The 52,051-nt window shown below is 39.5% G+C and overlaps 1 protein-coding gene across 1 annotated transcript; it reads left to right on the forward strand.

Moving 5' to 3' along the window:
* Positions 1 to 745: 745 nt before the first annotated feature.
* DCP1B (decapping mRNA 1B) lies at positions 746 to 43,459 on the forward strand (the record flags this gene model as incomplete). The annotated part of the gene is given in 10 exon segments (XM_010149043.1): positions 746 to 786; positions 3,330 to 3,457; positions 23,243 to 23,309; positions 25,519 to 25,654; positions 33,459 to 33,587; positions 34,219 to 34,694; positions 34,696 to 35,029; positions 41,304 to 41,325; positions 41,328 to 41,533; positions 43,379 to 43,459. Coding segments are annotated over 10 exon segments (1,620 nt in total), but the record flags the coding sequence as incomplete, so codon positions are not given.
* Between the last annotated feature and the right edge of the window lie 8,592 nt (positions 43,460 to 52,051).

The raw sequence follows: 52,051 nt of genomic DNA on the forward strand, positions 1-52,051 counted from the left end.
TGGGTGAGGGGCTGTGCCTGCCTCAGCCTCGCTGGGGAGCGCGGGGAGCCCTGGAAGTTGGTTTTGAAAGGCTGACGGGGCTGTAAGAGCTTTACCCTGCGGGGCTGGGCTGTGGGAGGCTGGGGTTTAATCCAGGCTATGGGCCTCGTGAGCTCCGCTCCTATCCCAGCATCCACAGCAGAACCAAGCCATGTGCCAGAGAGTGTTGGAGTTACAAATACTAAAAAGGTTATTTAAGATTTTTTTACAAATAAATACTTTGGGGAATATTCTTGTAATTTACCACCCTGACTATGTGCAGGTGGCCCTTGGTTTGTTAGGAAGGTGGGGCTTAGGGCCTGCTTTTGAAGAACCCCTGCAGTCTGCCTTTTGTGTGGCTTCCCCCTTCCCCCTCCTGGGCATTGCCTTTGAGGGCAGGTGCTGTCTGGAAAATCCTCTCCCTGAATCTGGTTTGTGCATCACCCATGGTCGTAGCAGAGAGTTAATCCAGTGCAGTGTTTAGTCTCATAGTGTCGAGCCTTTAGCCTTTTCATATCTTGCCATGAAACTTGTGTCAGCTGCCCCATCATCTGTGATAGCTCTTGCCTTTCACCACCAGCCAGTGAAGTTGGGTTGGTTATTTTTTCATGGCTTAGGTGAGAGAGGCCTAACAGACAGTTTGGGTAGAACAGAGGTAAAGAGGGCTCACTGGTGGCTAGCAAAGCGCTGCCCTGCTTTCAACTTTCTTAACTTTCCTTTTCTTCAGGAGAAGACTGACGTGGAGGGAACGCTGTTTGTTTACACAAGGTGAGGACGTAAGGTTTTAATGTCTGCAGGTGAAACCTGTGGATGTGGAAAAGCTAACTGGGATGGAGTGTGGCTGAATGGAGTAAAATGGTCCTCCTTGTTCGAGGGTGAAAAGGAACTGAAATTAGTAGAGGGAAATGCAGGGAAGAAAACACTGGGAAGGAGACTTCACCGTGTATTTGGATAAGACTTCCCAGTGTCATTTAAATTTCAATTTGTGTAAACCATAGAAATCTGTTACGTTGTTTTGAATAGGCGGTAGCATTTGCAGCTTAAAAGGTGTCTGAACAAAAAACTAGTAGTGAAATGAATAATGATATTCCTTAAAGTAGGGGAATGGTAGAACTTATGAAGTATTGTGTTCCCTACTTCGGGAACTTTCATACTTCCTGTGTCTGATTGTTCATTTTTCATGCATATTTCATTCAACATTTGGGGTGGTTTTAATGCTTTCTTTTAGGAGCAACTCCAGTGGTGGTTTTTCAAAGCATCGTTTACATCATTTATTCTAGCATGTACCTTAGATCCGTTGTGAAGCCTGCCCTACCTTTGGGTTTCCAAGTTAGTGCCCCGGCATTTCCCTGGGGCTATTGTTAAAACCAGAAAATAATACAGTAAGCAGATCGTGCAGTAACTGCTGGGATGGGACATCAAAGCCTAGTGTTTCTTCAACATTTCTGTTGATGAGGATCTGGTACGAGAACTGAGAAAGCAAGAGAGAGTTTTGAGAAGGTGAGAAATGTATGTGAGAAGTGACAGGGAGGGCCAAGTGTCTGTGAGCTTTGTGTGAAGTGGGAATGCTGTGTTTAATCTTTTGAGCTCTTTTGTACCAGCAGTGGAAATTGTCATCAGTCGTTTTTCTAAGCTGCCTTTAGGTAAGTGGTGATAAGATGCTGTTACGATTACCACCACAAGAGGAAAGAACTGGCCCTTAGTTGTGCTAGCAGTAGGTGGGGGTGGCTAGTCGTGTACTGCAAAACAGAAGTCGTATTTCTCTGGTACATTGGTTTTAAAGCTCCAGAGCTGACAACGTGTAACCTGGCACTTCTAGCATCTGTGAACCTTCATGGTTCTTTCTGTTGGCTGAGGAAGTTTCCATTTACAGCAGAGATTGCTACCCTGGCTGCCCTACAGGCAACAGCATGGATCAGGTGGTGAGCTGTGAGTAACATTGCCCTCCCCATCAGTTTTAACTTTAATTTCCTGTGGCTTTGAGCAAAGTCATCAAATCTTGTGGAAAAAACATTGCCAACAGACCATAAGTTGGAGACCATTGCTGTTGCCTTTGTTGTATCTCATTACTGTTGTGACAAATGTAATGTGACCATTTTAATTGATCTGACTTATTACCTATCTCATCTTTGCGAATTCTGAGGAACGGTCAAAAAATCAGACTTCCAACTGAGTTAACACCAGTGGAAGTAGACTGTATTTTTGTTTGTTTATTTAAAGTTCTTACTGTTGCAAACAAGGATTCTTGTTAAGGGTTCCACTTTTGTTTAATTTTCTGTTGTATCCAATCTTGTACTGAAGACTCCTGTGCTTTGGATTTCACAAAGAAATCCACCCACCAGCAATTACCAGAGATGGCACTTTTACCAGATGTTTAGCCATCATCTTTTCCTTTATTGTCATACTTGGTTTGAAAGTAATATCCCCTGTCAGGGTTGTGATAGGTTTAACAGCTCACATTAATAAAAATTGTCTGAGTGACTTGAAATGTAACCCCCATGAATGAGCCTCATGATTTAGAGTCATAGAATTATCGGACGGTTTGGGTTAAAAGGGACCTTTAAAGATCATCTGGTCTGACCCCTCTGCCATGGGCAGGGACACCTTTAACTACATGAGGTTGCTCAAAGCCTCATCCGACTTGACCTTGAACACTTCCAGGGATGAGGCATCCACAGCTTCTCTGGGCAACCTGTTCCCATGCCTCACCACGCTTACTGTTGTTCTTATGCTTTAGATGGTACAGAAAATCCTATCTGGGATGACTGTTACTATCTGCAGTTGTTAGCCTGAGTGTTAAAATATATACTTGCTCTGGATCACGACTGAATCATTCTAATGGCTGTTTTCTAACTCAGCAAGAAACTGTAGGGTAGAGGGTGGTGGTTGGATAACGTGATGCTGATGGTATGGGACAAAGTGGCATTTGTAACATCTTGCCTCTTCAGAAGCTGTAGGCCTCATAACTTGAAGTGAAAACTGGACATGCAGATAGGACTGTGCTGTGGCTAAACCATTGGACCTCGAATGGTAGTGTGACAGATGTGGCATACCCTCTGTAGCTATTGTCAGACTGATGACGCTCCTGTTATTTCTCATCCGTAATGTAGGGTTAGACATAATTAAAAGGATTGCACGAAATACTGCAAGAGTCCATTGTTATTTCCTTGGCAACAAATTTAGATTGTTGTAGTATCTCTTAGAATTTAAAAAAAAAAAAACCAACTTCGGAGAACTGTACAACAAAAAAAAATTCTGGCAGTTTCTTTTTTTTCCTTGACTTGATGTGATTTCTACTTGATAATTTTCAGATCGGCTTCTCCAAGGCATGGCTTCACAATTATGAACAGACTGAGCATGGAAAATCGAACAGAACCTATTACTAAAGACCTTGACTTCCAGCTGCAGGACCCTTTTCTACTGTACAGAAATGCCAGATGTAAGTATGTGATACGTTGGGTTAAATACTGAAGAAGTCAGCTCCTCTTCGGTGTCTTTTCTTGGTTAAGGCAGTCAGAATGATTAGACTGCAGCTTTCACAAGGGCTGAGACAAGCTGATTAAGAGTTACAATGGAAGGAACACATTTTGGTTTTTGACATTCTGAAAAACAAGAGCTGTTCAGTGCTTCCTAAAATGCCAGTCTTCTAAAGAAAGGATTAGAATGTGCTTAGCAGTGATGTCTCGATTTAACGGGTACACAGTAGACTTTATGTCTGTGTGTACATGATGGGCATAGAGACTCACAGAGGTACTGTGTATGTTCTGAATATACCCCAGTCAGTGTTGGGAAGTCTCACCATAAAGCAGATTACTGGGGGTTGGAGTAATATTTGTAGTCTTGGTTTACTGCATCAAAATAGACAAATGCAGCCAATTCAAACCCTGTCTTATGCTCCAGCTCCAAAATACTGTCCTTACAGCATGTTGGAAAGGCAGGTTACTTCTCAACTATTAGGCGTAGCTCTTGACAACAATGTTGAGCCTTACTACTTTGGGGTCTGCATTTGTGCATGATTATCTTTATACAAGAATTTGCAAGTGTCAGGGAAACTTAGAAATGAGTGGAAGACATGAGAAAGCCCTATTTCTACATGTAGTTATATATACAGACTATTACAATGTGCAATTATATGAGAACGAGCAGTTATAAATACACAGTTTATATCTGTACTTGGAAGCAGAGCTGTAGTGTGATCTATACTTTGTGCTTGATGCATAAAAGCAGATTGCAAAAATGTTTTATGCAAACTGATGCAGAAGCGTTCCCTGTGGGTGAAGTAAAAGCGGAGGAAATTCATGGCATACAAAGCAAGCCCAGTTTGATAATCTGCTAGACCTTTTTCCTTCATAAAACTTAATCTGGAGTTGGAAAGTATATCAAGAGGAAATCCTGTTGTTCACACACACTGTGTGGTAGAAACAATAGAGAAATAACATTTTAAATAACCTAAATGCAACTTCTGGTTTTGAGAGTATTCGATAGGCTGACAAAGAATTGAAATTCCCAAAGAACAGTGTGCTGCTGCAGCAAAGAAAGCCAACAGGATGCTGGGTTGCATCAACAAGGGAATCACCAGCAGAGATAAAGAGGTTGTGATCCGACTGTACTCAGCGCATGTCAGGCCACACCTGGAATACTGTGTTCAGTTTTGGTCCCTGCTGCGCCAAAAAGATGTGGACAGGCTGGCGAGGGTCCAGAGAAGGGCCACAAAGGTACAGGGATATATACTCCTAGTTATTTATCTTCCTCAAATACTCTTACAAAGGCTTAATCGTTAGTTCTTCAAGAAAACTGAAGGTTGTGGTACTTCAGAGGAAAAACTATTGTTTTCCAAGATTTTCATGGAAACATCTGTGTTTACAGAGCAAGCTGACATTACAGACCCATAGAAGAAACGTTATTTACCAAATTATTTGACTCTTCCAGGTTTTCTTTAGGTCCCTACAGGTTGTTCATGTGGTGGTTTCTCCACTGAGGTGCAGATACCTCTAGCCCTTTCTTCCTTACTGTGTATTTCAAAGCCTTTGCTGCATAAAGTAACGGAACCTCCTCCTCATCAAGTATCTATTTTCACTAGGGTCTCATCCAAAGACGATTCTGAAGATCCATTTTGAATTTTGTATATGAATATTTTCCTTCTGTTTTACTTTATTATACAACTTGTCTTTATAAATTTTGAAAAACTAAGGCTTCAGGCTTCTTCCTTATTAAATGGAATTTTCATCCACACCTGTGAATTTTAGGCCCTAATCTTATAATAGCAGTTTTATCTCCTGTTTCCAGATACTTGCAAGGAGTACTCAGTAATAGCTATTTACTTGGCAAAACAGTGGCCAGTTTGGCAGTAATACTTAACAGGATCCGGTAACAAGTTCTCTTTTTCTAACTTTTTGCTTGGCTTGGTTACTTCTTACTCTGTTTTTCATACACATCTTCCTATTAGATCCAACAAAACTAGCAGAGTTTCCTGTTTTTCTCATTGATATAGTTGCTTTCCCATAAAACGGGACTTGCATTTGGGGTTTGTGACAGCATAAATTACAGAAAAATACAAAAGCGTTTGAAGGAATGAAGAAGTCCTGCTTAGTGAAATATTTCTTCCAGTATTCTGAATTTTGGTTGAAACTGACTTCCTTTCAGTACAGCTGAGTATCTATGGCTGGTTGTATCACACAGTCTAAAATAAATGCTCTTGGCAGCAAAAGATGGTACTTCTGTACTGGACAAGTCCGCCAACATTTTCATGTTATAGCTGTCATTTTGTAGAGATTGGGTTTCATCCAATATATGATTACAATAGAAAAAGCTTTCCAAAATTATAGACAATAAATATCAGTTTTATGAATACATAAAAGAAGAAAAGGAGTATTTTGGTCTTGCTTTTTACTTTATCGGTCTTTATATTTCTTCTACTGTTCTATATAAACCGTCCTGTCTAAACACCGTGTTGCAGATACCTAGAGTCTTATCCCAGGGCTTTTCAGGCTGGATTTGGGATCCATGCCAGTTAATGTTTGCACTGATCCACTATTTCACAGAAAAGTTTTTTTTGGGAATTCTGTTGGGCTCAAGCTGGGCTTACTCATTTCAAAGCCAGGAGGGAAGCTCGAATTACCCTTTTTAGTGCCAGCAGAAATCCTCGTACACCAAGAAACAGAAGGATTATGAATCAAAGAGGTGGTTTCAACGTGACCTTTCAACTTGACATAGTTAACTGCAAGTTTAGACGCTTTCTTTCTGAGAGCAAACAGTAGTTCTGCTTTTGTTTAGGTCATCTAATGATTTTAAAGGTTTTAAAAAATTTCCTGGGTTCTATATTTGGGTATAATAATTTGGGTATAATCTTAATCTAATTTGGGTATAATCTTAATTACATAATTACCACTTTTTTACCTTAACCTGTGATGATAACGATTGTGGAAAACCAATGTTTGGAGCCTGTTGCTTAAGACTTGATCCCGATTAATATAACAAGGTTCAGAAGAAATGTATAATATCAGTCATTAAAATAACTTCATTTTCTCCTTTTAGCACTGATGATCTATATAGTAATTTACTCGTAACTGTTCCCAACTGTGTATTGTACCAGGTGTATATGGGTGTATGCTGGGGCAGTGAATTATTTCTTGAGTCGACTGGTTTATCGTTTTCTCACTGAATACTGTTTTTCCTGTTTACAGGACACAGGGAATTTGGTGAATATTAGGTTGACTATCTTAGAGCTAGCTTCACCTTGAGCATTTCAGCTGCCAGAATAAAGTATATACAAGATCTAAAGTATATACAAGATCTATATATAAGATACTACTTTATACTGTTTAGTACACTAATTATGACGGTGATCTGATGCAGGTTAATCGGGTACTTTTGTGCTGTAGCAGTGGAGAAGGAAATTGTGTTACAATCAATATTCTGTGTCTGACTAGATTCTGTACCTGTTTGGGCAAAGTTACTTCTCATTTCTGTGCCACGTTTGTAGCAAGGCCTTTGATCGTGTCATCTCCTAGGCTTGAAACTGAATGAGGCTTCCTAGTCAGATGTGGCATATTCCACTGGAATTGAGCAATTGCCGAGGTTCAGGAAGTGGTACAAAAGAAGACCAGACATGCCTGGTTTTGGTAAAACTGTCTAGACACATGATACATACATAAACTCATACTAGTTTCAGTTGTCTAGTTTAACCTGCCAGCATGTCTATCACAATGCTGAAAACTTAATATTATTTTCCCAGATTCCAACACTGCTAAGACATTAAGCAGATGAGATGGGATGGGAAGGAGAGGGAAGTTTGCCAGCTGTCCAAAGAAATATACTAAGTTTTGGTTTTTGTTTGTGGGTTTCTTTTTTTTTTTTTTTTCCCCTGCAGGTCATAATTACTTATCGTTGAAATTTTTTTCCGAATATGCACTTGGGGGCAAGTGAATGTAAAATATTTAGGAAAAAATAATGCTGTATATTTTTCTCAAACTATTATTTTTTGTTCTTAAATTCAGTATTACAGCATTCTAGAACCCTCTCACATAGAACAGCTCATCTTCTTGGAGACTGATTGTGGCTCATTTCAGTTCACCCTTCTAAGTAAATATATCCTGGTAAAAATACTAAATGGATAAAGTGTCCCAGTTCTGTAAGCATTTCTGAAGACCCATTGACCCTGAAAGTAGCATTTGTCTCATAAGGAATATCTCAGTTTGAAGACTATTGGAAATTTACTTCCAAAGGGGAAACAGGAGACAAGAGTAATGGAATGTGAGTGATACGTAAAAATGAATACATCATGAAAAACAATCTTTTTTTGGATCATAGAATCACAGGGTGGTTTGGGTTAGGAGGGACCTTATAGACCATCCAGTTCCAACCCCCCTGCCATGGGCAGGGACACCTTCCACTAGACCAGGTTGCTCCAAGCCTCATCCAGCCTGGCCTTGAACACTATAATACCTTTTTTATCCTGAAATATGTTCTTAGTCTATACTATATTATATATTCTGTAATTCAGTATTTTAAATCTCTTCTTTCTTCTGAAATGTGTTTTTATTTGAGAATGACACCAGCATTTGGTGGTTAGATTTACTTGTGTATACATATATTTAAGTTCAGCCTTCTTCACACTGACCAGTAAACAATTACTTGCTGAATCGTTTCCACTGAGACAGGCAAAATAGATATTCCAGGCTTTGTTTTCACGACCTAATAGAGTTTCTACTTGGTTTTTGGTTTTGGTAAAAACACTAGTTTAAAATGGAGAGCCTTATTTATCAGCCTCTGAACCACCAACATTCAGTAACAGGTCCAATAACACAGAAGACCCCTCAACAGGATGAACACAGTAAATTGAAATTTGTATTCAGTTGATTATTTCCCAAATGGTCATTGGTCTTTTTGAATTTTGAAACAAATACTTCTAATTTTTTTAAACTTTATGCAATTTGTTTTATTTTTCTCTAAACTCAGTGGTCTGCTGATTCAGAAATATTAGATGGCTTTCTGTTGCTGCATCATTAAGCAAAACACAGTGTTTCTGTCACAGCTGAATAACTTAAGTTTGATTGCAGAATTATTATTCTGGCCGGCTGGAACCTGCATCTTTTGTTGAGGAAAATATTACTGTAGTTTAAAACTCTTTGAAAAATGTCTGTCAGTTTGGAATAAAGTATTTGAAAAGTGAAAGCTCAAACTACAGAAATTCAAAGTAATTTGGGCAGAAAGGCCGTGCCCTCATTAGAGGTATGTTCTTCTCAGCCCGTTGTTTGCAAAAGAGATTTGGCTAGAGCTTTTTATTTTTTTTTTTTTAAGCCTGCCTGGACTGACTACTGCCGTTCTTTCAGAATACGAATGCATGTGGTTTACCTGAGTTTCTGTCCTTGGAGACTTTTTTTTCTCAGAAATAAACAAATTGTGCCTCCTTCTTCCCATTCCACTTTCTCTCCTTTGATAGGCATTATGAAAATTCATCGTGCATACAGCAAGACAGAACAGCAGCAGAGGTCACAATTGTCTTCCCTGGATGTTACTGACCTCAAAGAGGAACCTCAGTTTTGCTGAGTGTTGGAATGCTAACGCTGTTAAACACAGATATGATTTTCCTTTTTTAAATTTAAAAGGAAATATACATACTGAAAATACATTAATGTTGTATTAAGAGTTGATTCTAAACCCAGAAAATTAAGGTTGCAGCATGAGTTTGGTCATATTGCATGCACTTTTTTATTTTTAATTTTTAAATTTGTATCCAACTTGAGTATTTTGTAGTTTTTCATGTGCAAATTTTCTTGAGAGAAGCAAATAAATAGGCACAGGAAGAAACTTACTTATCAGATGCTCAGTGATGATAATTTTTTTTCATGTGAGATGCTGTCTAGCACTCAGTTTACTGACTTCCTAGTACCTACACTCAGAAATAATCTGTTCTTAGACTAGTTATAAAAACATCCACAAAAGCATTACTAATTTCCTACTACATTTTCCATATAGTTCTCCCTTTTATGGTCTATGCTTCAATCCACTAATGATTTTTATGTGCTTAGAAGGTGGTAAAAATTGCTTCAGAATGTCAATATAAATAATAAACTGCCCCTTGGAAAAGGTATAGATATTGATTTACATTTTTATAAATAAAACCATACGTAAAGTATGCACATTTTGTGCTTTCTGTCTCTGATTTTACATGCACATTTATGTATTAGATTTTTGTGCTTTCTGTCTCTGATTTTAATTTTCAAGGATGCCTAAAAATCTTTAATGCTTGCCTCTTGAGATATCAAAATATTATTGTAACGGCACAACTGAACACTCTTTTGCAGTCGGGTGTGGATGGATGTGCAGCAGTGCTGGCTCAAGGCAGGTGACTTTTAAAGATCGGGAATCATGATCTTGCTGGCTGGTGGTTAGTTGGCTTGCCTGTTCTAGGGCATACAACCTGATACACCTGTTTTTGAAATCTGCTTAAGTCTGTGGAAGCAGGAGCGGATTTTTAACGTAGTGAAAGGGATGTGATAATTGGTTCTAAGTATGAATATATGCAAATTACTTTTAAAAAATAAGTTGACTAAAAACGTGCCATAGAATGTACTTTTCTGTTGTAACTTATAGTTGATCATAATTGGTTCTTAAAAAACATACTGAAGCTAGCCCTGTTCTGAGCAGAAGGCTGCACTAAGTGACCAGGTCTTCAGTTGTGTGGAACGACGGAGTCCAGTGTGAAAGTCAGAGAAACTGCATGTCACGTGAGGAGAAACAGGCTGAGGAGCTAAGATAACAAAGCTATGTAGTTTTTTTTGATGACTGGTAATTATTTTGTGAATGGTGGAACTGTATCCCTGCCTGGGCAAACGAATTGGTAGGTATATGGAGTAGAACTAAAAGCATGTATTGAGCACCCTGCAGCTGTGGATGAGTTTATAGAATGGAAGGAGTTTAATAGCACATATATCTGCTGGTCACAGTCTTTGTTTCCCATTTATGGATGTCAGCATATAAGCAACATATTAGCTTGCCTGGCCGTTTACTGCTGAGAGTGTACTGCCAGTGCTGGGAATTCCGGACATCTTTTCAAGATAAGATAGGCATATGGTGCACTAAATCTTAAGAGTTCAAGTTGGAACAGATAATTTTTTTTTTTTAAAGAGGTTATTTTCATGTGACTACCTGTATGCCCTCGACTTCATACACACCTCCTTGTATAGCATAAAATGGTAGATGTTTCCAGAGCAGTGTAAATAAGTACATGAATGCCTACATATTTCTCCTGCAAGTGAAAATACTACAGACCTAGTTGCTTTTTAGAAATCTCTCGCGTAACCTGCTTTTGAGATTAGTCCCTTCACACACACGTATGAATTTTATATTTCAAGCATTTGTATGTTTTAAACTTCTTAGCCTCTCTGTCTTAAAAAAAAACCCCTTTCTTTTGTGTTCCTTATACTTTAATGCCTTTTTTTTCTTTTTCTCTCTTGTGTGAAAGTGGAAGTGGGAAAGTGATGTTCATTAGATGCTCAAAAGACAGTATATTACCAAGAGAAGCCATCCATCAACTTGAACTCCGCAGATTTGAGAATTACCAGAATTATCTACATCCTGTGGTAGTGTGATCAGACATAGAGGACTTCACAGTACATTATCCCCAGCTATTACTGAAGTTATTAGTGCAGTTTCATACATTTCACAGACTGTTCTATTTAAATGGAATACTTAGCAGGTAGGTACCAGAACAGTTTGCATGCACACAACTGGGGGATGTTGTCTTACCTCCAGGTTTGATGTAGAAGCAGTTAAGCTGAGTTTCATGCACCAGCTTCCCCTTATACTTCGTTTCAGGTTCCCCTGGCTGCTGGCTGGGTAGCGGGTGATACGCTTGCCGAACAAAGGCTTGAAACATTTTAAAATTCCAAGGAGTGTTGAAACTGCTGATCCTGAGTGTATTTTCTATTTATAGTAAAGGTAAATTCCTTCTGGTCAATTGTTTGTTACTTCAGAGTTATTTTATGTAGTAGCCTTGCATAGGAGTTAAAACCCGAATGTTGCTTTAAACTACTGACAACTTGGTCTTTTAATCTAGAAACTATGTTCCAGCGCTTTGAAAGCTCTGCAACATCTCTTGCATTATCCTGCCTTTCCTTGCTCTTCACTCCTAATCCTTTTCTTGTCCTCTGTGCCTTATGCTCAGTTGGAGCCTTCTCCTCCCCCTGTGGTTTTTCAGGAAAACTTGGATTGAGAAGTGAAGATAATGGGCGCCATCCACCCGTCAGCTCATCACCTCACTGAGCCATGACGATCTCTGGTTTCTGTATATCAGCACAGACTCCTCTGATAATATCCTCTTGTGTTTGAAAAAAAATAGGTTTGTCTAGTAGGGGGTGGACTTCACTCCTGACATAGCCAGAAAACTTCTCTTGGAATGTGAGCTTGCTCGCTCGCACTCTTTTATATGTGTGTATATATATAAAAATATTTGTAACCTTCTCTCAAAACATGGAAGATAAATATGTGAGCCAAGTGTATCCCACAGTGCATATACAAGCTGCTCACTTCTGTCTAGCATTGATTTAATACAAGCTCTTGAGTGCCTCATCAGCTCTCTCCGTCAAAACAAGCCTTAAATCGGCAGTAAACAATACTTTTCAATTACAGGAGGAAAAAAGAAAGAAACCCTTCTCAAGTATAAGATAGCATACCCTTTAAAGGACAAGGAATGTGGTCTATACAGAACCACGGTGCAACTGTTCCAGTGGAATTACACTGAGCCTGCAAACGCAGCGTTGCTTTTCTGTCTTAACTGGCGTACAAACTGGTAACAGCGTTGGGCTTATTCTTTGCGATCTGCTGCACTTTAATGGTCGGGGCTGCAGCCCAGTTGTTGGTTTTGCAATGCAGAGCTTGCTTCAATAAAATGTAATAAAATATAAAGTCTTCGTATCGTAATGTATTGCTTAAAATTAGTCTTTAAAAAAAAAAAAAGTGGGTTTTACCTGCTGGGTTCCTTATTTTGGAAATACATACTCCTAGGTCTTTTGGCACATGTTTCAGTAAGCCTTTCGCATAGCTGAGATATTATTTATGTAACTAAAACCAACCAGAGATCCTGTAGCCAGGGGAAAAAAAATGCAAGTGATGTTAGACACATGCTTCAGGTCAGAAGTCAACAATAAAGGGACTAGGAAGATTCTTCCTGTGAATCATCTGGTGCTGGTCATTGTCTTAGACAGGATATGGACTTTCAGTTTGATGAGCTCCACCAACCCTTGTGTCTCTGTCAAACAAACTGCCTTTATGAAAAATTTCAGTATTATTTGCTTAACAACATACAGTGTTAAATTCTCTACACAGGAATGTGTAGCATCGCTCAGTGAAGAGGATCATGGATTTCATAATAATTAGAAAAGGGGAGTAATAACATTGCATTTTTATGTAAGGTATCATATGCCTTCCTGCAGTGCTTTGCTGCTTTTTTTGTTGTTGTCATCTCTCTTCTGTTTTTAATCCGGTTTCTCTCACGTGACTATTTCTTACATATCTCTCTCAAACAGAAAACAAAGTAGAGGTTCAAATTTGCTTCGAGAGAATTATAAGCTGAAGGAGGGGAGAGACTGAGAAAGCAGATGATTGCTGATATGTTCTGTTGCTAAAGGACTATGCATGAACTAGTAAAATACTGCTGACTTCTGAAGCAAAGTGAAATATGCACTTTTACTTTCTGTGTGAAAGTAATAGAGTTTCTGTAATTGAAAATCACCCAATGCAAAATTCCAAGTTCTTGTTTGAATTTAAGTGTATCTCTGTTTTATGTTCAAGGATTCAAAATTGCAGGGTACCTTCCAGTGCTGCTATTGTGAAATGTCTAGCTGCTGATATAAAATGAATTTGATACATGCGGGGTGTTTCTGTTGGATTACAGGATTAAAACAAGGAAATGCTTAGACTGCCTTTTCTTAGTGACAAACTTGGTGTCAGGGGTGCATTCTGTTTCTCCCTTCATACATATACCCACACAGAATGTCTTGTGTGCATCAAAGTAGAAAAGTCAGTTCAGGGTAAACTGAATAGTAACTTCAATAGTTAAAATAAATGTTTGAAATATATAGATACATTTAAAAATAATTACAGCAATCAAAGGAAAAGGTGGTAAGGTAGTTCAAAGGGGTGGCATTTGTATTTTCATGAAAGAAATTACTAAATTGCAGCTTTCACTAGAAAAAATAGGCCATAAAATAGATTTTAAATATTTTATTAGTACTTTAAGATTAAATGCCGTGATTCTTCAGTTTTAAGCATGTAAAAATACAGTACCCATATATGAATGGTAAGGGATCCAAGGTGCAGCCATCTGCTGAAATTTAGCTTTGTGAGCACAGCGTGAACCTACCCACAACTGGAATAAACCTATTACTGTTTGCCTGTCGTTATGTGAGAACAGTGAAAGTCCTTTCTGTTCCCATGAAATTATATTGTGTTTCTAAAAATTGTACAAACTTAAAAGATTTCCAAAGGCAGCTCTATGGATAAGCAGATGTTACTGAAGGCAATGTCACAGCTGACCATAAGAGATGGAACGGCTACAGAGTAGTAGAGAAGAACATTTTAATGTGTTGAGTATAACATATTAACAGGCTGTGGCAAATCTATAAAAGTAAATACATAAGATATGCTGTCAGTATGTAAATATTACACCATATGTAAATATGGAAATTTCAGGAAGAGTAGTTGTCTTTATCTTTGCCTGTTTCTATGTGTGCTTTTTTCTTCTTTTTCTCACCATTTTAGAAATGGAGAAAGTGTAGGAAAAATGGAGGAATTGCCTGCCTCCAAAATGATGGTGTGTTACAGAGTGTACAGGTAGAAAAAATACTAAGTTTTTTTTTTTTTTAAAGTTCTGTTACTCTTAGAGTATTTCTTAGGTGTTACATGTTACAAGAACAAGTATATATACACAAGCTACTTGGACTTCTGCTGTTGCAGGTTAAGAACTTAGTCCACATCTGCAAATGTATTTCCACTATTTAGGATCTGAAGGTATGCAGTGAAAAAATAAGAGATGAGATCACAACAGTCAGAATTGGAAATGTCATCTATATCTAAGGTTGCTTATTTGCCTCATGAACTCCTTTTTGAAGTTGATTATAGGAGTTAAACCATTTGGGTTGTTGTAGGAGTTAAACCATTTGGGGTGACAGCTCATCGGACTGATTATAGTAAAAATTCAGGTTTAAGGAGAAAATAAAATAACATGCTATTGAACATCTATTTGAGCTTAAAATGTTCTTTCTTATTTTTTCCCCCTTCTTTTCTATTTTACTGAAAAAATGACATTGGCAGAGTTTGGAAAAGATCTTGTCCTTGAACTTGACCGTAGCTCCAGAATTAGAGATGTACTCTGACCTTTGGCAGGTACCTCAGAGATGTACTTTAAAAATCATTGGGAACATACTCTTAGTTTGACTAAATTATAAATGAAAACCATGATGTTCAAATCCTGATGAGTCCTCTGTCAACCCTGTATGTCATGTACAGTAGAGGAGGCTTTATCCCCACAGGGCTAGAAGCTCAGATACTCCACAGGAAGCATAACAGAAGCTGATGCTTTTCTTAACCTGGTGGAAGGCAGGAGTGAAGTAAGGCGGCTAGAAAATAAGAAGGTGAAGGCAGCTCTCCTCCCTGTTCTTTACAATAAAAGCAAACTTTTTTTGCCTCCAGATTAGAAAGGTGGTGTTGTCCCCTTCTCCTTGTTTGAGGAGAGATATTCCTGCTTTTAGCTGCTAGGTACGATGTGATGTGCACAGAATCGAGAGCGTGGTTTCTAGTTTAACCTCTTCCACCTGTGATCACGGTATGTTAGTGTCAGCTTTTCTGCCAGTAGAAGTCGTGGCTATACATTTAGATCTGCGTAATGGCATGTTTGTGTCCTGTTCAGATGATTCCCATAGATCAGGGCCTGGCTTCATTTCAGCGCCTTGAAGACATGGGTTATGGTTTGCTGCAGAAAGTTAGCAAGGAGTTTAGATACATCATACAGGAAACAGTTTCAGGTGTGGAGGACCTGTGTTTCTTTTCTGCTCAGCCATTCTCTGATGGAATTTTTTTCACAGGAAGGATGGGTTTGTTGACTCAGGATATTTGGATTTAGTTTTCAGCCTTGCTGCAAACTTCTCCACTTAGGTTTCTAAAGTCTCAGTGTCTATCATTTTTTACATCAAAAATGGAACAGTACTTTCACCCACCATTTGCTTACCTTAATAGCTCTTCCCTCAGCTTTCACACTCCTTGAGTGAGGCTGTTTAATCATTTCCATGACAAAAGGCAGTGGAACTCCAGTCTGATGTGGACATTGCAGAAGTCTATTGTGAAATAGTAATGAGATCCACTTGTTATTTAAGAACAACTTATAAATAAGAACATTAAAGAATTTATTAAGAACAACTTGTTATTTAAGAAATTGATAGTCTGGCATCTACAGACTTCCTGCCTTAATTTCCGTGTTATGCATTGTCATGATTTAAAAATTATTTGGAACTGATGGAGCAATGGCAGGGGATGTGAGTGGAAAACCATTGGTAGGGGAAAAAACTTCATTGCACTAAGCCAGATGGCTCATATCATAGATGATATTCCTGTGTCGTGACTGAAAATTTCCTGTAGCATCAACAGAATGCGATTTTAAGGGAAATCTTGCAAATTCAGTTTGCCTTTGGGCTCTTTTTCGAGAAGAAAAGAACCTGCTGATGGACTGATATCTGCTGAGCTTTATGGAAATAAATGGGTCAATGGGCTTTACAGTTTCCTACAATGCTAACATAACTTTAGCTTTGAGGCTATTTAAGGGGTATTCTAGTGAGCCAATCTTGTTTATGTCTGCTACGGGGTTGATGTTTTTTTCATAAAGGATTTCTGATAAATTTGGATTAAAAATTTGCCTGAGGTCACAGTAGAGCTACAGACAGGATTTAATAAACAATCCACCATCTCTGAGTTGTCCCTTTTTGCCCTCATGAAATCAGAAATATTTGCTGCCTTTATCTGCAAGTCTATAAATTGGTCACCCAACTTTCCTGACTGGGCAAAGAGGGAAGGGATATTTCAGGGCCCATCCTGTTAACAAAAGATTGCCCCTTGTGTTGATTTTTAAGGCATAGTTCCAGGCACAATTAAAAAGTTGGTGGTGTGGAACTTATTCTTGACTTCAGTAGTGTTGCCAATCATTGCCCACTCTCAAACCATCTGCTTTTGGGGAAAGGGGTTTTGAGGGGCTTTTACATTTTGTTGGGGGTTTTGTTGTTGTATATTTTCTTGTTATTTTTGGATGGGGTTTTTTAATTAAGTTGCTTGAACAGTTCTTTCCTCACTTGAATTTGACTGGCCAAGCTGAAAAACAGCTTTTCAGCTTTCCATGTGTGATCATCAGTTTGCATTAAGATGTCTCTGAGCAGTGTTATTTTCCTTTTAATAACTGGCTTTTTTCCCTCTTTCTCCATATACAATGTTTTGAACATTTGAAATTATGGAAATGCCAAGTCATCCTTTCCCCTGTCTATACTAAGTTTCCTAACTAAGTGGATCATGAGCTTTATCAGCCTTTAAATGAAAGAACAAGCATCTGATGATTTCACCATTTTTTCAGCAGGTTTTTTAGGAATTTAAGTTAAACTCATATCAAAATACAGGTTTTTGTTGCTTGAAAAAATATCACCTTGCTTCAGTTTCTTAGCATTTTTGTGCTTGTGACATCATAAAAATTTTGGTTCCCCTCTAAGAACTTTCAGAAATAACAGAATATATCTAAGTTGAATTTCCATTATTTAGAAACAAATCCATTTGGTTTATATGTATTTTGTATTGTGTGTCTTTACACAATGTAGAGAAGCAAGAGAGCTAAAAGTTCCAGTCCTGGTGATGAGCCACAATACTATCAATATGGTATAATAGGATGAAAGTTAATTTTTTTTTTTTCATCGTTTTGCTTTTAAATACCTAAATAGCTAAGCAAAATGTTGTGTTTGAAATAAATTTGAGGCTGTAAAGAACGAAAAATCTTTAAGGCTTCTAAACTAGTAAATAGCAAAATTAAGGTTGTTTGTCCAATTTCTCTTCTGCTTATGAAATTTTAAATTATGTGATCATCTTCTTTTGCAATATGGATTTTTGCTTCAGCTGTCAGAGTCTGAATGTAGTTCATGTAAAAAGCAGCTACTCAGTTCTGGGTTTTCCTCATTACTGGTAGGGGGGCCTCTTGCTTTGACTCTTACCTACTGCTGAAATTCTGCGCTAGGGACAGAACTATTAACTGTTTTTTTCTTGTTGACGTTTTCTGTGGTCCTAATCACTATAACAGCTGATAACTCGTAAGTAAGATGAACTGTTGTACCTTGTTCAGATTAGAAGTATTATTCTTCCCTGTTTTACACATTGGGATCCTAGGGCAGAGTAGTTACAGTTAGAGAGCAACTAAATGCAGGGTGTCTGACTTTACATTGCTCAGGCCTAATTTTTCCAATATATTTATCATTCATATGTTCAAAAATGCTTCTTACAGACTTCGATTGTGGTTGTAAGTAGCTGGTACTTTTGCAGGTCGTGCACCCACATCTTAGGCCCAGATCTAGGCCCTCAAATCAAACACTGGAAATGAAACGTACGGTCAGTGACAGGTACTTAAGATGACTTCTCACAACTTGCTTATCATTGCGTAATATCTCTGGGGCAGCATCAGAGATGGAATTCAGCTTTCCAAGGCAGTGTACAGCTGCCCTAGCTGCGGGTTTTTTAGATCATCTTTCCTTTGTTGCAGTCCTCTCTTGCGTTATGATGCAGAGCAGGATGTAGAGCTTCAGCAGGCAAGTCTGCTTCACTGCTTGAGCCTGAGCGGAGTGGAAGGAACATCATATGCTTCTGTTGGAATTTTAAAGACAGTATTGTGGACAAAGGGATCACATTTGCATTAGAGTAGAAGAGCACAAAATTGACGTGACATGCTTTAATTCATGTTTTAAGTTAAGAGCTCATAGATTAAAAATTATTACTCTAAATGCATCCTACTTTGGTTCTTTTTTTCAGTAGCTCCTACACAATGGAGGATATTCTAAAAAGTACTAGAAAAAGAAATGCAAGCCTTGATAGTTTGCTGAATAGTCAAATATGAGATGAATTGTGGATAACAAAGTGAAAAGATGACCAGCATAAAGGAATCTGGCTGCCTTGTAAGGTGTTTGTAGAGACACTGCATTTTAATGTAGCCAAGTGTGGATTTACATACTGAGGAGCAAGAGTCTAGGCCCTACATAGGGAATAAAGTACCTTAAGAAGCATGATATAAAGAATAGAACATGAAAGTTGACGAGCAAATTTATTTATTTGTTTATTATACCAGCAAGTGTTAAACAGTTTCCTAGGTACAGGGAACTCTCTAGTCAGCAGTTATGATATTTCTATACTTATTTTTACCAAGCTTAAATACTGTATGCAGTCTGTGGAGCAATAGCTTAAAAATAAAGTGTTGCAGGTACACCGAAACCAAAACTCTGATAATGGACATATCTGTCCAGAAGACAAAAAACTAATAGCTGGAAGTTGAAGCTAGACAAATGAAGAGTAAAATAAATAATCCTAGAGAAAATTCCTTCCTTTTTAAAAGGATACCTAGCATGAATTATGGAAGTTGTTAAGAAATTTTTCATCATCATCATAAATAAATAAATTTTTCAGATTGTGAGAGGTTAGAAATTGTCATCTATAATTCTGGTAGAGAGCAGCTGTCAGCTTCTGCTTATAAATAGTATCGAATGCTCTAGTGTTTGTGAGGACAGGAGAAATCCATAGCCAAAAAATGAATATTGTAAGGCGGAAGCTGTAGAATTGGCTCTGAAGTTGTGATTTAAAAATTAGATAACATACTTCCCAAAATTCAATCACTGAGCTATATTAAATGAGCTTCACAGGTTGTTAAAATTTTTCAGTTTTGATTTATGAGTAACCTATCTTTTTCACATTTTGAACATTCTAAAGACTGATATCTCTTAATATTTAATAAGTTCAATTAAATTATTTATGTAATTTATTTAGCTTATTCCCATTCAATATTAATTATTTGATAGCTTCATTATATCCTAGTTCTGTGTAATCTTGTTAACAACATCAGAACTTCGGTGCCTTTTTTTTTTCCTTTAATGTGATCAATTCATTACTAAATCTTATTTCTTTTAGTAGATGATTTAGGACCTGTTGAAAGTGGATGGATAGATGTGTACCATCTTGTCAGTATAAAACTGGCTCTCCTTATTGAACTTGTGTTAGCTACTTTTCATGTAACTGGCTCACTTAGCAGAAGATACTGGACTTGGATTTGTTTCTTCTTCTTGCATTTTTTACAATAAGCTCTTCTTGAATAACTCTATAGCTGAAGCTGGACCTAAAGGTGACCTAAAATTTCCTCTTTTGTGCCACAGTAGAAGAATCTGCTTTGTGCATCTGCTGTTTAGTGATTCAGTTGTGCCTCCACTGTTTAATGATTCATGTTTAACATGTGAACGTTTTGGTGAAATTACCACTCTACAGATGATACTTAGATCAGGATTTCCTTTTTGCCAAACGGTCGGATAGAGATGAAGGGCAGATAAAACTAATCTGTTTAGATTTAATGCTGCTGAGACATGCAGCGTTCTCATGCTGGTAGAAAGCTTGTGGCGAAATCTGTATTGTGTGTGTATTTAGCTTTTATTAGTGGAGAGTGCGCCAGGTTCCTAGCTTGACAGTTACAGTTTGTAATCACCTTGGGTTCTTTTGCTGGTCCTGGGTTTTTATGTGTTGTCATACACATAAAAAAATTGGTTTTGCCATTTTGTGTTCATCATTAATTAAGATGATGGCTTTTATTACGTGTTTTTACTGCTATTATTTAAATTTTTGCTTCCTTAAATGTAGATTATAGCAGGATATAGCACTGTAGTATGAATTTACACCACTTATTCCAGGTGATGAGCATCCAATATGAAAACATAAGTCAGTGTGCTTTGGATACCTGGTATCTCAGATTTCCACCAAGTTATTACCTTCTCACTGGGACATTTTTTTCCTGTGCATCCAAGAGCTTGGAATGCGATGTGCTGCAACAAATGGAGCGGCTGTGTGGTTATTTCTCAGTGTATTTTTGAAGTGTTCATCAGTTCTGGGCAGATGGGAGAAGCGTGGAAGGAAGAAGAGGAGGACTGTCCACTTCTGAAAGATTTCTCTATGAATGGGTGAGCTGTAAGCTCAGAGGATGCTTGGGTTCTCTCTTAGCTTGCTTTCAGCCGTGCTTCCTAGTCTGTGTTGAAAGTACCATTTGACCAAGGTAAGAAAGTACATGTGCGGGGTGGGTTTGTAGCTCGGCTGGTATCTAGGGTAACAGTCTCTGGACCTGCAACATCCTGACGTAGAGCGTCATCTAAGATATGATATATTGTTGGGGTGGTGGTTTGGTCTGGTGGGACAGGCAATAGTTAGTGTCCTTGTTCTGTGATCTGAAATGGGTGTGCGTTTGTTTGAATTGTTTTTCCAAATACTGGTTGTAGTTCTGTAAAATCTGAATTGGTTCTTTATGCTGGCAATCAGACAGTTTATTTGTGTTTGGGGCCGAGGTGAGGTAAACTAGCTGCTTCTGCTAGGAATCTGTTGATTCCAGTCTTTGAACTTGTAATGGCCAGAAGCACGGTAGTGTATTCATGGGATTGTCAGCTTTCAAATTTGTCAGATATTCCTAAATAGCCTGTGACATGTTTGACCAGTTGACCAAAAGGTGGAGCTGTTCAACCTGTCTTGCATGTTGGTGATGCCACCAGCTGTGGCAGACCTAAAAATTGAGAGGATGGAGCAGATGGCCAAAGTTTCATCAATACTTCTCTGCTCTGGAGGTTCTTTTATAACGAAGAATTTGGATTAAAACAAATTTGGCTTGTCTGGGGTTTTCAGTCTGCTTGCTGTGTTATGATATGGACGACAGGTTTTCAGAGGTGTTTTGTCAGAAGGATGTGTGGTTTGGCATAAGAGGTCAGTATTTTGGAACCTTGTGAATCATTCACACACTTTTCTACAGGTTTGCAGTTTATTAACGGATGCTTACTGGAATGTGTTAGAATATTAATGTCTCTTTTAAATGCATATTTTAACATCTGAGTTACAAAAAAGATTATTTGTGCAGCTCATATCAGCTCGTATGTTGCACGTTTGTAGAACCGCTGGCGCATATTCCGTTACTCGCCTTTTTTTAGGTGAATAATAGAAATCATCATCACGCTTTTCAAAAGTTAATCGTAAGAAGGACTGTACATCTTTTAGAAGTTATTTATTGTGTGTCTGCAAGATGGCTGTTGGTTTGTGGGTTTTTTTAGGCTTTTCACCAGCATGCTGTATTAAACAGTTGAACCATTTTTAGCTATATAAAAGACAACACATGGCTGCAGATCTGAGGGGGAACGGAGATAAGTATTACACTTGTGTCTTACAAACAGCTGCACATTCATTTTCTTTCCAAACATTAACAAAGCCAACTTATACTTCATATGCCACAGTTTTGGTTCTGTGGATTTGAAGGAGTGATCACTTTTGGATTCTGCTAATATAAGGAAATTCTACATGCTCAGGGTCAGTGTTGTGGGTTTTTTAAACAGATATTTAATCTATTTATGGCCCTTTCAAATAAAATCTAGCCCCTACTATGTTTGAAGGCGTGCTAGGAATTGCCTGCAGGAATGGGAAGGGGGAAGAAACACAGCGGCTACGTATTTGCTACCATATCATGTAAAGGGAATATGGATGTTACACAAGGTGATGGTGGAAAGGGCAAGAACTGTGTTAACTCTTTAAGTGCTTCTCTCTTCCTCTTCTCACAGCAAATTTGTGCCTGAGGTTAAAACTAGGATAGTTACCCTGATAAATGCAAACCAACTGATTTGAGACAATGTTGTAGATTTATTCCCAGGCTGTCTTACAAGACCTATATAACATGGTCGTGAGTGGAAAAAGCACTCTGTTGTTATAGTGGAAGCTGCACTAACTACAGTTCCATTATGGCTATTACCATCATGATGGTTTCATTAGCAGTGTGTACATTTGAGAATCTTGAGAAACAACTAGTAAAATTAAACCTGTTGTGGCTGTGCGAAGCTGCAGGCGCTTACTTTAGTGGAGATCTGAACTTAGGTATAGATTTTCTAGTCCTGGGGTTGGCTACAGATAATTACTTCGTTGGTGGTGAAAATAACGGGCAACATTATAGGAAGTCTGCAGGGAGGCAGAGATACATTAGTACTACTCCTAACAGCTTTGATGATACAGAAGATAGTCCTGAAGGTTGTTGAAAACTAAACAAATCTTGCTTGCTTATGTATGCGTGCAGCACTACCTGCAGTACACCAGCCTCTGTAGTCTAATGGATATGACATGACAACTGAAAAAACCGACGCAGGGAAAGTTTTTTTAAAGAAGAAAACCCTCTGGTTTAGTGTTCTGCAGAAAAGGATCAAATACCTCTGTACCTTTACTGAAGGTTCAAGAGTTTGTAATTTACATCCTTAGGGATATGCCTTTGATCTTTTCTGATTTTGGAGCATCTGAGGTGTCATTTTTATGTTTATAGATGGGGAAAACATAAGACAGAAATAAATCTAAAAATTCCTTTACAGGTCACTTCTAAGTATCTACGGGGTAGAATTGATGTTTGAGAAGATGCTCATAGTTTGTGTTTGATGTGCATTTGCAGTGTCCATATATGGGATTTGGTTTTATGATAAGGAAGAATGCCAAAGAATTGCAGAGCTCATGAAAAAGTAAGTGATGGGTAAACAAGACTTTCTGTGCTTTTTAAAATGTATGTATTTCTGTACATACATGCACATTGTATTACTAGGACCGTCTTACCTTTCTACTCTAAGCCTATTTTTATAGACTTTGTTGCAAGTAAAATTGTCACAGACCTGCATTTTGTATAAACCAAAATAAGTCACTGTATTGCAACACTCTCTCATAATTTGCTGCTCAGCTTTCCAGCTACATCACAGTGTAACAGTTCATCTGATTTATTTCCTGATGATTCAGAGATCTGTTTTGAAGGATTGTATTCTTTGAGGCTTTAAAATATGTTTCAGTTTGGGGAAATTTTCTTTTTTAATCTTGCTGTTACCTTCCCCCCCTCCCCCCCCCCATATCAACATGAAGTGTGGGCTATCATGAAGGCATATCGTAACAATGTAATTTCTGTGGCTTTTAATCCTGTTTCTACATCGTGGCTGAATTCCTGTTTCCTTATTTCTTAGCAATATGTACGAAATTCACTTTGTTTTTTGAATATAAAGCAAGACTTTAATTAGCTGTGAATTCAGTACTTTTATGTACATAACATTATTTTATACATGTTATACAACCTTTAATTTTGCAATCAAGTTGGAGATTAAAATTGCAAACAGAACTGTATCCCCAGCTGAATTTTAATCTTAACAATATCATGGATAGTTTTTTCAACTGCCACTGCTTTCTTCACATGTCCAGGATGGACAGGGGCTCACTTTTCTGCTCTACCCTCTAGTTGGCCTAATGATGAGCTTGTTTGCAATGATCCATTTCTTAAGACTATATTCTGCAGGTTTTCATGTTTGTTTGGAGGCAGAAGGAGCTGAAGGTTTACAGATTTTTGTCAACCTATCCAATCTAAATTTTTTAGGGCTATAATGTGGAGGATATGGTAAAGGGGCCTGATGGGAATGAGCAGAGATTGGATATACTAGTTGCCTGCAGTATGTAGGGTTGAACATATCATTGTCTCACAATTCTTTTAAGGGACAGGAGGAGGGATGACGTAGAGCCAGGTCTTTGGCCCCCCAGGAAAAGCTATAGGAGGTGGATACAGTCAAGCTGACAAGATTAGGTGCTAACAGAGTGCAGTGCAAAGGCCGTCACACCTGTCAGTCTCTCCTTTTCAGGTCACCTATGCCAGTCTCAACAGCTTCTGTAGCCAGAAGCATGCTGGGGAAGTGACATCAACTTTGATTGCCAAAGTTACCAGGTGCCCCAAAGCCCATTTGCGTGCCCTGCAGTGCAAGTCCAAACAAAGCTCATCCTTGCACATCTTGATCCGTAGCAAAGGGCTTTAACTCTTCTGCCACTTTGTTCCAGATAGGATTTGTTATAAAATACAGGGTGGGGAGGTAATCATGTTTCCTTTATATCTCTTTTTAAAGTCATACCTGCTGCTTTTCATTTTGCAGTGACAAAACATCGTGAAACACAGACTGTGACAGTGGTGGGGGTTTGTTTAGGGGGTTTTGTTAGTTTTGCTGTATATCCTACAGCTCTAAAATGAGTCAGTTGTGACCCAAGAAATAATTGATGGGGATGAATTTACAAAAATAAGCAATAAACCCTAGGAAACCCAGGTTTTTGACAGCTAATTTTAGTTAACTAGCTCAAGTTTCAGTTGGTGGTGATTAGGTACTCTCAAACTGGTAATTTACTACAATAAAAACTATTTTTCAGAGGATTCATGCAATTGTAAACCACGTGTAGTGGTTTATAATAGCAGTGTTGCATATAGATAAAAAACACCCTGTCGCTCAGCCAATTGGCTGCATGTTTTAATTCTCAGCATTCTACAACAATAATAAAACAGCTGGGGCAGGAAATTGGTCATTTGCTAGTAGTTAATGACTGATTTGTGTATGTTTGCCATCCTCCACCACTAGCAGAACTGAATAAAACTATAAATTCCCCGATCCTTCTGGGTATAGAAATTGTGACTGAGTTACAGAAATTTTGGTCTATAGCCTAGTGTGTTCGAGATGGGAGAAAATGAATCTCACACCTGGTTAAATTATGTTTTAATACAGATCTTTTAGTAGAGGTTTTTTTATGCATGTTTTAATGTGGATGGGGGGAAAATGAAAATATTTGAGTTTTGATGAATTATTGTAAAGTAGTTGCGGTTAAGCTTTTTTTATTTTATCTGTTTGTCTTGTATATGCTCTTCTCACCTCCAACTTTCAGCCTAACCCAGCAGGAGCAATTCAAAGCACAGCAGGGCACAGGAACAGGATTGTCCCCAATGATCATGAATTCAGCTAATAACAAAGAAGTGGACATCTTGCGGATGCTTACCAAGGCCAAAGATGAGTATACCAAGGTGAGGCTCGTTGTCTATAAAAGAGGATATTTCTTTTTGGCGAAACTATGATGCCAACTTGCTCGCACTTTACATTATAAACCAGAAAAGGTTTGGTTTGGTTTTCTTTTGACATAGTTTTACTCAGGGTGAAACTGACTTTGGACAGTGTGCCCTCGTTTTGTGTAGGAGTGTCTGGTAGAAAAGTTTCTCAGAATTTGCTAAAGATTTGAGAGGAATGAATGCCGTCAATAAAAACCTCTGAAAGGAGAACACAGGTATGGTTGATTATTTGTTAAATGCTAGGAGGTAAGAACAAGTATAAATTGCTTTTCATTTTGACCCTTGGAGCTCCTGTGCTCATCGAGTAGCACCTGGAAGTTGTGTCCTCTTTCTGGGTGGAGTATTCAAACCTGCTAATAGTTGCTGTGGTTTGTACAAATGACTTCCTTCAGAGAAGACCTTTAGCAGTGAAGTTACGGCTTTTAATTGTGGTTGTTAGCTACTTTCAAACACTAATGGAGGGAAATGAAAAGGTTGAAATGTAGTATAATTTCAGCCCATGCGCTGCTTTGGTCTTCTGAGGCTTCTGAATAAAGAAGTAACTAATAGACTAATAATGTTCTGTATTATTGAGCAATCAAAAACGTTTTACTTTGGGGAATAAAAATCTAATCGTTTTAAGTATTCATATATACGCTGCAAATTGTTACAGAGCCTGCAGGTTCCTACTGCTGTTTCCTGTATTTCATATGTGTTGTCATGCAGCAATAAAGCTCGTAAGTGTTCTGAGTCTAGAAATATATGTATCTGAAACACAAGCAATTTAAAGAGAGACAAAGCTGTTTTTCTGAAATGTGGCTACTAATAAGATCCTCAGAACGATAATATCTTTTGAGATATGGTAGAAGTGTAGCCCACTTTTGTTGTGGTATAGCTTCTTTTGAAGTTTAGGACCTTCCTATAGTCTGTAATAGGGGTTTAATGTACTATAGTGGAAAACACCTCCAAAACCTGGTATCTTTTCTATGTTTTAATACTGAACCAGTATCTAGTCTTGGCATAAAAGAGTGTGATGTGAGATATTACGAAATGTTTAAACAGTTTGCATTAAATAACCTTAAAAATACTGTAAATAAAACCCAGGAACAATATTAGGCTGTCTTCAGATTCTATGAGAAGGAGGTAATAAATCTCTTAAAAAGTTAACTTCCATTTCTACATGAGCACACAGAAAATTGAGAAAAAGAGGAGGAAATTCTAGAAGATCTGTTGTTTAAACAATAGGGGTTTGATTTTTTCCTCTGCAGATAAGATCTTTTCTAAATCTGCTACTTCATCTTTAATCTTTCTGCACTGAAGTGATTGCTAAGGCAATAACATGAAAACTTCATCTGGGACATGAGCATTAGGAGTATCTGACCTCTTAAGAACTGGATATGTATGGTTTCTCTTGTTTTGTTAGTAATACAGTGTTACGAAGAGAGTGATAAATAAAGACAAGACAATGACAACCGTTTTTTTAATTTAATGTCAATATATTTCGCAGCTGTTATGCTTTTTTGGCTGCTTTATGACTTCTGCATCTTTGCCAGTGTATGTCTTATGACTTACAGTGCTGATGTACTGAAATCACTTGTGAAATATGTTGTTCTCCTTTTTTAATTCTGTGTGGTTTTGGAGAAGAGGGTGTTTTAAAGTGTTGGGAGCTGTAGAATAAGAACATCAATCTTCAAAGCATCTAAGGAATTTTGCTCAATTTTTAAGTCCTAGGATGAATTTCTTTTTTTAAGAGTGTACCTAACTTTGAAGGGTATATCTTATTCTGAAATTAAATCACACATTTGGAGGTTACATGAAAAATAAAATACATAGCCTCTCCACTTCTTTTTTTTTTTTTAATTTAATTTTATTTTATTAACAGAGCTTTAAGTTGCTAAACCCCTAAAGTATTTTTTGAAAAATGTACTTCTAATGCACACTTGTCTTTTCTTGATGTCTGGTAAGAAGTGGTATTAGCAGGTCTCATAATGATAGCTAGGGACATAAAACAATTGAAGAGCTGATAAGGTACAGAATGAAGCATGATAAGATGTTTTTCTCTTTTATTACTGTGCCTTGTCTTGTGCTACAAGACCAGCTCTTTTTAGCTCTGTGCTGCACAGTTCTACAGCATCTAGCTATTTACTACAGCATCTTTGATCTGTTAAAGGTCAGATTAGGTGGACATTTGTCTTTTTGTCCTTTGTCTGTTTTCCTGAGGGCACTGTGCATTACTCAGCTGGGATGATGCAGAGTCAATGTTAGGATTCTTAAGCAGTCTGAATTCTGTATGTCTCATTTAAGCAAGGCTTTGACTGGAAATCCCTTCTTTTACTGCTCTTCTTCGAGATAGTTCATGTCCACCTTAGCCCCTCTCTTCTGCAGACCACTTTGTACACCTTCATATGACTGTTCATTAATGTCATCTTGTGGCTGCTTACATCAGTTAGGTAGAAATCCCCAGTTTCCAGGGCTTTTTAGCTCTGCACTCGAGCTCCGACAGCTTCAATACTTCATTGCTTTCAGCATAGCCATCTGTCAACACAGCTCTTCTAAGTTCCACCAGGTCTTGGCTGGCTTTCTCTCCTTGTTTCACATCTTCTAGCATCTTCACCTTGTACTTGATAGGTCTTTACAACTCGCATGGCTCAAACTCAGGATTTTGCCGCAGAGCACAGGATTGAAGTGTGGCATGGTATTTGCTTCAGAACTGCAATACTGGGGTACCATGCTCATCCATTGTTTCCTTTGACAGTGTTCTGTTCAGCTTGGGCTTCATGTTGTACAGGTAAACTATGGAATCTCACAACACAGAACAGTTATTCGCCTCTGACTACTAGACTTGCCTAAAAAATCTTAGGTGGTGGTCTTGTTCTTTTTAAATGGCATTCACCATGTATGTCTATGTTTTTTTTCCGATGTTGCTTAGCATTTCTTTGACTTGATCTTAGAACCTTTTGATTTCTTATGCATCTTTTGTAGCAGCATAACGTTGAACAAGATACATGACTAAAGGACAGAGCTGTGAAGCAAGATGTAGTAATCGTCAGATGTCATAGCTGATGAATACTCTTCTGGTTCAATCACTAAAGAGCCTGATGACATTTCTTTCATGATACTTTTTGCTGTTTGATGAAGATGGCATCTCTTGTCTTCTTTACCTGTCCACCTGACAGTTGCTTAAAATGTCATGCTGGTGCTCCTAATTTACTCATCAGCAAGGCCATGCTACCCATCTATTGAAATGACCTTATATCCTGAGGTCAAATAGTTACGGATTCCTTTGAAATCATCACGGGTTTTTTTTCCCTTCAGCATACTTTCCTGTATTTGTTACCAGCCTACTAGCCATGTTACCAAACCGTGGGAATGATACCAAGTCAAGTCAGTGTCATTCTCCATAGGCCTTTGTGTATATTGCTGTTCATTTTGCTGAGGAATTTGGTCTGAAAAATGCTCATATAGTGATAACTGTTAAACTCGACTGCTTCTCACCTCATTTTTATATGCTGAATTCTGTGAACATGCAGAGTATGACAGTGGAATCTAAGGTACGCATGGTTTCTGAAGAAGTCAGCTTATTAGAGTATCCTGGAGACATAAGGGCCAAATATATGTGTTTAAATTCTGCAAAACTCATTGTGAAATATGCAAGAGTATGTTACCCATTATGTTAAAGAAAAAAGATAAATAAGTACTTATGTTTTTTGCCCAAAAGGCTATGCTGAAAATAGCAATAAGATGGAGAAATCATGAAGAAAAGGCAACATCCTGTAGAAAGAGAACAGTTTGGGAGGAAAAAAATGCTATTTAGTGTTTCTGAAGTGTGGTTTTGGTCTGTGTAGTATCATAATGGGTTAGGATCTGTCTGAAAAAGAAAATGATCTTCACTTGCTTTAGTATAGACAGGAAGCACTTATTTGAACTATGAAAAAAACCCTTTAATATGATAATGAATTAGGTAAAGATGCCTAATTGTCATTAAGTGAATGAGGGAAAACGTAAGTCACTGGTCAGAAACTGGGTGGGGAAAGTGACTGAACAATTCAATCATTTGTGCTACTCTATTTCAAATAATTTAAAAAAAAAAACCTTGATGAGGTAGCAGAAGGCTCTGTACTAGGACATTGTTGAGGGTCCATGTGAACTGCCTGGAAATGATGATAAAATAAAGCTTGTTGGAAACCAACCAACCAACCAAACCAACCCTGCTTAGATTCAAGGATAACAACATGGAAGCTCCGAAGAACCTAAAAAAAAAATTTGTTTGAGCAGTGCATTGATAAATGTAACTCAGAGCTAAGTAATGGAATGTAAAATTTTCCTTAGTGTAAAATCTTTAATAGTAATCTTAGCGTTAATGCTTGCCTTCTACATTTTTTATGGCTTCTTTCTGTTACGATTTTTCATAGCAATCCATTCATAACTTTTAAATATGCACTGCAAAGCAAAACTGAAACTTCAATTAAGTGTAGATTTCTGTAAAGTGCTTCCATTAATCAGGCTTTGAATCATAGATGAAGGAGGTGATCATGGACTAGCCTTAAAAGAAAACTGTTTTGCTTACCATGAATAGTCTTTGGACTTGGCATTTTATTTGAATTTTGGGATGTCTCTAGCCATCAGAGTTGCCCTGCACTGTGAGATGGGTGGAAAGGCTCTGGGTGAATGACATGCCACATTCTAGTAAAATTATGTCTTGGAATTTTTTTTCCCCCCAGAGAGGACAAAAGATGTAAATATATTTACATGTTGAATGTGGCCTGCTCAGATTAGCCAGGAGGCACTAGCTATGCAGTTTTATATTTAACTGAATTTTAATTTTGCTGTAAAGCTCAGAATTATTGCCAAAGTCAGTACTTTGTTCTTCATGATTTTTCTAATCTAGTGCTTGAAGAAGTTTCTCGGTTTATGCAGGAGCAGTATAGCAGGAAAGAAGACAGCTTCTTGTTCTTCCTTCAAACCTAATAGCCAACCACCCTATGGCATGATTGTCTGTGCATGCTTTAAAGTTATCTCTAAGAGCAACATTTGAATCAGAAATTGTCGTACAGTAGAAGAAAGCCAGGTACATGGGTGGAACTGCACTTCTACTTTGCAACATCGTGTCTTCAGAAATTCATTGCAAAGTCCTTTACTGTGCAAGCACCCACAAGATGTTGTGGTGGGTTTTTTTTGTGGTTTTTTTTTTTTCCCCTCCACAAAATCAATGTGATTGGAAGGGACTTCTGGAAGTAGTCTGATCCAACCTCCCTGTTTACAGCAGTATCAACTGAAGTAGGTTGCTCAGGGCCATGTTAAGTCAGGTTTTGAAGATCTGCATGGACAGAGACTCCGCAACTTCTCTGGGCTACCTGTTCCAGTATTCAGACGTCTTTAAAATAAAAAAGTTTTTTTTCTGAAGTTTAAACAAGATTTTGTATATTCTGTTTTTTGCCTTTTGCCTCTCATCTTCACTGGTCACCACTGAGAAGAGGCTGGCTTGACCTTCCTCCCATCAGGTGTTTATACACATCAGTATTATATCCTGAGCTGGAAACTAAGCCTCTCCTTGCCTGACAGGTGCCTAAATCAACTTCACAGACTTTCAATGAACTCGCTCATGTGTGCCTGTGTCTGTCTTGTGCTGGGAAGCCCAGAACTGGATGTAGCATAGAACAGCCTAACCAGTGGTCTCATCAGTGCTCAGTAGAGGTGAACCTGCCTTGATGAGCTGGCAGTGCTCTGCCTAGTGCAATCCAGGATGCTGTTGGCTTCTGTTGCCACAAGGGCATGTTGCCAGTTCATATTCAACTTCTTGTCCACCCAGATCCATTTCTGCAAAGCTGCTTTTTAGTCGGTCAGCACCAACCTGTACTGCATGGGGTTATTCTTCCTCAGTTTCCCTTTGTTGAACTTTAGAAAAATGGGCTGACAGGAACATAGCCTGTCATGGTGCCTCAGAATGGCAGCACATCATCTGGTCTATTAACTACACATTGCTGGTTTACATTGTCTGCAATCCTGCTCTGCCCCGTCATTCAGGTCATTAATAAAGATGTTAAACAGTATTGACTCCAGTGTTAGATCCTGGGGTACAAAAATACTGATTGGCCTCCTGTCGGACTTCATGTCAACAATATTTTGAGTCCCGCAGGTCAGACAGTTTTCTATTCACTTCATTGGTCTGCATTTCATCAGTTTGCCTTTGAGGACATTATAAGAGACAGTGTCAAAAGCTTTGCAGAGGTCAGGGTAAGCAATATCCACTACTCTCCCATCATCCACTGACCCAGTCATCTCACTGTAAAATGCTGTTGGGTTGGTCAAGCATGATCTCCTCTTTGGGGGACATCCCATGCTGGCTACTCCCAGTCACTTTCTTCTCCTTAATATGTTGAGAAATGGCTTCCAGTAGGAAGCCATTTGTTTCATCACCTTCCCAGAGATTGAGGTGTGGCAAACCAGCCTGAAGTTCCCCAGATCCTCCTTCTTGCCCTTCTTGAAGATAGTACTGATATTTGTCTTCTTCCAGTCCCCAGTTGCCATTACCTTTCACAAATGAAGGGTGGTTTCACAATGACAAAGACAGCTCTCAACCTAGTGCATCCCATCTGGTCCCATGGACTTGAGTATGTCCATTGGGCTACATGCTACCTAACCTGAGCCTCCCCTACCGAGGGTAAGTCTTCATCACTCCAGGCTTTCCCTGGGAAAAAACTCAAGAGTTCTGTCCCCGGTAATGTACAAAACTGGGCTCTTTGGAGGAAAGAATGAGAAGCCAAAACCGATCATTCCTTACACAACCATTAGTCCTGCAGCATAAAATTTAGAGCGCATAAAATTCAGGTAATTAACTATGAATATTCATGTTAGGTAGGATTAACTTTTTGTTAGATAATTCTTTAAAAAAAGTCTTTCCATTTTCTTGTCTTCAGTTGTGTCAAGCAACAATGACTTCCAGTGTATTGATTTATTTTCTACTGACAATGGCATTCCTTGTATACCCAATGCTTTTTTAGTTTCTTTGGCTATATTCTTATTTTTTGTGCAAAGTAAACAAGACCATCTTACATTTTCCTATTCCATTTATTATTTCTCTGTCTGAAGCATTTTCTATACATTTTTTTCTGAATTAAGTCATGCCCTTCTCTCTTCAAATGTCAGTCATTCCATGCCCGTGATCACTATTAGCCATCTGTATCTGCCCATCCTTTATAAATATTATTAATCCTGTAATATTTAGTAAGAAAACATACTGATTCTACGTATTGATTAAATCTTTAATTATTTTTCTGTGAGAGTATACGCATCCTCCAAATTCCCACAATGTGGAATATTTATGTAAAAGAGTTTGAGTTGTAATTCCAGTTTTTAACAAAAAGCATTTTAAATGTGGCACATTAACCCTTCATGTATCTAAACTACTTCTAGCTGCCTTCTGATGCAGGAAAAGCATGTCTGTTGCTTGGTTTCTAAGGTGCTTTTTTTTTGCCTTTTTTTTTTTTTTGAAGTGCTGGGAAAGCAGAAGGTAAGAAAGAGAACTGAGATTTAAATTAGAGCCTCACACTCAGGGAATCTTGGAATGAAGTGTTTATTTTTACATATGCTTTGTGGTTTTAGAAAAATAGGTTACAGTTATAGTTCTTACAGTAGCATAACATTTCATAATCATTTCATATCAGTGCTGCAACTAATATTCATGGTTATTGAATACTTGGCTATGTCTGGATTTTACTATCATGGAGAACTTTGGGAAAAGATACTGTCCCGCTGACTAAAAAATGCTTCTCTTCTGTTGCAGTGTAAGACCTGCTCAGAGCCAAAACAAATAACCAGTTCCTCTGCAATCTATAACAACCCCAACCTAATCAAACCAATTCCAGTGAAGCCCAGTGAAAACCAGCATCAACGAGTATCTCACCAAAGCAAGGTAGAATGTTCTGTGTATTTTCTGCCTAGTGCTACTGTAACCGAGTAGCCATGTAGGAATACTGATTTGAATCAGAAGGTCAGTGCAAGAGTTTGAGGTGGAAACACAGTAAGGAATTATTTTAATAAATAACTCATCTGTTTTATAAAAAGCCCCCAACCCCATTATAAAATGTGCCTGTTACTTACAACTTACAGGCATGCTGTCCAGATGCAACAAAGAAATACTAGTCTCTTGATACATCTTCAAGCTGAATCACACTGCAAAATCCTAAAAGCAGAATTCAGCTGTGAGAGGGAGGTGCACAAGAAGTGGCCCTGCTTCACACAAGAGGAGAGAGATTTCTCTTACTAATATTGTACTGATGGCTGAAAGGGAAGATCCTCTCTCATGGTATTTAGAGGGAAGCCACTGCTCTCTCTGACCCACTGGTTTTCTCCCATACTAGCAGCTCTACAACTGTCTTCTTGCCCTTCCTATGTGACAAAACTATTAAAAATGGTTTGGTGAGAAAAGAGCATAGCGGTTTTCTCGGCTTTTCCTTGAATACTGCTGGCTAAATATCGTCGTCGCTTACTGTAACTTATGCGTGAGGGAAGTATGTTTACTTTTTTCCTTTGTCCCCTCACAGAATGTGGATCCTGAACCACAGCACTTGTCTTTGACAGCACTGTTTGGGAAACAAGAAAAGCCAGATGTCTCAGAACCACTTAATAAACAGCATCAAGAGAATCTTCCTGTTAGGCAGGGTGTGGTACGTTCGCTGTCCTACGAAGAGCCTAGCAGGCATTCGCCCTCTGCAGAGAAACAGCTCTGCCCTGCCATTCAGAAGCTGATGGTGCGTGGGACAGACCTTCATCCGCTTGCTGAGTTTCCTGAGAACCGACTTTGTGAAAATGGCAATATCCACCCCGTGGGTGAGACTTTCACAGGACTTTTCCAACCTGTGAATTCTCATGGCATTGCAGCGGCTCATGTAGTTCAGGATACTGCTGGCACGCAGAGTTTATTACAGAAATTACAGGGTCAGTCAGGGGCAGCGACTAAAATGGAGCCCAGCGCAACAGGATCTGTGAACTCGACAGCTTCTGTGTTCAGCAACACCAGGAAACAACATGAGCCAGCCACCTCTGGTGTATTTCAATGGTTCCCTACCAGGCCAGACTTTAGAGTCTCAGACACTTGCTAAAGAACAATCCAAACTTCCTCGACAGCCGCTTTCTCTCTCTGGCAGTCAAGCAGCCAACTCTGGGGTGATTTCACCTCAAGAGTTACTGAAAAAACTCCAGATTGTGCAACAAGAGCAACAGTTGCATGTATCCAGCAGACCAACCTTGGCAGCTAAGTTTCCTGTTGTTGCTCAGAATACCAATACCCTGAAACCGCTGGATTCCTGGATAGAAAAGGCACCGGGTACAGAAAAACAGAGCTCTCTCTTTCAGGTAAACGGGCAACTTCGGCATTTAAAATAAATAAATAAAACCCCAGCAATCTCTTAAACTCCGAGTTTTGTAAGGTTAGGCTTTGTTTTGGTTTGGCCAGTATATTCTTGTTACTTTCTTACTAGATGTTGCCTATTCCTCATTTTACAGGTGATAATTTAACAACATCAAGTAAGTGATGATTTAACAAACTGTGATATTGTAAATACTGAAGGCCACATCTCTTGCACATCAGTAATGACCAAAAATACTGCAGTCTTGGGTTTTTCCAGAGGAATTTTTCCAAGTTACCTGGTTTTCTGTTGTCATACTTGGTTTCAGGCTGTTGTATGTAATTGCTGGTTATTGAGTGTAATATTTTGGGTTTAATAATTATTTTTTCTTTCAAAATTAGTCATAGCTTTCTCTATGCAAGTATGCATTCCTTTGTATGCCAGTTGCTAAAGATGTTTAAAAGGTCACTTATTTCCTAACAGCAGTTTTTTGAAGTATTTGTATATTGCTGAATTAGTTATCTTGTACCATAACTGCTACTTCTAGCTATTCATTAGCTATATGTATTATTTTGGAAAGAAGACATTGTGCCTGAATGCCTTCAAAAAACCCAGACCCCTTACTTCTGCTGATCGTGACCCTAAAAGTCAGATTGGTGTCTTCAAAAATTCAAGTGGTGTCAGGAGACCATGTCTCTTTCATGAGTGCATTTTTCTGTTCTTCAGAAAAGCATCGTGTGCAATTACAAAATGACCTATCCTGGACAACTGCTGTCTTTGTTAGCAACTTTGTTCTCTGTTGGATCTTCTACACTTTAAATGTCTTGTCTGGGGATGCGCGAGCTTCTAAGCTCCTCTTAACTTCCTTTATTGTGGACAGACTGTCCTGCAAGACTTGTGTTGTGCTGGAGTCTGACTTGTGTTGGAGTCCACGTTACTTATCCAAATGATAAAACATTCATCTTTTCAGTGTGAAGTTCAAAAGCTGCTTTACTATTGCAACTTCTTAAAAAGCTGAATGAAAGACTGCAGAATACACCAGCACACTCCAAGAATCCTCCTTATTCTAGAAAGTTATCCTATGTGTGAAGAGGCTGAAACACTCATTTATCAGTTAAGGGCCACATCTGTCACCAATACTGTGACAGGTCAAGACTTCTCATTCCATGAGAGAGGTCAGAGAAAGGTGGATTTGATACAGCAAATAGCCATCGTTATTTTTATTCTTTTAATTAAGGCAGCATTACTTTGAATCTGTGTGTGAGAGTTTTGGGGGGATTAGTCATTTAAATTATTCAGGATCAGTTGCTTACAGATGGTAATCTGACTTTCCAGTGGAATACTAATGAATAAAAAAGGATCCGGAGTCACAGAAACTTCCTTCTGTTTTCACTGGGAATGGATCTTGCCTGCTATAAATGAAAGAAATTGTCTGATTCATAGGTAAATGTACTGATAGTGAGGAGGCATAAGACATTGCTACTTTGAAGGTAAAAGTGAAATGAGGCAGGCGCCAGGCTCTACGTTTTAAGCCGGTACGTGTAAATAAAAGCGGGAAATATGCTGATAACCCATATAGATGCTGATATGGCTAATGGCTTTGTGTGTATTTGAAAATGGTGCCAGCGTCAGTTGCAATATGGAAAGGGAATTGCCGAGGTCTGACGTAAGGCAATTTCAATAATTTTTTATGCTTGAGTACGAATAGAACAATAGCTTGAGAGAAGAGAAAAATCTTCGCTGGAACAAGTCTCATTCACTGCGAGTACTGCTGCAAGTTGGCCTTAAAAAAAAACCCCAGAAAGCGACTACGCAGCCTCTCAGTCTCACTTTGCATGGCTGTGAGCAGGCCAGGTAGACTGAGGCTGCCCAGGAGTGGCTTTACAGGCTGATACGGCCACAAGCAAAACAATACTGGATGCAGCTAGCTGTTCGTGAGACTTAATACATGGAATAAAAGTGGTGATGAAAGTAAGACTAATTATTGTTTAGGACACCTAGAGCTCTGCAGTCTGGAATGAATGGCCTCTTTTACATGCAGCAGATTGCCATAAAAAAAAAAACAAATGGGGAGAGTGGGCTAAAAATGAAGGAACAAGCCTGTATTCCTGTAGAATGCCTTGAATTAGCCACATGAAATATTCCTACCTTTGAAAAAAAAATTGGAAGATAAAAATTTGAAACAACTTTTAAACCCAACATTAATCTTTTTATAACACCATCCTTGCTGTAGACCAAAGGCTTTCAGTACTGCCATGCCTGCAGACAGACATTCGAGTGAAATTGAATTGGCACAAATACATCTGCACATGCTCATGCAAAATTGATCAAAGCAGATTCTGACAACAAAGGCAGCCAAAGGTTTGTCTCTGTAATTATTTATCTTCTGGTATTGCCTCTTTTACTACAACTCAGCATACAGAAAAAGCAAATAGTAAAAAGTCTGACAGGACAAGAAAGGTATCTGGACAGTGTCTGTTATTGGAAAAATCGTATTGAAGGAACACACTAGTTCCATCAGCAGCACGGAGAAAATGAAAGCAATAGTCTTTTCCACAACTGACACATTACAAGTCCAAGTTTAAATTGGCTTCTGCTGCATCTCCATATGGTGTAAGAACTGTGATCTCCCACATAGAAAGGAAGAGACCAGCTACCAAAAAAAAAAAAAAAAAGAAGAAGAATTAAAAAAGCAAAAGCTGAAGAATAATACTCGGAAGCATTCAGTCTGGTCTGGTGCCAGCCCTACTCTGAAGCGTTCCTTATGCGGGCACTGAGTAACGTGTGCTCAAGATGCACTGTAAAAGCATTAATCTGCAGTGGGCTTTTAAGCATATGCTTACTGTTGGGCATGAGTTATCCTGATTATAGATACATGCATGCTAAAGTGTTTATGTTAATCAGAATTAGGGTTTTAAAAGTGCTTACAGTAACCTTGACACAAATTTATCTTTTCTTCCTAAGACCGCTGATCTTGCAGCCCATTTTTATCATGTCTCGGAGCACTTTCCATCAAGAATGTATTTTGTACATGGTGTTACAGCTTCTGAATATGTGCGTGGTACCTGGTGTCTTTGGTGTGAGCATCGCACTGTTACCTCTCCATTGCCCTGGTGGCAGTTTCAGTGTGAGACTGTAAACACGCACAGGAGGAATGCCATAGGTACATTAAACGTGTTTTGAAAAATAATTGAAGATTCTATAGTTAAACAACAATTAAAAAAATAGGAATTAAACAGGAAAGACAAAGCAATGCTAGCATTGTAGCCAGCTTTACTTTAATAGTGACTGTCTTTAAGTTACCGAGTCATTCCTAGATTAAATGTTCTCAGTTTTATGTAATGCCACTCAAACCAGTTAGAGGCCCTCAGGACCCACTGGGTGCTGATGTTCCAGAGGGGCTCGTGGTGCACGTGGGATTCTGCAGCAGTAGGGAGCAACAGAGGGTGCCGGTTTGCATTGCGGGAGAGCCAATGCATCCCTTCGTTCATGGTGTTACGTGAATTTGCCAGCTGTCGTGTCGTCTAGCTGCCAGCAGCCACGCAGAGTATCAAACAGATATCTTGGTGAGCATTTGTGCTTCGGAGAAGGAATAGTATCTGCCGCCACCATTATTTTGCACATTTTTCGTTGTTCTCACGTCATTGTTGCACAACTGACAGGAGACCCCTACTCTGTTATTAGTGACTCAGAGATTGAAGTGTTGACCTGATAAAGCTGGAGAGGTTCAGTAGAGGCTGGATGAACAAGCAACTCGGGTTAGATTCTGTGGGAAAGAAGATGATCAACAGCATTTTGGAAAGGCTCTTATGTCTGGTGAGAAGTTAACTCATGGCTAGAAGATTGGCCCAAAGGCTATTCAGTGCTTTCAGCAAAAGTATGGTGCTATAGGAATTCAACTAGTAATGCTGAGATCAGCATCCCATTTTCTGGTGGGTGTCAGTTATCCCAGTGACTGAAGGTGATCTGAACTAAATCTAAAATGAAAATTTTTCCTTTATGTTTTAAAAAGGCCATGCTGTTTATGTAAATGTTTATTAAATGGCAGAAGCTTTGAGCACAAACTGTTAGCAGAAAATACATTTTGATGTTTGCGTGGAGCAACAAATGCTATGCACTGAAAAAATGATGCATATATTTTCTATTCTTCTGGCATAACTTTTCAGTTTTGCGGTAACCTGTAGGTATTAGCTGTGTCACCAGTAGATGGCAATATTGCTTATTCCATATAGCTTCCATATGCTTGGCCAGTGCTTCCAAAAAGCTGTTTCTGTCCAAGGAAAACAAATGGGTTTTCATATGTCTTAAAGCACAGCATTATAAGTGTTTGATAGTAGTACCTGTATATTATTCAGAGCACAGTTTGTCTCAGTTTTTGTTTATTTGCCTTGGACTCTAGAGAGAAAGGTCCTTTGATTTCGAAGGACGTGTCATCTAGGTCTTTGACATAGTCTGTCATAGGTTCAGCTACACTAGTGGGACAGTTTATCTCCTCCAGCTGCTCACCCCCATGCTTTTCCTGGAGGTTCCTGCCCTTGGAGAGCAGTTTGTATATGCATTGTTTAAATAACATGAGGAAGAATCATCTGGTTTCAGCAAACCCTGCCAGTTTTGCTTGAGGTAAATTAAAGAGCTGCATGATAAAAGATTAAAGAGCAGAAGGGTTGTGCTACATGTCTGGAGGTAGTCAATCTTCCACAGGCAGGAGAACAATCTTCTCGCTTACGGGAGAACATCTGTGCACAGTCTGAAGGTCTCGCCCCACAGAGGGGTGTCACTTCAGACTTACTTTGGTTTTCTTCTAAAATGAACGTTGTTTTTCAACCATAGGTGCACAACCATATGCACTACCTTGCCGTTTGAAGCAAACCTACAATGAGCTAGGGATCCCTCAACTCCTTCAGGAGCTTGTAACACAGACCTGATGGTTGCTGTTATGATTACGTGTCATGGGGTAGGAAAAAAGCTGCAGGTCAGGAGTTTCATTTTTAAGTGGTACTCTATATTCGAGAAAGAGAAACAGTGTTTTCTTTAACTGGGGATTTTTGCATTAGTTGCATATTGCATGCTTTCTAATATCCGTGAGTCTTTCCTGACTCGTAGTTTTTCTGCTTCCTTAAATTCTGTGTAAAACATCATGAGATCTCAGTCCTCCTCATTTCTTTCTATTTCTCTTTGTATTGCACTCTAACATGGTTCAGAAATGTCTTGGGTAGAACAATCTTAACTAGGAGTAAGACAGGCTACAAAAACATGGATGTTCTTTAGTGTCAAATACGTTATTCTGCATGCCTGGAGATGAACCTCAGTTTTATTTTCTTAATTTTAATTTTTCTTCAAAATTGGTAGGGAATCCAGGACACCAGAGTGAAGTGATTTAGTAGCCTTTCATTTTCATACAAGAGCAATAAATCATGCTCCAGTCCCAAAGAGAGAAGCTTTGGTGAACTTATATCAACTCCTTTGTATGTTCTGTTCTTTGGAAAAAAAACCAAAATCTGGTAGTATTTGAAAATCTTTAAAAATAAAAAAATCTGATAGTATTTGCTAGTCCTGCATGTTTTATACTTCCAAGATGCATTGCGAAATTTAAAAGTAAAAATTTTTAAGGCCTGTCTTTGCAGATTGGTGTGGATATGATACTGAGGGAACTTGCAGAACTAATGCAGCATCAAGGTTTTCCTTCTCTTTGCGTGCCTTTTTGATTTTGTCAAATGAGTGTTGGCTAGGAGTCAGTCCTGTTTCTGACAGTGCTACCAGCTCACTGTGGCTCTTTAGATACATCACTAGGTCTTTGTTTTCTTTCCCCTCCCCTGAAGTAAAATGAGAAGAAATGCATATATATGTAGTTATTAAGTAATTTAAAAGTTACAACTGGAAAATTCTTTCTAGTATTAAGTACCAAGATTAGTCTTTACTAGTGATATTTGCATGTAAGTATCTTTGAGAAGATTACACAGGGACAGTATGTGAGTTTAGAAGACTTTACAGCTGCATTTTCTTAGAGTGCTGATATTTAATAATAGTCTGATTTCTGTAACAAAATGCTCTTGTCCTAAGACCATTGGCCTATCAGATAGACTTAATGACACCTGAATCCATTGCTGCAATCCCCAACTGAACGGAAGACTTTTTAATCTGGAAATAGATCATATAGGTGGACTTTCATATAACTATCCATCTCCAGTTGCTGTTGCCAATCACTCTGCAGTTTTCATCATCTTTATTCCGTAGAATTAAGTGGATAGGTTTAATTGATGACTTTCTTTTTATATGGACAGGTAATCTCACCTCAGCGCATACCCTGTTGATGTCCCCCATGGTGTTCACTCAGTCCACATCTACTCCACCGAAAGCAAATGAAAGTGGGCGGTTAGCAGCCGCAAACCAAGAACCTGCTGCTAGCTCCGCTGGCCTTCTCCTGCCCCTGCAAACCCCAGAGCCCTCCGTGGTCAACAGCAGCTCCATGACGAAGATGCAGCTGCAGGAAACACTTCTGCACCTGATCCAGGTAAAGGGCCAAGGATTCTCCTACTTTGCTTAAAGTTCTGATTCCCATTTTGATGGAAGCACCCTGTAATTGGTTCCATCCATCTGTCCAGAGCCTAAATGAGTAACTGGAGTATATGAAGGAAGTTGTACTGGTCACAGCTGGCTGCATTGTTAATGGAGCACTATGGCGTAGACCATGGGCGTGATAGCCTCTCCTTGTACACTGCTGGATTAACTCCTTTTTGGTTAATGCATCGGGGTTTGGGTTCAGGAAAGATAATAAGCTTGACAGGGAAGAACAGAGATAACTGAAAGCTTCAGGGGGTTGGCCTATGAGCCAGAGCGATACCTATTGCAGTTTTAGCTAAGGATAAATAATGGGTGATTATCCTAACTGCCAAATATTTCAGAGATGCATGTTAGCAGTAAGAGGAATTCAGATGGGAAATTAAAATTGCAGGATGAGTGTCAGCAACTTGAAAATACGGGTTAGATAACCTAAAAATACACGAGTTCAGTCTATTCAATGTAATTCTTTAATTCAAACATTAAAATTCCTTTTGCTGCAGTTATTCAGGTTTGAATGTGACAATGCATTAACAACATTATGTATGAGATGATTGTTTACTGCTCGGGGATGATGTGAGTGATTACGAATATTTTTTTCCTTAGCTTGCCATGTGATGAATATCTGAAGAGTAGAGGTTGAGGAGAGGTTTGTTAACTGAAGACCTGGCTATAAAGCATAAGGAATAGAGACACAGGTTTAAGGGTCAAATTTGTAGGCCAAAACTATGTACCTGTATGGCGTTGGAATAAAAATAAAAGGCGTTGTTGGAATGTTGAAGTTACTCACTTAAAATGGCAGTTTAAATTATAGACACAGAAAGAAAATAGTATCTTTAACAAATCAGAAGCTTTTCTCATTTTCCCTGTATTTTTAGTGTGGGATTAGATACTAAAAATATCACATTATCCTGTCTTTACATACCTTGAGTATCTGGATAGTAGCAAAACCATACGTGAAGTTAAAAAAGAAACTGGTCAAGGAAAATTGGATTTTACCCTCTGAAACTGTACGTGTATATTTGACCCTGCTCTTCTGGGTGGTAGTTAGGATTAATGGAGTTACCTGGAAGTTACCACCAATTTCTTGCCTGTTACTTTCCATCATGGAAAACTACCATCTCGAATGCTCCTGGTTTTCCACAAGTAGTATCTTGATTTTAATTCTCTTTATAAATTTATGTGAGTTACTTAGGACACCAGTGTTTTTTAATGTGGGTTCACCCGTTCATGTAAAACGATCTCCAGAAGGGAAAAGTTAAACAAGTGTTAGGGCAAAAGGAGCAGCATCAGTTTAGGAGCGTTAAGCCTAAAAGTACTAAACAAGACACAAGGATTTGTCCAGGTAGGATTTAGTATAGGATCAAAACCCACTGTTCCTTCAGATGCAATTAGAATTATCACTGACCTAATGGAGGAGGCTACTTATGGAAATCCCTGGGTAAGTGAGGGCAGAGGGAAGAATTTACAGGATTGTGTCGTCACTGCGGTATCATTCAAGAACTGTGGACTCAATTCACTGTGAGTTTGGAACACTGCTTTCTGTGTACCCATTACTACTTACAGAGATACAGTCATGTTTGCTGCAAGAAAGTTTATATTCACATCCAGTCCTTCTGTGGCTGTTAGCAAGGCTTGGAAATAATACATGGTTTTGGTAAAGGAAATAGCCTTCCTATTGCTCACGTATTTTTAAAATAGAATAAGGTTGAAACGTATTTCATCCATGAAATGAAAAAACTTCTAATCCCTCAAGAACACCTATCGTGCACTAACAATTACCTGTTTTGTTTTTCAGAATGATGACAACTTCTTAAATATTATTTATGAAGCCTATCTCTTCAGCGTGAGGAAGGCAGCAATGAAAAAGTCTGTGTGAAAGATGCTTTTACAATTCAATTTCGATTGCTTCCTGAACTCCAGGAAAAAGGCTTCAAATTTTTCAAGTATGTTTACGTTTAAAGAAATGGATGGTCTTAGGCATTTTGCATACACGTAGATTTTGCTTGTTGGGAAGTACGTGCTCTACTGAGAAGTGAGCGGAAGCGGATTGTGCCTTTAGGGAGGGGAGCGTCACGATGCTGAAGACTTCGTCACAGAATATCTTAAATTATTTTGCGTCTGTTGGACCATACTTAGAATTGGTTTCCCTGCATAAGGAGCCCTTTCTCAGAATTCAGTTTCCTTTTTTACTTGCGGGGTGGTTATTCACTGAATATATTATTGTATCCCGTAGATAACCACTGACTGGTTATATACTGACTAGGTATTTGCCATGGCTTTTCTGAGACGTCAGAGGCAGCTGTCGCGATGAGCGTGCCACCTCTGCCCACAAGGTGGCAATGTTGGACTGTTTGTAGGAAGAGGAAAATCCGGGTGAACTCGTGGAAGGGAAAGCCTTGGGAAGACTGATCCGTCATCGTACTTAGTTGTCTGCAACCAATTTAGACAAAATGTCATGACTTTTCCCCCAATTTTTGTAGAAGAATCTTTTTCTATTTTAACAAGACTATTTTTAGCTAGCTGTAGAAATGGGACTCTGCAGGTTTTTTGAAGAATGGGGGGAGGGTTTGTTTGTGAATGTACTCGCTATCAGCGTAGCGCTGGGGTGGCACTGGACTCATGTTTCTATTGTTCCAGATCCAATCTGCATCATTATAAGCAATGTACAACTTTGATAAGGAGAAGGCTACCTGGTGTAAGAGTCCTATTAAATTTTTTTTAGTGTGTTCCTGAAGCACAGGGATTTCATTGATCCATTTCTAAAGGAAATAAAAAGGATAATCCCTACTACGTCTTGATTGGATTTTATTGTACCACGGACTATGCACTTAGATTTGTTGGGTCACCTGTATTTGTGTGGCTTTAAAATGTTTTTACACTTGGCAGAAGACACGTGAGGTTTTAATTAGAATAAATGACTGAAAGACATTTTACATGTATTTTTTATTAGCATCTGTTGGTACAGTTTCAGAACCCAAAGGCGTTGCTGAGGAGGCATTTCTGTTGTGGGCGCAGAGAACCTGATCGGTAACCCCTAAAAGAGTATAGACTCTTCTTTAATGTGGGCATTGACGTCGGCGCAGCTCGGTAGCCTCATCTGTGAGGGTGCTTCAGTGTAAATCACGATGCAGGTTTCAGTTAGTGTAGTTGTACGATTTCAAACAGGTTCCCCACCCCCATACATCCGGCCCTTCATGTAGAGTGTGATTTGGGAGGCAAGGGGTGCAGGGATTTGCTCACATTCCTTGGGAAAGGCTCTAAATAAATTTTAAAAGTCAAGAGCTACTTTCTTTATAGACAAGTCACTAACCCCACGAGACTTGTGCCTACAGAACTGCCAGACTTTTCCTACGCTGAGTACCTCATAGACAGCAAGTTGTGTTCTGGTTCCATTTTGTTACCAAATTGCTTACAATTCTTGCAGATTCAGTGAAAATAGCATGTTGAGCAGATACCAGGAAGGGCAGACTTTAAAGATAGCAAGTCCTGCTTCTAATACTGTAGCCGTAATAATTCATGGAGCCGTTATAATTTATGGGACTCTGCGGAGTTAATTGGTATTATTTCTGAACGAACCGGTGTGGAAGAAACTGGAATTCACACAAAAGAGTTTGTATGAGACTAAATACATGCTTAATTGGTGTCTGTGATGCTGGATTATCTGAGAGTGCAATTTAAAGATGATAAGGACACATAGTTAAGACCTCATTTGGCATGCAGAACTTCTGTAACTGGTGGATAAAAATAATCCTTAAGCATCTCAAGCTGTGTTTATGATAGGTTTTTTAGTCATGGGGCAAACATTTTTGTTTGCAAAAAAGGCAAGTAGAAATTTTACAAACATCCTTATTATTACTTTTCAGAGTAACATATCATTTACAGAAATTAAAGGCATATTTTTTTAAAAAAACATCCTCTATTAACTCTTGATGTTCATGGCAACAGTAGGGTTGGCACTGTGCTTGACAAGCTGAGGCTTATCTTAAAGCAGACAAGGACAGAGCTAATTCAGAGTTTCTTCTCACTGCCTTCTCTTCTGGTTGCATCTACACCAAGTAACACCGATGGAGATGTATCTCTCACTGTATTATGCCATAAGGGATGTCTGGGGGGGTTCAGAATGCATAGCCCCGCCTTTTGTGGAGTGAAGGAAAGAAGGTTAGTTGCTGAAGAAGGGGGTGCTGCTTGAGTTGACTTGTGTGCTTACTGAGAACAACAGGGGTAAGAAGATAGAACAGGCTCGGAAAGAAACTCTGAATTTTAGGACAATGAACAGATGAGGAAAAGTAGTGAGAAAATTCTGCTGAGGAATGAAACCAAACCTGTAGTCTAGGTTTCCATTTCAGATGGCAGGATCTGCTCCTTCAGAAGTGTTTGGGAATTGGAGACTGAGCTTGGAGTCATACTGGAGTGTAAAACTCTGCAGTGCCCCTTTCTTCTTTCTACTGCAAACTGAAGAATCTGTCTCAGAAAAACACTTTTCCCAGAAATATAGCAAGGGCCTTCCAGTACCATAAAAAAGCTAAAGTTCTTCACGTAATACTGAAAACTTCATCTCTGCCTTTTGGTGTTGTGTTTTGTTCAATAGTCTTTTGTCTTTTTCAGCTGAGACTGTTTCTTCATGCAGCCAAATTATGCGTGACCCCAGAATGCTGATTTCGGGTTTGATAGCTCACCTCTGAACTGGAGTGCTTCTGAACACTCAGGTTCCCTTATTTTATTTTACTTCTTAAAGACACTGTTAGAACTACAGAGCCCTTCAGCAAGCAAGGCCTTTGGAAAGGAAAAGGCCACAGCAATTAGGATTGCCTTTCTTTGGGCTTGGGTTTTTTTAATCAGAAAAAGGAAAAAAGGTAGCAAGCAGAAAATCAGGTTTGTAAGGATCACATTAGCTCTGCTTTAGATGCTTCCACAGTATGAACGTGTAATATTTCATCTTCTGTGTATTCCTTAATATACTGCTGGTTTGGGGTTGAGGTTTGTTTTTTGGTTGTTTGGGGTTTTTTTCTTTCAGTAGAATAAATACCTGGCAAACTGGGACTTAGCAAGAATTCCAGAAGTTGCAGCAGTGCTTTCTTTATGCATTAATCCCAGTCTCAGCATTGAATTGATATTAGTTTTCCGTGTGTTCCCACTTAACCTCTGTCCACTTCCTTACAGAATCCCACACCTATTAAACTGGAGGGAGAAGATGAGGAGTAGAAAGTCAGTGAAATACTGAAGCATAGTCTCTGTCAGTGTTTATCATGGAAATCCATAATATTCAATGAAGGCATCCAAATATTTCCTCAGGCTCTTCTCACAGAAAATTCAAATCCTTAATTTGAGGTTTATTGATTACCTCTGTGTTGCTTCTTTTATTTACTCCTCCTTGTTGTAGCTGCAAAGGGGATAATTAAAACTGTACAGCAAACTAAAATTTTCCAGAAGCAGGATGCAGCTGAGTAGGCAGGATGCTTCATCTCCTCTGACGACCTATTTGGAATATGTTGAGCTTTGAATTTCAGTCATAAAAGCAGTGAGTATTCGAGATATCTTTGTCCCTTTAGGATATTAAAATCATAGTTTAATATTTTAGCAAACTTGGAGATCTTTGCTGAGGAAAAGGCAAAATTAAAAGACATTTTTCAGTAAGCATTTGAGGCTCTAATGTAGAAAATGTTATGAGGCAGCAGCTTTACCCAGAGGGATCCCTGAAACCTAGAAAAAAGCAATATTTTAGCCCTGGAGATGAATAATGCACTAAAAATTAATCCTCAGACAACCTACAGTAAACTTTACTGCTAATCCTAAGGTCTTTTAAGAGACTCTCACAAGTCCTTGCCTTGTCCAAACTGTTATGGGTATCTCGGACAGGCTTGTTCTGGCCTCTAGACGCAAATCTGCGCGCAGCTGAGCTGGGAATACGGGAGGAGGGAGCTGGCCTATACAAACAGGAGGAGGAAAGTGTGGTTCTGCAAGACACCGAAGAAACAAAGGCTGTAGCTTTATAAACACTTTAAGCTGGCTCTGCTGCTGAGGAGGCAGCCCCTCCCAGCCACCCACTCCTAGCTGCTTATCCCTGCTCCCACACTAGTCTTTCCTTCCTTTATCCTTTATCTTCCTCCTGTTTGTGTTTTGATTCAGACGGCTGCACGGTAAAAGGTGTTGCAGCAGGCTGAGTCCAGGTTAAGAGTCCCTCCACGCCGAGGCTGGGTTTAACCGAGCTGAGCTGAGCGGGCAGCAGCCCAGGCACCTGGATCCGTGGCGGGTGGGGGTGTGCAGCCGTGGGGATAAGTGGGTGGGATAAGAGGAAAGTGGGGCCGGAGACTTGAGCTGCAGTACTGCCTTAACCGGACTTGAAGCTTTTGTGGGACTGTGAGCTAAAGGCCTTTTGCCTCTTCGCTAACACTAAGGTGAGAAAGATGCCACGAGGATGAAGAGGTGACTTCGCTGTTATCCCCGACCTCGGCCCTGTGTGGAAATCCATGGATGTGTTTGCAGATACCTCCACAAAGGGTAACTACTCTTCATGAGCCTAATCTCTCCAGGCTCTCTGCAGAGCCAGTGGAAAGACAGGATCCTCTTGAGGGCAAGTCTCGGTACAAACCTAATTTAGCTTGGGAGATTAGATTGACCGGGCTAAAGTTAGCCTTTGCAAACACCTTCCCCCATCTTGTACTGACATCAGAGGCCGGCCCTTACCTTTCCTCACAATGCAGCAAATGTTTGGGTGAGTTTTCCCTTCATGATTGTATTTTTTTAAATTTTAACAGAGATTGTACCATCAAACCTGAACAGGCTGTTCGGATATAAATCCGCCCAGCATGGAAGTGAATGAGAAACGCAGGAACCAGGTTGCTTTTGTATGTGTTGCTAAGAAAACTACTGAAACAAACACTGGAAAGATAAAGGGGAGAGAAAAAAGAAGATATTTTTAGGTCATTTTAATGAACAACTTTGGGAGAAAGTGTGTCTAGGATATGAACACGTTTATAGCTGTTAAGGAAAGAATTTGAGTTGCAAGTAATCTCCATGCTTTTTCCTTTTAAAAGATGAGCAACATTGTAAAGACTTTCAAAGAATAAATGTAGGATAAACATCTGGTATCCACAATAGGAAGTCACTACACATTTTTTGTGAGCAGCAGCTTCAGTCGTACATGTGATAAAAAAGACGCCATTTTTGAAACCATTTGGGGCATATATTAATTAAAAGCCCTTTTTACTCTATTTGGACACATATTCCACAAAAAGCAGAGTAAGCTCTGAGCTCAGAACAATGTGTCTGCATGAACACCACCAGTCAATAAAGGCAGAAGAAAAAACCCTCTGGCGTGTGGTGACTAAACGAAAGTCAAGACACAGAAAGGGTGACGTCTTACTATCAGCGAGAGAGTAGCCAGCTTTCAAGCCATGAGGGAAATACGGGCAGCGCTGTAATCCTACGGCTGCTACCGTGTGCATAGAAGGATGCGAATCCCATCATTGCATCCTATGTAAATATTAACACTTTCCTTGCCCGAGTGCTGGCACCCTGCTCCATAGGGCCGCTGTGCATTGCCTCGACCTGTGCCGCTCCGCATCTCCCTTACACCGCGTGGCTGTGGGTACAGCCACTGGTACGGTATTTCTGTACCCAGCACCTGAAATCCACTTCTGAAACATACTAAAACAGAGAGGGAGATCATTATCGTTATTATCTCACTTCAAAAACCTGCCCACCTGTGTGTTTTTCTTCAGCACTTGCCTGTAAATGCAATGTTTAGAGGGAGAGAGGGAAGGAGCGTGCAGGCTCTTGGCAGCACTCCCAGCCTCGGGCTGCTCAGGCTGGGAACAAAAGCTCTGTTTTCCTTCATTTTTACTGCTGCTTAGCAGCCTGGCTCACTAACAGCCGCCTGCTTTCCACTTAGAGCAGTAGCCCCAGACCTACCACTTAGGTGCCTGCATTTCTCATTCATCTAAGAAAGGGGTTTTATGCCTGAGGCTCCCTTTTTGGGTTCGTATCAGGGAAGTCCTGCCTCTCCTGGTTTATCCCATGGATGCAATGAGCTGTGGCTGACAGTTTGAATTAGAGGATCAGTCATGTCGTAGTTGTGGCTGGGATAGAGTTAATTTTTTTCGTAGTAGCTGGTATAGTGCTGTGTTTTGCATTTAGTATGAGAATAATGTTGATAACACACTGATGTTTAGTTGTTGCTAAGGAACACTTACACTAGGTCAAGGACTTTTCAGCTTCTCATACTCAACAGAAGGCTGGAGATACACAAGAAACTGGGAGGGGGCACAGCCAGGACAGCTGACCCAAACTGGCCAAAGGGATATTCCATACCATATGACATCTGCTCAGTAAACCAGGTGAAAGCTGCCCAGGGGACCACTGCTCGGGAACTGGCTGGGCATCAGTCGGCGGGTGGTGGGCAATTGCATTGTTTTATCCTTATCATTAATTTATTTTATTTCTATTATTAAACTGCTCTTATCTTAACCCATGAGTTTTTACTCTTCCGGTTCTCTCCCCCATCCTGCTGTGGGAGAGGAGTGAATGAGCGGCTCTGTGGTGCTCAGTTGCTGGCTGGAATTAAACCACAAGTCAGGCTGTAGTATCATAGCATGATACTCATTAGTGCTTGCTGTTTGGCAACAGAGGTTTCATTCCCATCTCATTTAGAGCCATGTTTGCAAGCAGAACTAACCGCTGTCTCACCCTCTTGTGTTATGCCTTTCCCTTCCCCTGTTTCTACACCTGAGAGCCAAAACCTAGTGCTTCCAGGCAATCTGTGTCCTCTTTCCCACTGCCTCAATTCCTATAATCCCCACCTCTAGTTCCTCCAAAGCAGCTGCTCGCAGAGAGGTGTTTGCCCATGCTGGCCATGTGGGCAAGCACAAGCCGTCGCCATGTAATGCTTTCAAGTGGATCACATCCCACCAAAAATGTGTGCCACAATTTAGGACAACGTCAGCCGGACCAGAGATGAAGGTGATGACTCCTACATCAAATAAAAGCTTTGTTATCTTTCAGAAAAGTCCCTGCAGGGATCGTAAAACACGAGTTTCATCAAGGGAAGGGTAGAAAGAATGAGTAGAAACATAAAGAAGATGAGTCTCCAGTTAACCCCTTTGACTGGGAGGTATGAAGAAATGCTGTCTGTGTACTCCAGAAAATCCAGTAAGGTCTTGGAAAGGATTGGGAATAATTATCAACAGAAGTGAAAGCTGGGAATTTTCAACTCACCTGTGGGGGCAGAAGTGAAGGTGTGGAAATTGGAAGAGGAAGCAGGGAGATGGAAAAGCACAAATGAAACACAACTTTATTCTGGAAAACTCTCACTTCCTTGTATAAAAGCAGGAGAGTAGGTAGCATTAACATTCGGAAGAAACACCGAGCTAGTCCCACAGTGCGGGGCCTGCTGAGCCCCGCAGGCAAACGTTCTTCAGCCTCAAGCGCATCGAACCAGCCGGCTGACCAGGGATGAGCACCACGCGCACTCGTTTCTGGGACATGGGCAGGCAGAGCAGCGCCGGCGTGGCAAAGCAGAGCACTCTGCAAGCCCTACTGTGCAAACCTCGAAGAAACCAGCTCATGAAATCGGGAAGGTTTCAGAGACAAAATGCCAGCTTCGGAGGTGATTCAAGGAGGAGAGTTGAGGGGTCTTCGTGTCACACCGTAACGATATGTTTAATTACACTGGCGTTGAAGTCTGAACGTGTAGATGGTGGGGAAGATGGGCAGGTTCAGGTGTGGAGCAGAGGGACGTGAACACTCTGGTCAGTATTTAACCCAAAGCGATCGGCTCTTTGTTTGGAAGTGGTGATTTCAGAATCCACTAAAACATCTTTGGATGAGAACTCTTACATGATTTTAAAGGATTTCTACTTACGTGTATTTTCTGTGTCCCCAACGTTGCTCTAAAAGGGCTTTTACACAAATAGCTAGATAGATACAAAGTATCTAGAAGTGCCTGTCACAGAAATTACTCTCACAAAGGAGAGAGAAGGAAGTGTTATCTCCATTTGAAATGGATGTGAAGAATGGTTCCATAATGGATTTATGGAGGTCAGAGAAGAAGTCAAGAGGCAACGGCAGAGACTAATGCTCAGTCATGCCTCACTGGGGCTTCGCTCCTTTCTCCATCACTTCATTTTTGTTTGCGGCAAACAGACAAATCCCTCAGTCCAGCCCAAACCGCTCTGTTTCCCTGATGCAGCATTTCACAAGAGATCAGCAGGTTGTGTAGGCAGGGAAAACTGGAAAAAGCAAGGTACAGATAGAGGCAACAGCAGCAGCTTAGCAACTGAAAACGAGCCCTGACAAACGTGGGATTTCTGATGTTATATTTTTTCCCTTTGCAGGTGCTGTATGACCTAGCAGGAATCCCCTCCCTTTCCTCTGCAGCATCCCCCAGCTGGAACGTGACAGCTTGGTGTGCCCTGTGCCTGTCGGAGGGCAGAGGAATGAACAAAGCCAGCAGGCATGAAAAGCAAAGCGA

This window comes from Eurypyga helias, unplaced genomic scaffold (assembly GCF_000690775.1).
Source record: "Eurypyga helias isolate BGI_N326 unplaced genomic scaffold, ASM69077v1 scaffold29623, whole genome shotgun sequence".
NCBI lineage: Eukaryota > Metazoa > Chordata > Aves > Eurypygiformes > Eurypygidae > Eurypyga > Eurypyga helias.